Below are 66,959 nucleotides of genomic sequence, written 5' to 3' on the forward strand. Positions count from 1 at the left end.
TTTGTTTTTTAACATTTGATTTTAGCAAAATACTAAAAAAAATGATGCTTTTAATATGCACTACCTTATAAAATACTATTCATTTTAATAGTGTTATTTTTTTCTTTTGGTTTTCTTGGATTTTTTTCTTGTTAATTTTAATTTTATCTTTTAACATTTGGTTTGCTGGAAATTAGATTTCATGATTTATTTTTATTTATTTTCTATGGCGTAATCTAAATCTCATGACCCGGGGTGCAAGTTTGGTGGGTTAACTCGGTTAATTCAGAATTTTTTTTTAATTTTATCCTTAAAATTTTTATTGATTGAAAATTATGTTTCATAATTTATTTTGGTTTGTTTTCTATGAAGTTATCCTGTTTTCATAACTTAAATCACCAATTTGACAGATTAACATGAGTTGACTCTAGTTATTTTTCAAGTTTTTTTTCAAGTTATTTTTTAAAAATTTAATTTTATTGACTAAGAATTTGTTTTTATAATTTGCTTTTTATGGGGTTATCCTGACCTTATGATGTAGGTCGCGTGTATAATAAATTAACTCAAGTTGACTCAAGTTGTTTTTTGGTTTACTTTCTATGAGGCTATCTAGATCTTATGACCCGAGTTACAAGTTTTGTGGATTAACTCAAGTCGACTCGAGTCATTTTTTTACTTTTTTTTATTGATTTTTTTTTTAAATTGCATCCTTCAACACTTGGTTAATTGAGAATTTAGTTTTATAATTTGTTTTGATTTGCTTTCTATGGTATTATCCTGATCTTATGATTCATAGTGTGATTTTGAAAAGTTAATATAGGTTGACCATGGTTTCTATATTTTTTTATTGATTTTTTTTTCAATTCCATCATATAATATTAGGTTAATTGAAAATTAAATTTAAAAAATTCTTTCAATTTACTTTCTGTTGGGTTATCATGCTCTCATGATTAGGATTATAAAATTAACAAGTTAACTATGATCGATTCAATATGTTTTTATTTTTTTTTAAATATCATCTTGATTTTTTTTAAAATCAAACTTTTTTTTTATTGATTATTTGGGTTGTTTTTGAACTTATTAAATTAACCGGATCATATCAAGCTAATATTTACATGATTTAATTTTTTTTTACAAAAAGTATTAGCAAAACATGAATTTTTTTTAATGTTAAAAGAAAATTGATCTAATCGGCAATAATCTACTTTTAATTAACAAAAGATGAGTGCATGCATTGTGGATTGTGTGTAGACTCTTCATAGTGCAGTGATGATTTTGACCTTGGTTTTGTATAATATTTGTTTAAAAAAAAATGTAAAGAAAAAAAAGATTAAAAAACAAATTAAAATTAAAAATAATAATATAAATAGATCGAGTAATAAATATTCAAAAATGTAAAAAATAAAAAATAATATTTAAAAAAATATAAAAAAAACAGAAAAAAACGATGATAAATAAATCAAGTGTAAAATAATAAAAAAGTCAAGTATATAGAAAAAAAATAAAAAAAATTGTTTTTTATTTTTTTAAAAAAACTAAAAATTTGCCACCGTATCTAGAATTTACAATTATACCATTTCTACACCAATTCCCATAAGGAATTAGGCAAAATTTACAGTATAATCATGCAAGATGATTACCCTAATCTTGGTAGGTTACTCCATGATGTGTGAAAATGTGTGACTAAGGAATGAGGCCTGGACAAAGCATGTCCTGATACCATCTTAAAGTTCCCCCCCTGATGAGGTACACAGGCATCTAGTGCCAAGTGGCAATCATGCACTGAGCTGGGAGTTATACACAATATGGTTTTCTAGGCTCGAACATGAAAGGGGGCGATGCTAGTTAAGCTAAATGAACTTCCCTGAGGAAGGTTTCATTTACCATTTTTCCGAGGATCGGGCAAATGGTGTTTTCTAGATATATTGAGCGTAGAGTCTCGGACCATACATAGCATGTATGGATGGACAAGGGTTCTTTTTTAGTTTTTTTGCCTAAAATCAGGCCCGGGAACTCAAGGCTATTAATTTTAGGTTCATCAATCCCCATGAGTTGTTAATGCAGGCCATACCAGCAAGCAACAGGAAAAAAGAGGAAAAAAAATCAACAGTGATCCATAAGAATGCTCCACCTCCCGTACAAACCGAATGAAGGGCGTATAGACACTATTATAGAGTTCTGATATGAAGTTCGTATATGCTATAGACAAAAATAATAGCTTTACATAAAGTTCACTTCTTCCAGTTTCTGCACAACACAAAAATCATACATTGGGAGCCCCTTCTCCCTCCTCTTGTAGATATACACAACCTTTACGAAATAAACTCTTTGAGATTGTATTTCATGACAATGGGCTAAAAAACACAGCAAAGGAATTGGCAAGCATCGCTACTTGGGTATCTGTTTAGTTTGACATGCGGCTGACATGGCGCGTAAGCGCCTGGCGATCTCTGTGAATGATGGACGGGCCATGGGATCAGGTGCCCAACACTGCTCCATTAGCAATCTCCATTCCGGGTCACAAAAGCTTGGTACAGGCGGTCTCAAGGTGTTATTAACTATGCCTCCTGCAGGGGAGAGGGACACAGAGAAACAACGAAGAAGAGACTTGTTAACTACGAAGCAACTCCAGTATCAATAAAAAGTTGTGACAATTATTTATTAGCAAACACCAATTTATAGAATATTTGAGGTTATAACACTGAAATCAATACGCCTAAACTCTTAAGAAAATCTAAAATAACAGCAAAAATTAGGTAACGAACATAGAAGGCCCAGGCATCAGTGCCCGTGGAATATATCAGCACGCTGTCTGCTATGGTGATTCAAAAGTGTATCACTTATGTAACTGAAACGTTTCATGCATACCTATGATTGCACCATAATGCATATTGGCATAAGGCTCTTCACCAGTGAGAATCTCCCATAAGACAATGGCGAAAGAGAACACATCAACCTGCCAATAAACAAAGAGGTTATGAGCATTAATTGCATAATCACTGTTCTTATTTGACCAAAAGAAACAATATGCCAAAAGTCAATTTACCAACTTTCATGTAATTCTATAAGCATCTAGATAACTTGCATTGTTAGAAGAAAAAAAAAAATCAAGGCAGACAAAATCTGATGGAGATGTAAACATGCATTTTTCACAACATACAAGAAATTCGTTACTTGCCTTTTCAGAAACCTTACTGCTGCTACCATTCAGGAGTTCTGGAGCCATCCATGGAAGAGTTCCCCTTACACCACCAGTAACCAAGGTATTCCTTTTGATCTTTGACAAACCAAAATCACCTACCTGCAAAAACAGAAGCATTTATGTTATGTCTTAAACATTAGTTTTGCTTGACCAACTAGCAGCTAAGTAAATAAGAATTTAGAAATCAGACTGGCAGTAAGTAACATTTATCATATATATGGAATCCACCCACACAGCAACAGTACCACAGTTACCTTGCAAATAGGTCGTAAAGGATCCTTCAGGTTGACAAGCAAGTTGTCACATTTCAAATCAAAATGCACAATGTTCTTTGAATGCAAATATTCCATTCCAAAAGCTGCATCCATCGCAATAATCAGACGCTTACGATGATCAAGATGCCTATACATTTATGAAGATTAAGTTAAACAAGAATAAAGTTAACAGCGTGAATTGTGTAGTGCAAGTACAATGACCTTCAACACAGAAATCTTACCTGTCCTTGCTAAGTAAAACATGTCTAAGAGAGCCATTCACCATGAACTCTGTCACAGTGGCTAGTGTTCCTCCTGGTCCATCCTGCACCACTCCATAAAATGCAACAACATTGGGGTGGTGAAGCTTTGAAAGAATTTCAGCTTCACGCCAGAACTCCGTGGTCTGAAAAATAAAAATACTGGTTACAGATGCAGAATGAAGAAAAACAAATACATATCCTCCAACAGGTAGTGCCAAAAATTTTTTTGGTTACTTTCATATAACTAAAGGTTACTGAAACCCTAGAACAGCACCTAGACAATCCAGAAGTTAAGGCATTCAAAGTATCTGAAATGTACCACATTCCAGCCTTCTAGCCCAAATTTGACCTGGGATGCAAAATAAGGTTTAACAACTGCCTAAAATTTTTCTTATTTACAAGTCAACTATTTACATGTTTCATTGTTCATTTAAAAAGATCACTAGAATAATAGTAAGCTCACCAATGTTTTAAATCTCCTAATCCTAAAGGAAATGTAACAATGAAAGGATCCATATATAATGTAACAGACTTTATTCAGAGATGCTCTGATGACCTTTTCTCATAATGAGAACATATACAAGCCTATTCTGGTATGAAAAGATCTTATAACCATGGAATAGACTCGGTTATTAGAGTATAAATTATAAGTTCATAATCATTTTGGGCGGAACAAATTTACTAATTCTTCAATTCCAGTTCGTAAAAGGGATCTTGACCTAAGAAATAGTTCTAGAAGCTTAAAAAGGGTACCTTGAGAAATTTCCAGGCTCATTGATATTCCTGGTATACTAGATGCTATCACACATACATGTCAATTATTTTCAAGCTAAATTGTTCATTAAAAGAATCACTAGAATGAACATAAGCTCACCAATCTTTCTTGTTCTGATGTGCGGCCGGTGAAGCAGCTCTTTTTTATTCGCTTAATGGCAACATCTGTACCCCTCCATTTTCCATGATAAACAGTACCAAATGTGCCAGACCCCAATTCTCTCAGCTCTTCCAGGTCCTCATTTTTTATGATCTGTGACGAGAGAGAAAATTTACACAAATAAAAGAAATCCTCAATGACATTGACTGAACATATCCAACACTAATGAAAGTAGCGAGTCTTAGAAAATGTCCCATATAATGCATGACTAATAGCCCATATAATGTATGACTAATAGCATGTTACTAGATGTCCCAATATGTACTTCAGGTGCCAAAAAGTGAAACAAATAGCAAGAAATGAAATCCACCAGGTCATTCAACAAGAATGTCTTGACATGCCAGGCCATTCCCCATGATCATGCGACATCATATTGTTTCATATATTTTGTTTCCACATTTTAAACAGAGTTGGACTTCCTGAAATGAGTTTTACATGCACAGCACTGTGGAACAAAACAGTGATGTTTGACTAAAGAATGATGTGTTTCCCTAACACCAGCATTCTCTAGCCAAACATTATCAGTGTTAATGTTGTCAACATCATGTTACTTATATCCACTGCAGTGAACGAAGCAGTGTCAAGGAAACACAACCTGTTTTACTTCACATTTGCCACTGCAAAAACCACCCCTCCAGTGGGTTGAATTATTGGCCATGGATCTTGCCCTCCTGGAGGGGAATAGATGGTCTGAAACAGTCCATTTCTCACTGACTATAATACTCCTTTTCTCCTTTTCATTTCTTATGGTTTCTGCAAAAGACATCAGAGCAGATTCTAGATACAAGTTGTGCATTTTTCAGTCCTTCAATGCTTTATCAATACTATCCTGTTCTATTAGAACAATAACTTGTCTAAACTAATGATATTTTCACATACGAGAATTTCCAAACGATAATCTTATACAATGCAATTTGAGTCTGCAACAAACAAAATTTTCAGCTTCCGTCACACACAGCCATAGTTAAACAACAACAACATCACACTGAAAGAAATCACCTGCAAGGTGCTAATATCAAACTCTCCTAGAGAAAGATCGACAAGATGTGTGCCAATGTTTCGAATGTCCAACTTGCCACCCTGACGGTAATAAGAAAATCAGGTGTAGTGAAACAATAGCAAGAGGGTTAAGACACAGGGATTATCAAACAGATGAAATAGAAAAACCCATCAATGTACCTCATACTCTGATTCAGGTATTCTAGCATTCATCCCATCCAACCACGCACTCTCAGTGCCTTTCAGCTCAAAATGACCATAATCTGCATGGGAATCCATGGTGTTTGGTCCAACAACACCAGATGTCTCTTGCCGAACATCTTCCTCAATGTGAGGCAAGCCAACTCCATCAGACTTTAAGGGTGGATAACTATAATCTATGGGAGCCCCTCCTTCAACATTTGTAAGCGAGGATGAATAACTCAGATGGTCTTGGTCTATAAGGGAAAAAACTTTCCTGGCAGACTGATCTTGAGCCAAATTCTGAAAGTAAGACCGGCGTTTTGGGTCATGATTCTCCATGTTCAAGCTCAAGCCCACTCCATCAACATTCACTGGACTGACCCCAGTCTCATGGGTTTTCGCTTTTGAGAAAATATCAGACAGGAAATCAGGAGGAAACCGGTCATTTATATCAATACATATGTCTTTCTGCTCAGGAGCGCCAACACCAATGCTGGGCTCCCCTTGAGAAACAGCTCTAACTGGGCTTCCTGTCCATGCCAGAGGCTGCACACACACCTTGGTGTTGTTCCCATTGTTATTGTCAGCACCAAAATCAGTTCTTTCAAACTCTTGAGGCCCCAAACCAGTCTCATGGATTTTTGCTTTGGAGAAAATATCAGACAGGAAATCAGGAGGAAACCGGTCATTTATATCGATTCGTATGTCTTTCTGCTCAGGAGTGCCAACACCAAAGCTGGGCTCCCCTTGAGAAACAGCTCTAACTGGGCTCTCTGTCCATGCCAGAGGCTGCACACTCACCTTAGTGTTGTTCCCATTGTTATTGTCAGCACCAATATCAGTTCTTTCAAACTCTTGAGGCCCCAAAGCAGGATCTTCCGGGTGCTTACTAGAAGTTCCCTGACTTGCTGTGGAATGTGTCAACCCAGCTGCTTTGTTATCATTGATAGAGCGATCAGTGTAGTTACCTTTAACCTGGGAACCTTCATAATCATCCACTGGATTAAAAACAACACGTCTCAATTCAGATTTCTGCACGTTTGACCCTAGACCTTGAGCAATATTGGGATTTACTTTACTGATGTTATCAGCATATTCTTTATACTTTTCAAACTGAGCGAGTCCATCTTCAACAGTCTGGGGATTTGCATAACGTGATCTTGCAGATGTGCGGGGCTGGTCAGTCTGGGAAGCCACATTTCCTTCATGCAACTTATCAATCGATTCTATAACTGGTTGAGAACCAGAACGTGCTTGAGTTATTAGAATCTGAGGATCAAAAGAATCTTCAGATTTTGACAAGCGATTTAATTCTGCCTGCTCCCTGGGAATTCGCTCAGAATGAAAAACCCGATGAGAAACCACAGATGGTTCAGGATAGCTAAAATCTGTTGGATCAGCCTCAGAACCCCCATATCCTGGGGCAAATGGATCACCAGATGAATGGAAATGGTCATCCCTGTTATTTTTTATCCCTTCAGTCACAGCATCAGTGGGCATCGAACCGAGTACAGCTTCTTGGGGCCCTTTATTAGTTTTCATGAGCTGCAGTGGTGATCCTACTTCTTGCATTGAATTGGCAACCGATACTTCTTCTCTAGAAGTGTAATTTGGAGCAGAACTATCATGTGGATGCAAGGAAACAGTATCATTTTCCACTGCCCGAATTTTAAAAGTTTCATTAAGCTTCTGGAATGAATCATCCCGCTTCATTTTCAATTCCTTTTTAGCTGCCTCCTTATCCATAGTTTTAACTTTCTCAGGTTCATTTATTTTCTTTCCTGAGCTATCTCTTTTGAGTTTTGTATCCTTTACAGACACTTCTGCATTTTGCACATGAATGCCACTATACAGTTTCTCTTCTCCCAAAACCCCCTGTTGTGTTGGAGGATACACATGGAAAGGCACTCCCACTAAATTTTCCCCAACTGTTGCATGGTCAGGAAGATGAGAACCAAAACCAAATTGAATTGGGACCGGCAATGGATTGACGCCCTTTCTATCCACATGGGAGAAGCTCTCAATAGGTTGCATGGATGATGCTGGGCGCTGGCTATTATCTCCACGGTGCATTTTCTGGCCATGGTAAGGTTGTGAATTAGATTCTTGGGCACTAGATGAAATCATCGGCACTGGTTGAGAAGATTGAATTGTTGATGGCAGCATATTAACAGCTGAAGATGGGACATTACTGCCAGTAAATTCAGCTGCAACTCGACTGCTTTCCCTCTCAACATTAAGACAGAGCAACTCATCCAAATTGTTCCCAGATGCACTTGCCAGATTCATTGAGTTCTTCCTTGAACCCAAGTCCATACCATTTACAGCAACTACATATTGAATCTCAGAATTCTCACCCTCTCCACTTCCTAGGCCAAACTGGGAGTCCTCTAGATCATTGCAAGAAAAAAGGAACATCCTAGGCTTCTTTGACCCCCCATCTTCTGATACATTGCATTCTTCCATCATGTTCTGAAGATCCTCATCACAGGATACAGAAACCAACGCATCCAGATCTTCACCAGGAAGCTGATATTTTATAGTGTGAGATTGATTGTAAATTGCCACTGTTTTCTGCATAAGCTCCTGCCAAGAAATATTTTTGCTTATTCGGATAATGCGCGTTTCGCCCCCAACATATCTCAGCTTTCCATCACTCGGACGAGGCAAAATTGTACCACCGAAGCTGCAGAGAAACTTCAACTTTGTTGATGAACTATCAGAAGCTCCTGAAGATGGATAACCATGAATTCCTCGACTGCTGTCATTTCTCGGTGAGGTTCGCGGTACTGATGGGACAGGGTCATAATAACTTTGATCTTCATTAACAGAAGACCCCTTCCTGTCAGACTCCTGGTTCCGAGCTTTTTCAACCGAGCTAATCATAGAGATGTCAGCCCCACTTTCAGAACCGATATGGGATATTCCCAACACACCCTCCAGTCCAACATAGCTAGTTGAACTATTAGGATCAATGTGAGCACTTGGAAAGAACTGTTGCCTGGGGTTCACCCTCTCCCGCATAAATTCAAGAGCGAATTCCTCACCAGTCTGAATGGAGTAATTTAGCACAGGCCTAGCTCCCATTGACATGTTGTAGTCAGGAGGTCGCATGTTAGTATTAATATTAGCTGATGGATCATGGAAAAATCTTTGGTTTACAGACCCCTTCCCTTCATTTCTAGCTTCCATGTTATTGGATTGAATTTGTTCATAGTTTTTCTGTTGATCTACCATGCTTTTTCCCAGATTCCTGTCCATTTAAATCAACTGCACCAGCAAGGCAAGATGCCAATAATGCCATATCAGTACAGAAACACTCATATGGCCAACCAAAAGCTTTGCTTGGAAAATGACATCTTAGCAGGAGAAAACCTGAAATGGGAAATAAGATCTTGGCAATGAGAATTACATGGGTAATTCGAAAGCAAACACCTAGTATGAGCAATCTTTAGGAAAAGAAGATATTTGGTGCAACAAGACAGAAAACTTAAGAGCATTTCAAATAGAAACAAACACATGATCAAGGGATTATTTGCTATCAAAGGTCAGTAAATTTTACAGGAAAGCCCCCCCGTTGATGGTAGAGTTGCACAAAGTAACATGGAATAGATAGATCCACCCACTTAAAGAAAGAAATAAGGGGATTAATTTTCACAGAAAGAATACAAACATGCATGCCTTACGACAGAGATGGATCTGCCTAAAAAAATTGTATTGAGCTTATAGGTCATAAGATTATCAGGTGCTTCATTTCCATGTCTTTGGCAAAGAAGACCTGATACTGAAAACTTTAGATGTGGTTACTTTTCCTTGTCTTTCTTGGTGGCCAAACAAATAGAAAACTATCAGTTACATTCAAGAATCATCGTAGCTACCACTGAAACACCACAACTCAATGCCCCATGAATCAATTAAGTGATGAAAACAGATTCAGTGATGCTAATGAGAAATTGCCTTAAAAAAACAAATATAACTGCAGACAGTAACTGTGTTGGTACAGTCTTTTAAAGACACAACTCAATATATATCAATCATACTAAGAAAAAAAGGAAATCCCAGATGGACAAGTATATACAATTTTTACCCAGAAAAAAAAAAGTCGAAAGACAAAAACCATAATTAGAGAACTAAATTATTTAAATCTACTTGAAAAAACTTGATCACAACATAAGGACTGAAAAATTATAATCGGGTGACTTTGGAAATTAACAAAGACAAAACAACATCAAACCCTATCAACGACTTGCAAATTGAAATCAAGCTCAAAGAAGTAAACTTTAAACTCTTAAAAAACCTAAATCAATACCAAATATAACCCACACAAAAATCCCACTCAAAAACCCAAAACTCACACTGATTACACCTCAACTTACCCAAAAAGAATTAATAGTAATACGTGAACACAATTATTATAAACTAATCACGATCACAGCTTGAACAAATAAGAAAGATCAAAACTCTTAAAGTAAAAGCTAAACTTTTAGCCAAAAAAAAGAGTCGATGAGAAGTGAAGAAATAAGAGGGAGTACCAGAAAATAGAAGCAAAGACAGTAAGTCAGCTTAGGAAACAGCCAGACTCTGTTTTTCTTTCTTTCTCTCTTGATTTTTGTGCGTATAAATATAGAATGTTCTTGTTTTTATCCTTTCTATTATTATTATTAAGGTTTTATTCTATCATTTGTGTGGGTAAATGAAGTAGATCTGTCAATTTTTATTTGGCCTTTTTTTAATAATATATATTTTAGGGGGCAACGGTGTAATGGTGATTTTTATCTTTAAAAAAGCGGTATTTACGGAGAGATAAATGAAAAACACGCGCGTGTCAATTACGCTCTAGTTTCTTCTTCTGTTCCGTGTTTTTTTTGTTTAAAATTAAATATATTTTTAAATTTAAATTAATTTTTTTATATATTTTTAAATCCTATTAATATAAAAAATAAATCTAAAATTTTAAAAAATATTATTTTAAAATAAAAGACATCTTAAAAAAACTGAGTGCATGCCTTGCACAAAGCAATCATCTGTCATCCATCATGTTATGTTATGCTTAGTTGTGTAGGGTCCCACTTAAAAGCTTGTTGGTGATAGAGTTTTTTTTTTTTATTATTTATATGGGGTGTTTGGGCTAGTTTGCGCGCACCACGACTATTCCTCACAGTCCACTGGACATCCTGCAAGCCCAGGAACAGGTTATGCACCGCTGGGGTGATAGGCATGCACATAGAGGGTCGAACCCGGGACGGGGGCGGAACAAATCACACAGTTGATCACAGTAGCTAGGCTCTCAAGTGCGGTGATAGAGATTTTTTGTTTTCATTGATGTTAGTATTTCAGGATTATTTTTATTTTTATTTTTGTTTTTATTATAGCAGTAACTGTATTCCAATTTCCAGGTAATGGGAAATGAGTCTCCTCCCGGAACGACCCAGAAGATCCAGTGAACTGTTGTTCTTCGCAACAAATAAAGATTTCAACATGACTGGGCTCTACCATAGTATTAATAACTAGTGTGGGCCAGTTGTTTATTAATAAAGATTTCACTAAATGAAGGCGGTGTTTATTTTTAAAAATTTATGATTTTCTTTTTCTTGAGATTTTGAGTTGTTTTGATATAATGATATAAAAAATAAAATTTTTAAAATAAAAAAAGTTGTTTCAATCCACACACAAGATTACTAAAATCCAGTTCCATTAAAAGAAAATAACTAACATGTCCACGTTACGCAGACAGACGTGGTGAATCATCCAATGTAGTCATGTCGTGTTCCATTAGAAGAAATCACGTGCACTCCACTGTTGTGGTAAAATCATATCACATTCACTGTGTGTGTGTGTGTATATATATATGTATGTATTGATAGATAATGGTAGAAATAAGCATATATTTTAAGCAGAAACAACACCATAAAGAGAGAGAGAAAATATACAAGTGCCTAATGATGAATATTCTAAATTGTGTTCGAGCTAAATGATCTGAATACCAACAGCATCAAAGAAAAATTCAGATTCAAAAATAAAAAAAGTAAAAGAAATCCAAGAAACTATTCGTATACATGGGATGTTAGTACAAAATGGTAGAAAATTATATATATATATATATATATATATATATATATATATATATATATGGGGAATGAAAATAGGTATATACATATACAATCGATAAACACTAACATCATGGGGATAAAAAAACATGAGCTTGTATATTATGCTGACATTTTATGAAAGTTTGGGTAGAATTAGTGGCGGCAGCAGCAGCAGCAGCGGTTAGTGCCTCCGAATCGGTGTGCAAAAAATAACGATGAATATTTGAGCCTCACCTTCTCCCTCCTTCTCTCTCTGCATTTTCTTTCTATAAAATGCAACGCAACCAGAGAGAGAGAGAGAGAGAGAGAGGACGAGGAGTAGGGGACTCGTTGGAGTTACATTTAGAAAGACACGCAAGATCAAATGAGGAGAAAAAGGAAAGGAAGGAAAATTTTTGGGAACATGAACCCAGCTTGAGACACGTGGCAATATATAATTTGGTAGGTGCAATTTGACGGGCTTTTGCTAGCTTTCACTGTCTCTCTCATGCGCTGAAATGTCAGAGTGTAACCCCGTCCTATGACCCCGGCGAAACCGTATCCTTCTCTCTTTCTCTCTCTAAATGTATTGATTGTATATATAAAGAGAGAGCTGGTGGGGGCTTTTTATTATTTTAATGTTGTTTTGCTATTTGTGTCTTAGCCTTTCTCTCTCTCTCTCTCGCATCTCATACCTTTCTCTCCTTAACTTCCAAGCCCTAATCCCTCCAGCTTTCTATAGTGTGTATCTTGCTTAACCCGTCAATTTCTGAGGACATTAGACAGCAAAGATTGGTTTTTGATCCACAACAAAGATTGGTGAGCTTGTTTTCTTATCTGGGTACTTCTTATTTCTTTGTTTGAAGTTGGTTGTTGGGTTAATTCTACGAGTGGTTTCGATATTATGTAGTTTGAGCTAATTTCCTAGCTGTTTTGATGTTTTTATTGCTTGATTTTGGAGTTCGTGTTTGTTTTATTGATTGCTGCCGAATTGTTTGGTGATATGGAGTTATTTGGTACATGGGTTTTGAAAAGAATGTGGTTTCATCGAATAGTTGATGGAATGGGGGGTTTTTGGTTTTGAGTGAATGCATGTGCTTGGTCAAGTTCCTTATGTTTGGATTCTTCAATTTTGGCACTCTATTTGTTGTTTCGTTTGACATTTCATGGTTTTGATTGCTTAAGTCTGAACAGCTAATTGATTTCACTACAGAGATTGTGGTGGCTTGCTTCAGCTGTGCTGTTCTAGTGCAGTGGTTGGCTTTTGGTCTCTGTGAAGCTTGTATGTATTTGTTGGAGCCAATTCCAATTTGGTATTGCGAATTGTAGCAAATGCCTGTCAATCTCCTGCTACGAGGTCAACAAATAGGTAGTTGGTGATTAAGCAAGTCAATGGTTTTGGTTGGTTGTGCTTTGAGTCCGGAGGTGGGTTGTTGTCATTGTAATACTTGCATTGGGATCATTTCTGCAATTTGAGTCTTTTACTTTACCGAAACTAATCTGATGGGTTAAACTTTAGTGTGAAATGCTAATTTTGGATTTTCATCTACGTGACTTGATTTCGCTAGTTTAGCGAGAAGATGCACCCCCTTGCAATTATTACTTAGTGTAGGACTTAACTTTTTGATGATCTGGTATCATATCCTTTCCTAAATTGCAGGATGTTACCTTTCGCTGAGGAAATAATAACATGAGTTCTTTGACGTGATAGACGTAGATAATTGCGGTGATTAGCCAATTTGAAGTCAAAACCTTGTGAAGTGCTTGTTGCTTTGTGCTGCTTTTGTTTGAGATATCATGCAATTTTAACTCTTTTTTTTCTGTTGGATTTGACAAGGTCTGATTATCTGTACTGAACACTGATTATGTCTTGTACTTCTCTATGTGGATGCTGTCAAAGCCAGTAGGCAGTATTAAAGTTAGTCACCATTTGGTTCATTCTAATTTGTTGTTATCCAATGTTGCTATTTTCTTATTGGAGTTCCTTTATAAATGTTCAACAGGATGCTGAGGATTTGTAGTGGATTAAATTGCTCTTTTGGAGCTTTGATGCTACTTCCTATCTGATGCATGGCATGCGTTGTGGGGATGCTTCTGGCAAATGTAAAACAAAGGATTAAAAGATGAAGGATAACGGCTCAACAAGTAGCAAAATGATAAGCAGAAACTGGGTCTTGAAGCGAAAACGAAAAAAGATTCTATATGGACGAGTTGTTTCTACTAGTAAAGAAGATAACCTGGAGTCTCCAAGGAATACTTCTGCTGCTAAACGCAGGCCAAAGAGTGAACTAAGTTCTGATCTATCTACATCCAAGAAGAAAGGAAATGATGGGGTGAGTTATCCTTTTGTTCTATGTAGCATTCTGTTGGATTGATGTTTCTTCAGCTCAAAAGTATAGCATAAAATCCTTGATAGATGGTTTATGAACACATTTTTGCTCTGATTTTAATTGAACAGGCAGTTTACTTATCATCGGTTTTGAATAATAAAACCTTTTCTGATAATTTATGGAGCACATTTTAATTATATTATCTTTGTCTCATGTTTTGGGTTTCTTCTTCTATGCTCAGTTGCATGGCTGTTTATGATCATCATCTGGATCCAATTTGTCTTACAAAAACATCCATGTGGCTTGACAGTCCTATGTGTTTGGAACCAATTCCTTTTTATGAATGGGACTTTCTTCCATATAAAGCCTGATGGAGCTTCAATTGGACATTTTAATTAGTCAGTTCTTCCTTTTCTTTGAGAATTGAAAATATCATTTCATCATGGCTTTAAATTAAATATTTATTACTGAAACGGGACTTTGGTAACATAAAATAGCACAGGAAGTAAAAGAAATCCTGTACATCCCTATTAGGGCTAAAATTTGGCTGTAGAGTGTGTTCTGTAAAAAGCAATGATCCTCATGAAATGCTCTGTTGAGATCATGACAGGAAGACCCCCCTGATGTGAAAATATTTACTTGATACATCACCAATGCTTTCCTTTAAATTTTAGTTCTAGGTTTTACTAGAAGAAGTTTCAGGTTAAAATCCCCCCATCTCATTGATTCCAATCAAATTAAGGAAACTGTTAGTAAGTGTTTTGAAGAACCTTTTCTAGCTTAGTCTTTTTTGCAATTGAACATAATTGATGTCTTTGAGCAGAACAATAATCTAAGGATCTTCTTCTCATTTTTCTGGAGCCTTTCCTGGAATTATAAATTTTCACTACATGGGGTGTTCCAAACCTAAATACGACGCAAGCTTTCTGGTTGTTTTAGCGAGTAACTTGTCTATGGATGGTGGCACAAGAACAATGTGGGAAGTTTTTTGATCTCTTTATGTGGCAGAGGCGTGTAGCTGGTGTTCACAATCCCTCTCTCCCCCTCGTCTATATTTTTGATGATACCATTAGGATTCTAGATCGCAAGTTAAAATCACATGCCAACAAAGTTCATTTGATATGCTATTCCCTCTGTTCATAACTTATTTCCGTGGTTAATTTTGTTGTTTCAGCAAGCTACTCATCTTTATAACTATTTGGAGTTGAGTGTCTTGGGTATGTGCTTGCATTTACTAACTCCTTGTTACCTTTTAATAAACTTTGCCTTCCAGTATTACTATGAATGTGTAATATGTGATCTTGGTGGCAACTTGTTGTGCTGTGATAGCTGTCCCCGAGTGTATCATCTACAGTGCCTTGATCCACCTCTAAAGGTATTTTCAGTTGTATTGAAGCTGCATGCTGATGATTTTCTTTCTGTTTTTCCGTCCTGCCATATTTGATGATATCAATGACTGTTCCCTCATATTTTTAATTCTTTTTTATTCATGTTCTGAAGCGCATTCCAATGGGAAAATGGCAATGCCCAAAGTGCTCTAAAAAAAGTGACCCGCTGAAGTCCATTAACCCACTGGGTTCCATTTCAAAACGTGCAAGAACAAAAATTGTCACTACAAATTCTAGGACTGGAGTAAAGTCATCAGTCGCTGACAAAGTATCTGCTCTTTTCGGAAGCTCCATTGTCTCCAAGCGAAGGTCCTCCTGCAAAGGGAAATCTGTTCTAAAAGTAGGATCCAAATCCGTGGAAAAAGACCCAGATTCCTTGTTACATGTATCTTCTAGCTCCAAGCCAAGTGATCCATCTGCTCTTGGTTCTGTAGATGGCACTTCATTGCATGTGAACATTGATGAAAAGAAACCTCCTGCATCTCCAAAGGAGTCATCAGCAGGGAAGAAATCAATTTCCCTTGCTGACGAACTTTCGTCTCGTTCTAAACTTACTGAATCCGAGCCAAATAATGAATGTTCTGGTGAGAAGCTTGTCTTGTCTTGCGATAATGGATCTCCAAGAAAGAAAATTGTTCTTGCAATTGGTGCAACCTCTGAGAACAGGAAAAGAAAGCTTGAAGGCTGTAGTGTGGTCAGTTTTAAGAAGCACAGGACCAACAAGGGAAAACGCACTTCCAAAAAACATAGATCCAAAACCAATACTGCAAGTTCCGGGACTCATAAATCGAACCAGAAACAGAAAGCTGTTAATCATGAGGTTTCTGTATTTTTGTCAGCAGAAGATGTTGAACTCAAGAACTTAGATTTGCACAAGGATGAGGTAATTTTTTTTTCTATTATTTTTCATTTTCCCTTTAAAGTTATGTGGATATTTCATCAAGCATAAAATACAAGATAGTAACAATAACGGTTGGTAAGTATGACTATGTGCCTGTACCTTAGGTCATTATGTGCTTACCACATGTCACTGGTTATTGCTACATTAAATTCTCACTCTTCATTAGTTGTTAGCACTGTAACAATAAACCACTTCATCTGTCTGGTTTTGCATTATTGATGTTACATGCAAGCTGGCACAGTAGTTTGTTGTTGGCGGTGTTCCTACTGGCACCATCTACCGTGGGCAGATTATTTCTCTCCACCACCGTGTGCTCATAGAACCTCCATCTATCTTGGATTTAGGCTTCACACTAGCAAAATCAATAAATGATGCAGTCAGCCCAAACATATATCCCTTACTCAAGATCAGTACTTTACAATCATTGTCATCTTCTTACATGTCAGTACTGTTCCTCTTGTCATTCTCAGCATCATTGTCATTTATTGCTGTTGCATGCCTATGTTTGGTGTTATGATTATTATGAGTAAATTCATTTATTTCATCAGAAGAATCCCGTGGAAGTTGCACAAACATTAGAAGAGTCATATAAAGCAGAGGTTCATGTGGAAGAAACCCAGAAATGTGAAGATATTATCATGACCGAACTTCAGCAGGTGAATCAGCTATATCCAGAAAATTTGTAGGCTTTCTTCTATTAATCTCTTAGATATAGACGAATGCTTTCTACTTGAAATACTTGAATTCATACAATATGATTTATATCCACATTACAGGTTGATCGGGTATTGGGTTGTCGGATTCAAGGTGATAATACAAGCTCGTCATGTGTTACATTTCAGATTACCAAAAATGACCAGCTTTCTGATGAATTGCTTATTCCAGAGTTTGAAAATGGACACCTAGAGGTAAAAGCTGTTTGTGATGTGGATTCAGATGTGGGGATTGCTGAAAATCATGTCGAGGGTCATCCTGACATTATTGAAAGTTCTGAGAAGGATGTAAGTGTGAAGAATGACATCAAAGTGGACACAATACGTGTATACAGAAGATCTGCAAGCAAAGACTGTAAAGGAGGGAACAACAAGGATTTACTAGGGAAGGATGGAAAGGATTCAGGTTCTGGAGGCATAAGTGGTACGGATCAAGATGAATCTGCAATAACGACAGAAGTAACAGCGAAAAGACATGAAAATCCTGTGATTGAAGAAACCACTGATTTTTGTTTGAAAGGCTCTAGGGTTCAAATTTCTGAAGTTTGTGAAACGCATGTCTCTCCTAAAATTAAAGACAGAAAAGAAGATGTGGAAATGAAAACTTGTGGTGGTGAAAATAAAGTACTGAAGCCTACCATGGAAGAACCAATATGTGTGAACAAAGGGACAACAGTTTATGAATTCCTAGTTAAGTGGGTGGGGAGGTCTCATATACATAACAGTTGGATTTCAGAATCCCAGCTAAAAGTTCTTGCAAAGAGAAAACTAGAGAATTATAAGGCTAAGTATGGAAATGCTGTGATAAATATCTGTGAGGAGAAGTGGAAGCAGCCCCAGCGGGTAATTGCTCTCCGTGGTTATGAGGGCAGCAGGGAAGCTTTTGTAAAATGGACTGGTCTTCCTTATGACGAATGCACTTGGGAAAGTGTGGACGATCCTATTCTCAAAAAATCAGTTCGTCTGATCAATCAGTTTGATCAACTTGAACACCGGGCGTTGGAAAAAGATTCTGCAAGGGATGATCTACGGAAAGGGAGGTGTGATGGTCTGCAAAATGAAATTGCTACTCTGGTGGAGCAACCAGAGGAGCTAAAAGGAGGCTCCTTGTTCCCTCACCAGCTTGAGGCATTGAATTGGTTGCGGAAGTGTTGGCATAGATCCAAAAATGTGATACTTGCTGATGAGATGGGGCTGGGAAAAACAGTATCTGCTTGTGCTTTTATTTCATCTTTGTATTTTGAGCTCAAAGTTTCTCTTCCCTGCTTGGTCTTGGTTCCACTTTCGACAATGCCTAACTGGCTCTCTGAGTTTGCACTGTGGGCTCCCAACTTAAATGTTGTGGAGTACCATGGGTGTGCAAAAGCAAGGGCCATGATTCGCCAGTATGAATGGCATGCTAGTAATCCCAATGAGATGAATAAGAAAACCACTTCCTACAAATTTAATGTTCTTTTAACTACTTATGAAATGGTTCTTGCAGATTCCACTTATTTGCGTGGAGTTCCTTGGGAAGTTCTTGTAGTTGATGAGGGCCATAGACTTAAGAATTCAGGGAGCAAGCTGTTCAATTTGCTCAATACGTTCTCTTTCCAACACCGTGTTCTTTTGACTGGTACCCCTCTTCAGAATAACATTGGTGAGATGTATAATTTGCTCAATTTCTTACAGCCAGCTTCATTCCCCTCTTTATCTTCCTTTGAGGAGAAATTTAATGATCTCACAACGACTGAAAAAGTGGAAGAACTGAAGAAACTTGTTGCACCACATATGTTAAGAAGGCTTAAAAAGGATGCTATGCAAAATATCCCCCCCAAGACGGAACGAATAGTTCCTGTTGAGTTGTCTTCTATCCAAGCTGAATATTACCGAGCAATGCTAACGAAGAATTATCAAATGTTACGAAACATTGGGAAAGGAGTTGCACAACAATCGATGCTAAACATTGTGATGCAGCTGAGAAAAATTTGCAATCATCCATATCTCATACCAGGTACTGAGCCTGATTCTGGGTCATTAGAATTTCTTCATGAAATGCGAATAAAAGCTTCGGCCAAGCTGACTCTGCTGCATTCCATGCTCAAGATCTTATACAAGGAAGGGCATAGAGTTCTAATTTTTTCACAAATGACCAAGCTTCTTGATATCCTTGAGGATTATTTGAACATAGAGTTCGGCCCTAAAACATATGAGAGAGTGGATGGTTCTGTATCAGTCTCTGATCGCCAGACAGCAATTGCAAGATTTAACCAAGATAAAAGTCGATTTGTTTTCCTGTTGTCGACGCGCTCATGCGGCCTTGGAATCAATTTAGCATCCGCTGACACTGTCATTATTTATGATTCCGATTTCAACCCACATTCTGATATCCAAGCTATGAATCGAGCACATCGAATTGGGCAATCCAATAGACTTCTGGTGTACAGGCTTGTTGTTCGTGCCAGTGTTGAAGAGCGCATCTTGCAACTTGCTAGAAAGAAACTAGTGCTTGATCAGCTCTTTGTGAATAAGTCTGGGTCTCAGAAAGAAGTGGAAGATATTCTACGATGGGGAACTGAAGAACTTTTTAGTGATTCTTCAAGCATGAATGGGAAAGATAACAGTGAGAATAATATCAACAAAGATAAAGATGATGCAATAGCAGATCTGGAGCAAAAGCAGAGGAAGAGGGGTGGTGGCCTTGGGGATGTGTATCAGGATAAATGTACAGATTGTGGCAACAAGATTGTGTGGGATGAAAATGCAATATCAAAGTTACTTGACCGCTCAAACCTCCAGTTTGCAACAACTGATGCTGCTGAAGGAGATTTTGAGAATGATATGCTTGGCTCAGTAAAGGTGAGTGTGTGATTTGGTTGTTACTTTGATCTGTTCATTTGTTCCTACGTCAAAAGTATTCACATTTTGCTCTTACAGGTGACATGCTTATTTTTTACTATTTTATTGGAATACGACTTTTGCTTCATCAGAATCTTTGGTTGAAATATCATTTCTTGGTGCCTTGGTGCATCTACCAAAACCCCAGTTTATTTATTTAAATTGGAATTTGTCGAGTTAGATGCTCTGGGCAATATTCTGATGCTACAAACGGTTGTAAATTTACTTTGAGTAAAGTTAGGCTTTCCCTTGTAGAAATTAACAACCATATTTCCCAGGCCTTACTGTTTTCTGTTGCAACTGTTTGTTGCATCTTGCCCCATGTATGATGAAAACATGTGACCAAGTTATTTGGAGGAGAGTGGCCCCTAGGAGTCTGTATATTTCTTTTCTTAGTTTGGCTCGGTTTTGTTTGAACTTTCCTTGTTCTTTTTTTCAGCCTCTGAAAAATTTATTCCTTAAAATAGCTATTTGATGAGACTTTCTTTTGGTTTCAAAATGTTTCTGAATATATTCTTTGGATTGTCTTATTATTGCCTTTTTGGTTGCTGTGTGGATTTTCCTGGTTCTTTTATTTATCTTAATCTTTTCCATAATGTTGCATCTTTAATGATTAATTCTAAAGAGGACTACCACAAACAAAATTATGTTTACTGCTGGTTTTGATTAATAATCTCTCTGCTTTTTTCTAAGCAGTCCTTGGAATGGAATGACGAAACAACAGAAGAGCAAGGGGGAGCTGAATCGCCAGTTGTGGTTGATGATACCTGTGGACAAAATCCTGAAAGGAAAGAGGAGAATGTGGTAAATGTCACTGAAGAAAGTGAATGGGACAGGCTTTTGCGTGTAAGGTAAGGAGATTTACCTGTGGTTGTACTTTGTCTGAATTTTATTCTATAATACATGGAAAAGTGAACAGGCTGTGTTGGCAAATGTATTGTTTCACCATGATTGAACTATATACTCATGATTTTTTTAGCGACTCTGGAATATTTTAAACATGCAATTCTCTTCATGTTATTGTTGTCTTGTCACTCATTCTTAAAAAAAAATAATCTGTATCTTATGACTAAACTAGTTATCCATCCACGCCGCTATGAACCATTTTCTGGAACCAGTCAGTCTGTTGCTTGATTTATTTGATCGAAAGACTTGTTAAATCAGTCAAATTGAGGTGCATTGATTGGGTTTATATTAATAATACAGTCTATTAACAATTCATTTGGTCAATTGGTCAAAGGGAGGGTTCAGTCCAGTAGAGTATATTTATAGGTAGACATCCCAGCTGTTCATGTGTGGTGATGTTATCCTGAACTGCTAGTGGCCTTGTTATTATATAGCAACTTCAATTAAGAATTGCAGTGATTTCAAAATTTTTTTGTTTCTGGTGATTTTGCGACACCTGAAGTAGTTTTGTGTTCTAGGAATTACTGTTTGTACGGTGAATCGATTTGACCATGTTTGACCTTTGATACTGCTTTCTGTTGTAGAAGTCCACATATAAATTATGGACACCCACACCCATCCAGTCTGAAGTCCTTTACATGGAAAAGTGTCCAGTAGATCCTTAAAGTCTTGTAATTTGGCCATTTATCTCTCTCTTTGTCATAGTTATTTTGTTATTTTGGTTATTGTTTTAGAAGAGTAAAGTCAAGTTACCCTGACAGTCAAGGTTCCACGGGGTTATAATAGAAATGAATTTTAGTGATGGTTTTTTTTTTCTTCACATGGTTTAACATCTACAAAGAGTTATGATTAAAATTATATGAAAATTTGTTTTAGTCTCAGTGTCTAGTAATCTTTTTCTTTAATTCCTTTTTTATTATCATTCTCACTTCATGGCTTCCTCTTTCTTTACTAGGGAAATAATACATTATAACTTTCCAATTCTTATTTTGTTCTCCTGGGACACAGTTTTTTTTTTTTCCCCGCATTGAAAAGCAATTGAAATAATTACTCTCCAACATGTTAATATTTGTTTCTTATTCCCCCTTTTTCCTAATAACCACATGCATAATTCAAATGATTCATGAGATAAAATTACCATTACTCAGTTATTCTGTTTAGTGAAATGTATTTCACGGGAATGCTTATTTAAGTTTCCTGTTTGTTTTACTGGGTTTTAGATGGGAGAAGTATCAAACTGAGGAGGAAGCTGCTCTTGGTCGAGGGAAACGCTTGAGGAAAGCTGTCTCTTACAGGGAAGCTTATGCTCCGCACCCAAACGAAACATTGAGTGAGGTACTTCTATTTGCTTCCAAGTGTAATGAATACAAAGCTGGTCTATTATGTTGCCAATGAAGGTTGGACCAGAATGGTCTCTTAGTTCACATGTGATTTTTTATTGGGCCATAGGCTGATTTAGCTTTCCCCTTCTTTTCCTTTTTCTATAGTGTTTATGCATGCCTACATTATTATATCTCTTCCAGAACTTCGGATTAGTATTCCAAACAAACTGAACCGCTTCCTTTTCCCTTTCCCTCATCCTCTCCCTCAGCATTTGATGGAAAAACATTCATTATTATCCCAAAAAATTGGAAATGGTCTGAAACTATGGAGATTGGTAGAATGGAGTAGCTTCTTATGTCTATGGTTTTCGCTGAAGATTGCAGTGCTGACCTCATGCAGTGAGAGATGAACCTTGGTTACCATTTTGGTCTTTGATATTGTTTATTGCAAGCCAATGCACATGCTCAGTTCAGTTTTATTTGCTTCTCTCCAGTTTACTCTTGGTGTCACTCCTTTCAACTGTCTTTCCTTTTGCTTCCTTCTCATATTTCTAGTGCGTCCAGCTTGAAGCTGCATGGAGTAAGATTTATTTTACATAAAAATTTTTGTTTTTATTAAAAACCTAGGCTCGTAAATATTTATTTTTTTCAACCGGAGTGCACTTTTGATTTACTTGCTACTTGTCTTTTCAATGATTCAGCAGATCTCTCAAAAATGTAACCTTTCATGTTTTCCACCAAGCACAATTCGTTTGTTGTCATAGTTATTCTCTTCTTTTCTTTCCTTTCCTTTTCTTCTTTTGATTGTAGTTAGTCATAGTTTCAACTATCAAGTTCAACTTTAAATGCAGAGTGGTGGTGAAGAGGACCGGGAACCAGAAGTGGAGCCTGAGCGGGAATATACACCAGCTGGAAGAGTTCTAAAGGCAAAATAGTAAGTTAAATTTCTTCACCCAAGAAACCCATTGCTCTGGACTCATCATCATCAACAACAACATTCTAGCTGCTGTAATGTAAAGTATAGGTATGGGGTCAAATTGGACCTCGAGTTAAGATTATTCTGATATCTTACCAATCAAAAAAATAAAAAAATAAATTAGAATCGTAGGACTTCATATTCTTGAAACATGTGGAAAATGTCATGCTACTTGGACACAGTTAACTATGAGGAAAATAAGATTTAGAAAAATAGTTGACATCATTCGTTTCAATTTACTTTTCTTTGAGCAGTGCTAAGCTTCGTGCTAGACAAAAAGAACGCCTTGCTCAGCGGAATTCAATTGAAGTATTTCATCCTAATGAGGGGCCTCCTATACCTGAGTTGGTTCCTCATTGTCGTCCTGCCAACAACACGGATGGGAATCAGGCAGTGGAGTTTGCTCAACAAGGCAGGGATAAAAAGTCTTTTGTGATTGACTTAGAGGATTATGAGTTCACTCAGCCAGATGCAACAAGGAGTAATGCCGATGCAACCATAAAGTCGGGCCACCTATCTAATCATAAGTTGAGAGGTCATCTGGATCTCTCTATTAACTCTCTTGGACACCCCTCTGACACAAAACTTCCAGCTCACCAAAATCAGGGCATGGGCAATGCAAACTTGCTTCTTTCCAACAACCTGTTACCAGTTCTAGGACTCTGTGCTCCCAACGCCAACCAATTGGATTTGTTGCACAAAAACTCTTCAAGATCCAAGGGTCGACAAAGCAAGCCAGTGACTGGGCCAGAATTTCCATTTAGTCTACCTCCTTGCTCTGGAACATCAATTGAGACGGATGTAAAACATCAGGAGACTACATCAGACAAGCCAAAATTGCTAGATGCATCAGCTGAAGTTTTGCAACAACGTCTTAAAAATAACTTATCAGATGGTTGGCACCCGTTTAGTCCGGTATTCTTTGTCTGTCTCTCTCACACTTTGTTGACTTTGTTAATCTCTAAATAAAACTGACCTATTTACTTATGTACACATATTTTATAATTATTGCAGTGTCCACCACCTATATCACATGGGAAAGATTCTGATCGTTTGGAAGGTTCCAGTTCCAGTTTTGCTGGTTTTCAGGAAAAGATGTCACTGCCAAACTTGCCTTTTGATGAGAAATTGCTGCCCAGATTCCCACTTCCTTCCAAGAGCATACCTAGTACATACCATGACTTACTACCCAGCTTGTCCCTGGGGAGAAGACTTGAAGCTGTAAATGACTCTATGAGAGACCTTCCAGCAATGCCATTGTTGCCCAATTTGAAATTTCACCCTCAAGATGCAATAAGATATAATCAGCTGGAGAAGGAGGTTCCTCCCACACTGGGTTTGGGTCAGATGCCATCCTCTTTTCCATCATTTCCTGAAAACCACAGAAAGGTACTTGAGAACATAATAATGAGGACTGGCTCTGGATCCAGTAGCTTGTACAGTAAGAAATCAAAAGTAGATGTCTGGTCTGAGGATGAACTTGATTTCCTTTGGGTTGGTGTTCGGAGATATGGAAGGGGTAATTGGGATGCCATGCTTAGAGACCCCAGGTTAAAATTCTCGAAGTACAAAACTTCAGAAGATTTAGCAGTTAGGTGGGAGGAGGAGCAACTCAAGTTTTTGGATGGGTCTGCTTTCCCATTGCTAAAGACACTGAAGGCAACAAAGTCCTCCAAATCATCCTTGTTTCCCAGCATTCCTGAGGGAATGATGACACGGGCTTTGCATGGAAGCAGACCGTCAAAGTTTCAATCGCATCTGACAGACATGAAATTGGGTTTTGGTGATCTGTCTTCTAGCCTGCCACATTTTGAGCCATTGGATCAACTTAGTTTGCGGAATGAGCATTTTAGCCCAATTCCAACTTGGAATCCAGATGAACTGCAGGCGAATTTTGTTGGAGATTCTTCAGCGGGACCTTCTTTGCATGTTTCCTCTGAAAAGCCATTTCTGCTCAGTTCTTTTGGAGCAAGCAACTTGGCTACTCTTGGTTTGAATTCCTCAACCAGCTTTGATATACAGCGAAGAGAGGAAGAATATGAAACCATGAAGTACGGAAAATTGCCTAGTCTTCTGGATAAATCAGTACACATATCACGGGATTCCCAGAATAATGTGGGAATTGGTGAATTAAGCAATTCAGGTTTGTTCTTGCACCCAAGTAAATTCCTGAATCCAATAAATTCAAAGGGTAAAGAGGTAGTTGGAAGCAGTTCCTCTAACAAGTTGCCTCATTGGCTTCGGGAAGCTGTTACTGCCCCTGTTAAACCGCCTGAACCTGAGCTGCCACCCACTGTATCAGCAATAGCACAATCAGTTCGTGTACTATATGGAGAAAATCAGCCAACTATTCCTCCATTTGTTATTCCCGGTCCACCTCCCTCCCAACCAAAGGATCCAAGATGGATTTTGAGGAAGAAAAAGAAGCGGAGGTCACATATGTTCAGGCAGTTCCCCCTAGATACCGGGGGAAGTACCCAGGATTTTAGATACGGCATCCATGGCTGTAATGTTGCTTCCACCTCTATCCCTCCATCGTTAGTTCCTGAAACTTCAGGCCGCCCATGGAATGAGTCTGACCTTAACCTGCCTCTTCCTAGTTTAAGCAAGATGAATTCATTGACTTCATCTGCTTATTTAAACGTACAGAAGAAAACAACCATGGGATTATCCCCCTCTCCTGAAGTTCTTCAATTGGTGGCATCCTGTGTTGCTCCAGGCCCACATTTAACCTCTGGTTCTGGTACAACAAGTTCAAGCATCCATGAAAGTAAAGTGCCCATGCGAAAATCTCCTGGCCAAGTTGGAATGTCAGATTCACAAGTTGCTTCGGAAGAACGCAAGGATACAGAGCGGTTGCCACCTCAGGTGCAGAGCATGCTTCCAGAGAAGAGACCAGACCAACCTGATAGTGGTGATTCAAGCAAGACCGAGTCAGATTTTTCTCCAATAAAAAAGCCTGATGTAGAGGACATATCTTCTGAGGGAACTGTATCAGATCATCCTTTGAGTGATCATGAACCGTAGTTAAGGTATGGGATTGAAATATGGAACATCATTATTCTTTGATGCAGGCTCTCCAGTTAAGTGCTCAATTTTTTGTAGGCATGACTCGATGAGTGATGAACTAGCATATATAGGATCATTTAGGACATCTTGTTTTAAGTTATTGCAAGAGAATGAAATATATAGTTTCCCCTGCTGGTATTGCTGCATCAGTCAAACTTGCTTCCAAATCTAGGGGTTGTTTTCCTCCTCACCCCATTGAAAAGAATCGGGTGGATTGCATCGCGACAACGTAAAGTAAATCATAAATCTCCTCTCTGTTCTTGGGCCCATCTATCCATCATTTAAAATTTAAACATGATGTCTCCGTCGAACCTGTAACTCTAATGTAGTTGAATTCTTGAAGTGGCTTTAAGCAGTAACACTTCTTGTCCTGTTGAAGATGGCGTGTGAGCGTTGAAACACCATTTCTTTGCAAGACTGGGGACGCATCATTTCATTCCCCCTGCTAGAGACCAGAAAGCGAAAAATTATCCTTGTTTTACTAGAATAGAAACCTTGATGACAAATTCAATGATGGTCAAATGCAACGGATCATGAGTCTTCTTCATACCTGTATACCTTATTTTATTTTATTTTTTTAGAAAAAAAGGTTTAGAAGGACGCAGTCTTGTGTTTTTAATTATGTAAAATCATGATTATGCCTACCAATGATCACGGATTTTTGTCTCCCCAGATAACCTACTTCATACACCTAACAATAATTCTGCTTTGGAGATGGTAGCTCACCCTGCACATGAGTACACAGCCCCCCTAAAAAAAAATATGGTCCTTGACATTCCCGATGCCCTTTGAATCTCTACGTCTAGCAGATACGGAAGCTAACTTTCAGGCTTTTCACCATGGACCTATGGCTGTGATCGCATATACCTGTTGCCTCATCACGTATCATAGCATCTTGTGCGGTAATTTTGGGTACAACTACCCAACTAGAAGATTAAGAAAGCGAACTTTTTATCATTACAGAAATAGTTTTGGATTTTGATTAATTATACAGCACCTACTCCTCAATTTCACCATATTTTTCCTTTTCTCCTGTATCCATTCCTTCACATGAAAGCTCAGCTGCTGAAGAAATATATATAAAAAAAGCACCGCTCTATCAAATTAGTATTGTGGGTAAATACCGCATAAAAGTACAGTAAAGCCCCTACCCATTTGAGGCTAGCTAGCTAGCTAGCTTCTCTCTTCCGTGGATAATAACTAACTCTCTTTACCTAGAAGAATAAAACTTAAGATGCGATCAGATCAGATCCTCCATTGAATGTACACACGATGCTCCATCAGAAGCGACTAAAGCCTAAGACAAGTTAACTTCCAAAAAACAAAAGAAACCAAAACAAGACAACAAAACATGGGACTAAACAGCGTTAGTTTATTCTAGTGAGAAGTGGCCCCTAGTATTCTTGAAGAAGAGGATGTAGTACTGATCCTGCTTCTTGATGGGTTGGCCACAAACCTTGACGTGAAAGCACAGAAGTGGTAGTAATCTTCATCATGCCCACTTGTATCAAAATTGAGAGAATAACTCAATGGATCATACCGGCACTGGAATGAAGATTGCCTACTTGCAGCGGCAGCGCGTATCACTCTTCCTCTCTTCTTTAGCTTCTTCAAAAGCTTTGTTAGACACCCACAAAAACAATTTTGTGAACTGCCAATATTTTCAACGGTCTTACTTGTGGTGGCAATGGTATCAACACCACCAGTCTTGGTGGTGGTTTTTGACCACCAAAGGAGCAACATTTGCGCCATTTTGTATCTAGAGTAGCGGTGGTGTTTGTTGTGAGTGGAACCGGGGGAGGAGAGACTTGGGAATTGGAAGCTACAATGGGAGGTTGTGACTTGTGCGAAAGTTGGAAGAATAGTAGAATACATATAGAGGGAGTCATGGGAGGAGGTGCACTTACGGTCCAAGAGGGAGAGTGGGGCTTTGTTTTTTAACTGATGAAAATTTGTTATTTTTAACATGGAATTTCATGCAAAGTGAAAAAACAAGGTCATTTTTTTACCTCTTCTTTTTTAAACATTAATTTACCTCTCTTTAGGCAAGGTGATTGGAATATATAGGGATGCTTTTTCTCAACTTAACCTTTATTTTTTCAACTTATAAATGACAATAACCTAAGAAAAACAGCAAGAAACAATGCAGTGTATATTTACAAGGTGCTCTTTTTTTTTTAGTTGTTGAAGCATTTTTTATTCCAAAACATTTTTTTATTGTATCTTTTTATATTGGATTGTTGGAGAATTAGACCTGATAATTTGTTTTAATTAGCTTATTATATGGTTCTCACAGTGTTATCATAGTATTAAGTTAATGCTCGATTTGAAAAAATATAATTCAATTTTCTTACTTAAAATAAATTGAAATTACAAGGACTAAATTTGAAGTTGAAAACAAAGTAGCTTTTTTTTAGTTCATGAAGTGTGGATTTTATTTTAAAATTTTGGTCCCCAAAGTTTTTTTATTTTTCATTTTTATCTTTGTTTGTGCAAGTTTTGGCGTTTTAGACCTATATTTTATTTATTCCACATATCAGTCTCTAGATTTTATGAGGGAACCATTATCCTATATACTTAGGATTATGTTGAAAAGACATGTTATATTATTGTAACACATGTGTTGGTAAAATTGAGTTAAGAGATATTTGAATTGTTGTGTGTATGCATGAGTATACACTATGATTATAACTGAGTTAGTTCATGGGAAGTATGTGTGAATGGCAGGAATATGTTGCATATATGCATATCTATGATTGAAATTAGGGGTGATTATTTTTGGTTCAGTTCGATTTTTATCAAAAAAAAGTAACCAAACCAATTTTTTTAAAAAAAACCAAAACTGAATCGGAATCGGTTCAAACCGATTGGTTTTGGTTCGTTATTTTGGAACAAAAACAACTTCAAACCGGTTTGGCTCGGTTTTTTCCTGGTTTGGCTCGTTTTTTTCGGTTCAGTTTTTTCAGTTTCATGCTTATAAAACCAAAACTGAACCGATCTATTTTTTCAAAATTCTAATCAGTTTAATTGTTTTTTTTTCACGATTCGATTTTTTTAGTTTTCTTGGTTTAATAAGTTTTTTAGTTTTTTTGTTCATTCCTAATTGAAATTGCATGATAACATGTTTAGAATTCATGAAACATTGTGAAATGTGAAGCCAAGATTTGGGTCTAGGTTAAATGGATATAATGATAAGGATTTATAATACTATTATTACGTGGAGGTCTCATGAGCTAGACCACAAACGAGAGGAGTGAGATTCTCTAGAGCGGCAATTAGGTGTCCAAATCCTAAACTAATAGTGCTTAATCTAGTCATTTTAATATTTTTGTCATTGGGCTTAATTTTCTATCAGTTTCAGAAAAATAAAAAAGAAGAAAAAAATAAACTGAAACACGAGATTGATTTAGAAATATAGAAAGTTGGCCACAAGAATGGGAACTTTAGAGTTGAAATGAATCGGATCGGATGCATGAGAAGGGACCATTGTTGTATAAAATGACCATATGAGTGGGGGCGATAAATTAAGAAATTTTATGCTAACTGTAAGAGCAGGGGATGAGGTATTGTCAGGAATGAATTCTTATGATATAGAAAAATAAATTTTAGGGTAATATAACCGGCCACATGAGTAAGGGATATCACTAAGGTATGATATAGTCCGCCACATGAGTGGGGACTATTCATATCATTAAATGTAGTCGGTCGTAAGAACGAGGACTAACTTCAATGAAAGGAATACAATTAGTAACAAGAGCGGAGACTACTAATATTAGAAAAACTAGAAATTGGTCGAAATATAGTTGTTGGTAAGGCAAGAAAATTGGGAAATGAAGTAGAAGTTGGATAGAGGTATCCAAAGAGAAAATAAAAGGAAAAATGGAAACAGTTTCTGTGTTTTGTGATTATTATATGTGAATTTAATTGCATTTCTTGATTAAATTGATATTTAGACTTGTAAATTTTTCTAAATCATGTGATTACATTTCAGGTGCATCTCATCTACTTTTGTAGTAGTAGTAGAGTACTTATTGTCTGTCTGAATGAGGTATTGTAAAGAATGAATTCTTGATTAATTTTTTTTATATATAAGCCTTAAAAATCTTTTTGGTTGCGTAAGAAGTAATGTAAACTACCTAAACATGTAATTTGGAATTTGGAGTTACTATGCATGTAATCCTCACTTTTATAATTAGTGTTAATTCTATTTTTAATATTTATTAATATATATATATATATATATAATTCTTGATTAATTTTATTAAATATAAAGATTAAATTTTCCGTTCACACTTCACACCACCCCCATTTTCCCCATAAAACACTCTCTCTATACAATAATTAATTGGCATTTTCCTTTCTGCCATCAATTAAATTTCCTGTCAGGATTGAAATTGTAAGCCTAAAATTGTCGCTGGAAATCTTGATAACCTGTGGTCCTATCCTCAGACACTAATAATTTGGAAGAACCCGTTAATTTCTTCCCGGTCACCAAAGGTGGTTGTGTCATAAATACGTATGGAACACTAGACTGAAGGAAGCTAGCTTAGCTTAGATAGGACATAGGAGAGTTTAATTAGTAGCTGGACCTAAAATTCATCAAATATAATAATTAATTATGCGATGTGCCTCAGCTACCAAACCAGTTTGTTGGGAATTGTTCGAACAAGTTAAAGCAACAACGTTTCCTAGGTTTTGTTTACATGAAACATCCATCCATCGTCAATTCGATTTAAAGTTCGTTTTGAAAAAATTATAATAGTTAATTTTTAAAGTGTTTTTTATTTAAAAATATATTAAAATTATTTTTAATATCAACCCATCAAAACTATAAAATAAATAATTTTAAATAAAAAAAACAATATTTAGAATGCAATCTCAAACAACCAGATACTATATGCTAAAGAAGTGGCCAACAGGGGTGGTGATGAAGGAGTCAAATATGCAGTTTCCCATTTCCATTGTAACGTTTGAAAATTGCTAATTAAATCCACTAATCAACTGGCCAAATGCGATCGATATTAACTTAAAAACTGTTTTGATTGAATTAATGATGAACATTTTTCAGAACACCAACGAACTATTCCTCCAGATGTATTTAATATTTTATGAGATGGGAGTTCTGTCGGATTGTAGGAGTTGGCATGTGCGCACAGTTTTCAACAAACACCTTATGCTCTAATTGCTGTAGATTATACTAAGTGAAAGTGATTTCTTTCTGATCCTTCTCCAACAAATTAATTACTACTACAAGGTACTTATTTGGGAAATTAAATTATGTGAAAGTAATGTTGTTCAGGTGTATATATGTTTGGTACCACCTTCCTCCTCGCCTTTGATTGAGTGGAACTATCATCATTCTCATGTAGAGCATGTTTTGGGTTTGAACGCAGGTAGGGTGAAATGGGGCAGGGTTATTTTTCCGCCAGGCTAAGAAGATAAAACAAGGCTTTCTACCCATTTGGTATTGTGTTAAAAACAGTGAGTTGGGCAAAATTTATATTTTTTTATATTTTTGGATTTTACATAATTCTTAAAAAAAAAAAATATAAATTTGATGCATTTTAGAGAGAAAAGCACTTTAAAAAACAACAGCTACCACACTCACTAACAACCCGGTTCAAAGTTTTTATAGGCCTATTATTGTAGTAAGAGTTATTTTTATTTGAAAATATATTAAAATAATATTTTTTTTATTTGTGTTAAAATTTATCTTTAATATTATATCAAAATAATTTAAAAAAATTAATTTAAAATAAAAATATAAAAAATTTTATTTTTTTTAAAAAATATTTTTATAATAGAAAAATAAATGGGGCAAGTATTTAAATTTCTGCAGTAATTGAAGACTTTCATTAAAGGGTATGTATATTTTTTTTAAAAAAAAAAAGGAAAAACAAAAGGAGCAATAATTGAAGGGGCATTTTTAGTACAATTAGGCACAGAATAATTGTAGTGTGGAAAGAAGACAGTAAGATCATCTGAGTCGCCATAAGTCAAAACGAGCAAGGGCCTATTCTGCATAGCAGACCAAAGGGTGGAGCCTATTGATGCGTCCGTCACATGGCTGCCAGAGAAAGAAAGCAAGCACATGGTTTAGATTGGAATATCCAAGATGTGTGTCAGCGCGTGTGTATAATAATGAAGTGACCTTCACTTCTAGCTAGGCATGAAGGCCTGAACTATTTCTTGACCCATTTATTTTCTACTCTAATGCCCGATCTGCGCTCTCAGCTTTCTGCAATGGCATTGCAGGTTTTCTGAGCAAGCAGTCGATGCAGGTTTTTTAATAAGGTTCGAGAGGGCCTAGCACTAGTTCTTGACTTTTATAATTCATAGCAATCCTCCTTTTTACAGCCCTACTTCTCCTCTTTTTCTTTCCTTCTTTGTTCTTTTCCAGATTAGTTAATTCCATGGCTTGACTGTTCAACTGCGCGCGACGATAGCTCCATTAGGGTAGTTATAAAGAAATAAAAACTCAAGACCATATTGTTTGCTCTGATGTCAGAAGTAAAATCCAAGAGAAAAGAACCGAATAAACAATCATCACTCGGATCAGATTCTCTCTATTATAATGATCATCATCTATAACCTCTTACAATCTTGATCGATCCCATCATGGACGAGGGCAATGGCATGATAGGATCTTCGAAAATGATATTTTTATAAATCTTATCAACCAATCAATTATAAATCTTATTTCTTACCTTCAAGTTGCTTTGTTTTGTTGCGAGATAATACACGGGTTGTAGCCTATATATATATATATATATATAAAACAATCTTGTAGCCTATAAAAGAATCTTATATATTGAAAACATATTTCATGAGAAACTGATATAGTTTCTCTCTTGTGTACCAATTTGTTCTCCGCAAGCTCCGTGTAAACTAATTCACTTTCTCCGAATTGACTATACTTAAATCTTGATTTGAAGCACTCGAGCTAATATTGAGAAAAATAGAATTTCTGCTTTCGAAACAAAGATGTTCGATCGTCACAGTGTTTCTTCCCCGTTAGATGACCAAACTCCCCATAACATTATTTTGGGAATAAGTAACAAAAAGAGGGAGGGGTGGTAAATGGGATTTTAATTTCTTAGAAGAGGGGGGATTTATGGGGAGTGGAAATAAGTAAAAAATTGAAAATTCTTGGCAAGAACGAACAATTAATGGGACAGGAATGCTTTGACTTACTGCCTAGAATTTTTGTTTGCGAACAACTGCCCTAACGAGGGCAAAACTTCTTCCAATGAACTTCTTACATATGAATTAATTATTTTTCCTCGAGAAGTTCACTTGAAATTAATAGCTGTATACATTTTTTTTTTAACCTGATTCGCTACTTAAAAAAACTAAAAGATAGACCGAAGATTGCTTGCGAGCGAGATGGGTTTTGGTCCACTTAATTTTAACTAGTCAAAGTTATCGTAAGGAGGAGTTTAGGGTTTGCAAGAATTAGAAAAAAGAAAAAGAAAAAAAGAGGAACTTTTGACTGCTGCTCATCAAGATTCTTTACATTGCTTGCATGTGCTTAGAACATGCCCTTCCAATTGCAGGCATATATATATATATATTAAATGAAACGTACCTCTCCTTGATGTATAGTATTAGGCGGTGCCAGTGGTATCCACGCGGTTTCAGTTCAAAGCTTCCTGTGGTTTATTATGTTACAGTTGTTTTCATATCACTGTGTGGTAGATTTTTAAAGTTGAATGATTTTACTGTTTCTCTTGGTTCTTAGAAGCTTCACCAAATTTGGAAAAGACACATATATATATTTGGTAGGTATGATGGCATTGGGTAGGTGCCATGGATCATGGTCCATGGCAGCATGCAACTGTAATACATAATTGATAGTTGTTTAATATATCCTTTTTCTTTTTTTTCTTTGAAGGTTAGAATATTATAATTTTGGAGGGGATTCATACTCTATTTTTATTTAAAAAATAAATTAAAATACTGAAAGACTTGAAGAGAAGATTTTAATTTGTTCACACAAATATAGAGTCCATACTGTTAATTAATTAATGAAAACCATCTTTTATTTCTTTTAACATACTAAATACGTATGTCCTTAATTCTCATATTTATTAGAAGAAATCAACCAGTTTATTGGCATGCGCTACACTACATGTTAGAAACAATTTTTTCTGACGTAAAAAAAAGAGTCCAAGTCGAAGAAAATTATTTGACATTGTTATTAAACTCGACTTAACAAGTTAATCTTAAAACGTCATGATCCAAATTTCTTTCTAGTTCTAGTTTAAAAGTAAACGATGTAGAAATTAGTTTTATGTGACTTAGTCGACTTAACAAGTTTAAAAATGATTTAAATGACTATTAAAAAACATGATTTGGTTTTGAAAAAATATTTCAAGATAATATTTTTTTTATTTTTAATATTAAGATGATAACTTCTTCTTCTTCTACCTCACTAACTCACTGATTCTAAAAGAAAAATTGGAACTTTCGAATAATCATTCAAGTGGTTAGCTATAAGGTGTTATTTTTCAAATAGTATTGTTTTTTAAAAAGAATTTTTTTAATAATTTTTTAAAGATAAAAAATATATTATTTTAATATATTTAAAAAAATATTTTAAAAAGCAACAATCATATACCGATAACTAACCTACTGATTGTTTTTTAATTAAATCCTGCTATATATATCTTTTATTAGTTTGTTAGCTAGCTTGACTAATTGAACCTTTTATATATTAAAAAGATTAGGTGGTGGTCAGTCTGTTAATGTGAATGGCAACAATATGAAAACGGTCAAGCATGACAATTGTTTTTTTTTCCTTTTATTGAGGTTGAGGTGTCAGGCATGACATCCCATAATATTGTATGCATCGATAACTCAGAATTTATTCCAGGATTAATAATTTTTTCTCATATGGGGGCCTCGTCGACAATTGGAACTATCAAAATTTGCAGTTCATGTCAGCCGAGATTTGTATATATATACTTGGTTGGTTAATGTTTTTCCTAGATCAAAACTATATATGGGGAAACTTAATTATATATGTTATAAAATTGATTTAAAAAAAATAGCAGGGAATTCCGCAAGTGGTTCTCAAAAACATTTAAGTATTGGCGAGGTGTTTGAGAAATCACATGATTTGACTGCATTATTATGTAACCTGTCTTAAATTCTTTATTTTAAGAATCCCCCGTTGGTTGTCCTGGCTGTGTGTTTTTTCTAAGAATAATTTTTATTTATAAATATATTAAAATATTTTTTTAAATGATAGAAAATCACTAAAAAAATATATTTAATATTTTTTAAAACTAAATATATTTTCAAAATACACTAAAAAAAAGTGTTGCGATAATCCCCATCCCCATCCCCATCATGATTATCATGATTGTCACTATTAAGTAAGTACAATGATAGGATTTGATTCATAATCCTACAATCAAATCAATGTTTCCCTAATATTATAATATTAATGACTGTCAATATTTCTTCTGAATGTTCAAAAAAAAAAGTACTTGGGGAATTCCGAGATCTTATTTTTGTTCTTTTATTAGTATTATTTTAAACCCTCATTAATTTTGTCTAGGGCGACCGAAACCATACATGGGTAAATAAATCCAAGAAAGTGAGATCACAGGGTCAATATATTTTGACGGAGAAGTCATGTGCCTGCATGTCGTCTTCAACCTGGCTAGAAAAATATATAGAAATCTTGTCTCGTTTCATTATTTTCTAAACTATAGAAACCCTAAATCGTGAACATGGCTCATGTGGGCTGATAATTATCTTATGGTAGCGTGAGTTTGTGAGAGTGAGGGATTTTTAAACGTTTGAGGAACGTGTCGACTATTGTGGAAATTGAGTATACTATGCATCTGCACCAGCATTATCAAACCAAAGCACATTTTATCCATCTCTGTGCCATTACAAATTAATCTCACTTGAAAATGTAACCACTGAGCTGTTCACCTTGGTGAATGCTTTCTTTTATGTAATTGATGGCAGGCCAATATTGTTCAAGATTTTTTTTTCCCCTTTGGAATCTCAAAGGTAAGTAATTAAATATCGAGTTTGTTTATCGAGTTAACCTCAGGGAGGCCAACAATATATATGGTGTTTTGATGGTTAAAATATTTTGATGTTTTTGAGAGTATGGTTGAACCATGTTTCTGAAAAGTTTTGAATTTTGAATTTTAAATTAGTTTTGAGTGTTTATGAATCGTTTTTATACATTGGTATTAAAAATAAATTTTAAAATACAATCTTTACCTCGCTACAAATTAACAAGCCCCCGGAAAGCAAAATGCTTTATATTTCCCTCCCAGCTATATTTTGTGATGCAAGTTAATTATATGTTGATCAATCCATGCGATCGAGAAGAAAATGCAGTGTATTTCGGTGGACTGATTAAAAGTGTTTAATCCACACATAAATTATCTCAAATCTGTTATAATTCTTAATTAAATTAAGAATTGAGCAAACATGGGATACTTCAATTGGAGCGTTGAAAAGGAGTGGGATCGAATTATATATACATATAAAAGATTTTCCTTACTTCAATTATTAATTTTATAACGACGTCAATGGGTGCTGGATCGACCACATGTAATTGCTACGTACAAAGATTATTATGGGAAAAAACAAAACTCTTAATTTGTGAATAAAATCAGTTTAGATTCATTACACTTTGAATGAACTAACAAAAGAATATTAACCTTGAAAGAGTTTCAGGAAACACTGCGTACATTAATTGTATGTTTGTGTTCATGAACCTTGTTCTTGTATTCATGAACCTTGTTCTTGTAGTCCCATTGCTGTTTGCTGGTAATTATTCCTCGTTTGGTTTGATGACAAGGACAGCATATCTTTTTCTATTAGTAGAATTCAGAGCTACGGGAAATAAATTGCATTCATTCTGCCATAGATGCTTTTGTTTTTAATTGCACTCACGAGGCGGACGTGAATGGCAATTGATTTCTTTACCTCCTCCGCCGGCCACTGCTTGTACGTGCCCAGTCAGTTTCGGAACTCGATCTCACTCAAAATTGTGCTGACTCGGGTTTTTGGCTATTTCTAGTGTATTTTTTCTTAATATAACCCGATATAATTAAACCATTAAAATAAAATAAAGTTTACAATAATAATAATAATAGCGAGCGGACATAAAAATCTAGTCGTATTGATAGAAATAAATTGTTTTTGAACGGGGGTGTTAATGACATTTGTTGGATCGAGCTAAATTATCATTCATAAAGATGTACTTAATTGGTTTTTGGACGTAGAGTTATGATCTAGATGAGCAAAACGTTGCCTTATAATCCTATCAAACTCACAATGTAAGAAGGGGAAAACAATGGTTAAGGGTGATGAATAATTAAAGTTAAAAGTAAAAGTAAAAGTAAAAGTAAAAATTAAATTAATATCCAAAATTAAAACTAAAAAGAATGGTATTTTACTTGTTCAGGAGATTCTCCACACACAAATAAGGCAATGTTGATTACACCGTGCAATCCACATTACAATTTTAATTGTTTCCCAGGCTACAAAAAGAGATGAAAAAAGACTAAAAAAGTTAAGAAACTAATGAAATAAAATTTAAAGGACTCAAAATAAAAATATCGTGTGTATTTGTGTGTGTGTATCCGAAACTTAAATAAAAAAAATGATGTAAAAACTATTATATTTTGTAATTCTTAAGAAAACTCAACCACATAAACTTAAAATATTTCAAATCAAGATTTGTCTTTAAAAAACCCTAAAATCAAGATTTTTTTTTAGATTTAAAGTAAGTGGACAAACTCTATGTTTCTTTGAATCAAGATTTGCGACAAACCCTAAAAATTTATTTTCTTGCGATTTTGTTTGTCCTTCTTCTCCTTCTCCTTCTTATTTTTTTTTAAAAAACTTGATGCTACAACTAGTTTTTAGAGAAGATAAAGAACTCGACAACAATAAAGCATGCAAAAACTTAAAGATAAAAGGGATATAACCTAAGTTTGACACAACGATAACCTGTATCTAAAAATACAAGGCTATAAATAACTAAATCTCTATCCAACGCTTAAAAAGAGATGTGAACGAGAAGTATAGAAAATGTCACGAATCATGATTAGTTCTTTGATAAGTCAAAGTAGTTTAATGAAGAGTCAAAAAGCATGAGCAAAACTTCTTACACACAATAATAATTGTTGATATCAAAATCTATAAAAAAAATTAAATATAAGCTAAATAAAACTATTTATAATCGGTAAAAATATCCTAATCAATGTTGAAAAAATAATAAAAGAGCTCTAAATAAAATACAAAAATATATATTCTAAATCAATTAGGAAATTAATATAATTCTAGTAGCTTCTAGACCTTACTACAAGGTTTTTCTAATGTTTGATTTCTTTAAAATTTTAACTTAATATAAAGCAAAATCTCTGAAAATTTCTGGTAAAATTTCAACCCGACCCATTGGTCAAATAAAAAATTATGCTTGTTAAAGTAATATTGTGCATTAGAAATAATAAACTCCTGACTGTCAAAATTAATTAGCTCATAAAGTAGATGGATTAAGATCATCTTGTTCATGAATTAAATTAACTAAGATCTTATTTTCACTTGCAATTGATTTTTTGGTGCAATCTTGCTCGTATTAGGTTATTTGGGTCTTTAATCATACCACAAAAAATATATCAGAATACTTAAAGTTTATTTCAATTCAGTTTTATTTGGATTTTTGGATTGATTAAGTGGTGTTTAAGGGTTAGAAATGAGATTATTGAGGTTCGTACATTGATTTTTTTAACATGTTTTAGAAAAAATATAGGTTGAAATTTAGGTTTTAGAACCTAAATTATCCAAACCTCAATTTTCTAGTTGGTCTAGCTTAGTGTTAGTTCTAGTAGGATCTCTTATTAATTTTTAAGAAAATATATCCTGTTACCTTGGTCTTCTAGATCTATGAGCGCTTGTTTATTCAAATGCTAGAGCTTGATATGATTCTTTTGACTTTTACATTTTTTTATTATTTATTTAATTGTTTTATATTTTTAAATTATATTTAAACAAATTTATTAAAATAATATTTAACAAAACCATCCAGTTATGCAATAATTTTCAAATAAAATTAGTTTTTATATTAATATTAATAATTATATGAATCCAATATGCATAATTAAAAAAACATTTGTTAGTATTCAATGAGAATAAAATTTTTATTTTATTATTTTGATTTTTTTAAAATTAATTATTCTTTATTTTTTTATATACATGAGCATGAAAATCATAACGGCATGTTTAGTTTTTTTTTAATTAAAATTTACCTTTTATATCATAATAATGTTTTATTTTAAAAATCATGTTTTCAATTAAAAAAAATATTTTCATCAGAATAGATAAGAGGTAAATGAATAAGCAATGGTAGTTTTTATTAAAGGAATATGTTTAATTTTTTCTTAATTTAAATAATTGAAAATATTACATATTTACTTAATTGCCTTAAATTCTTATTTAAAAAATTATGTTGCTGATAAAACAATATTTTTATCAAAACAAAAAAAAGATTGTATGAATAAAAAAGGAATTTTGATTTTATATATATATATATATATATATATATATATCTTATAAATATTTATTTTAATTGTTATAAAATTCAATAATCTTGTTTTTAAAAAAAGCCTTGGCAGCAGGGAAAACGGGGGCACAATGGCTAGTAATTATTACTTAACTGGAAACTGGGTTGCCCGACAGAAGAAAGGAAACCCAAATTCGTTTGGGAGTCCAAGTGAAGGAGGCCCAGCAAAGCCAGAACACGGGACGCGAGTATCGCAATTAACCAATGCGAGTACAGCATCCAATTCTCCTTCCCACACCAGAAACTCGCAAAATCAGAAACCTCTCTACTCGCTTCAAATTTTGAAGAAGTTGAAGATCACTTCATGTATGCAATAACACTCAATCTTTCAAATTTTATATCTTTTAGATTCTTCTTTAATTACTTTTGTGGGTTCGGTTCCGTTTCTTAAATTTCTGTTTTTCTTTACTGCAGTTGTGGATTTTATTCTCTCTTTTAAGTCGGTACTTAGCAGCCAGTAATGATACTTGGTGTTTGTGTTGAAGCTTCAATTTTGAACTGGTGATTTTTAGTACTTTTAGTTTGTTTTTGCTAAATAATCTATTTTTTTATGTGGGTATTTTTTTTAAAATTTTCTTGTTCTTTGCTAAATTGGGATACTAACCGGTAGTATTAGTCACTTCCAGGATTTTCTGTGAGAAGTTCAACTTGTGCTTCTTTCAAATTTACTTTCTTTTTTTAAGTTTATGAAGTGACAATGTTAGTTTTGAATGACCAACCTCTTTGAAGTATGTTTGCTTCAAATTTAAAAAAAAAAAAAAGTGATTTCTTGATGATATCACGTCGTGTTTGATTGATGCAGTGCTTAACACAATTAGTAAATAGTTAATTCAAATGCTGTTTGGGTTTCTATTTTTAAGGCCTGAAGTCTTATGCGTGTAATCGTCGCTGCTGGTGCATACAAATGTTGCGCATTTAGGTTTTGTTTTTACAGAGAACATATCTACCACATGGAATCAGGTTGTCGTCAGTTTAAACCTTCCTATTTTCACTTTAGTTGTACTATGTGGGAGCTGGTTTGAATGATAGATCAGAAATATGTACATGCTCGTGGTTCATCTTTTTATTAGGCTTTGACTGGCGCATGATTTTGAACATTTCAGGTGCCTATGTTGTAAGTTCAGTTTAAAATATTTCCCCCATGGGGATAGATCTGGAGCAACCTTCAGGAGAATATCATAAGGAAGATAGAAGGCCCAATGTGAATGTTAATACGGTGGATGGTGGTGATGGAGGACATGAAAGAGATCAAATCATTGTGAATTCTCCTGACATTGGTGGGAATGGTTGTGAGAAGACTGGAACAGTTATAAATGGAAGAGTTCTTGATGGTAGAAAAAAACCAAATGCTGGAGATGGAATAAACTTGAACTCTGTGAAAGATGCAGAGCCCCATGATGGAATGGAATTTGAATCGAAGGATGAAGCATTTTCATTCTACAAAGAGTATGCTAAGTCTGTGGGATTTTCCACCATAACAAAAGCGAGCCGACGATCAAGGATATCTGGAAAATTTATTGACGCAAAGTTTGTGTGCACTAGATATGGGACCAAGCGGGACACCAGTACAATTGAATTGCCACAGCCTGTTTCAAATGCAGATGCTGCAACAAGCCTTCCTGTCAAGAGAAAACGTGGTAGAATAAATCAGTCTTGGTCAAAAACAGATTGCAAAGCTTGCATGCATGTTAAGAGAAGGCAGCAAGATGGAAGATGGGTTGTCCGTAGTTTCATAAAGGAGCACAACCATGAAATCTTTCCCGACCAGGCATATTATTTTCGCGGTCATAGGAATTTAAATCTGGGTAACGACAATGTTGATGCGTTGCATGCTATCAGGGCGAGGACAAAAAAATTGTATGTTGCAATGTCTAGACAATCAGGTGGGCATAGGAAACATGAGAACCAGAAGGGTGGTGTTACAAATCCATCTGGCAACACAAAGCATTTGGCTTTGGATGAAGGAGATGCTCAAGCTATGCTTGATCATTTTATGCATATGCAAGATGAGAATCCCAACTTCTTTTATGCAATCGATCTGAATGAAGAACAGCAGTTGAGAAATGTTTTCTGGGTTGATGCCAAAGGTAGGCTTGATTATGGAAATTTCGGTGATGTCATTTTCTTTGATACCACATATCTCAAGAACGAGTACAAATTGCCATTTGCTCCCTTTATTGGTGTTAACCACCACTTCCAGTTTCTGTTGCTTGGATGTGCGTTAGTTGCTGATGAAACTAAAACAACATATGTTTGGTTGATGCGAGCATGGCTTCGGGCAATGGGTGGTCATGCTCCAAGAGTGATTCTCACCGACCAAGACAATGCCCTGAAAGAAGCTATTCAAGAGGTCTTTCCTAATTCACGCCATTGTTTTTGCTTGTGGCATGTATTCAGCAAGATTCCTGAGAAGCTGAGTTATGTGACAAGGCAGCATGAAAATTTCATGTTGAAATTTAAGAAATGCATCTTTAAGTCTTGGACCAGTGAACAGTTTGAAAAAAGATGGTGGAAAATGGTCGAGATATTCAATTTAAGAAATGACATATGGTTTCAATCGTTGTATGAAGATCGTCAAAGATGGATACCGGTTTTCATGATAGACAACTTTTTGGCAGGGATGTCTACGACCCAGCGGTCAGAAAGTATAAACACTTTATTTGACAGATACATGCAAAGGAAAACTACCCTGAAAGAGTTTCTTGAACTGCAAAAAGCAATGCTACAAGAGAAGTTCGAAGAGGAAGCAAAAGCAGATTTTGAAACTTGGCACAAGCAACCAGGGTTGAAATCTCCATCACCCTTTGGGAAACAAATGGCCTCAATATACACACATGCAATATTTAAAAAGTTCCAGGTTGAGGTTTTAGGAGTCGTTGCTTGTCATCCTAGAAAAGAGACTGAAGATGGAGAAACCCAAACTTTCAAAGTTCAAGATTTCGAAGATAACCAATATTTCATTGTGGTGTGGAATGAGATGACATCATATCTATCTTGTTCATGCCGTTTGTTTGAGTTTAATGGTTTTCTTTGTAGACATGTGTTGATTGTTATGCAAATGTCAGGTCTGCACAGCATTCCATCACAGTACATATTGAAACGTTGGACAAAGGATGCAAAGAGCAGACAAATTATGAGAGAACAGTCAGATGTGGTCGAGTCCAGGGTTCAACGCTACAACGATCTATGTCGACGGGCCTTTAAACTGGGTGATGAAGGTTCTTTATCTCAAGAGAGTTACAATATTGCATTCAATGCACTGGAAGAAGCTTTGAGAAAGTGCGAGAGTGTTAATAATTCAATTCAAAACATAATAGAACCAACTTCGCCTCCTTCAAACGGTCCTCTTGACTACGATGAAGTGAATCAAGCTCATGGTGCAACCAAGACAAATAAGAAGAAAGATACATCCAGAAAGAAGCAGGTCAGTTGGGTTTTTGGTGTTTGTTTGCTTGAGGTCTTAATGAAATTTTATGTTTAGTTATTCATTTGAGTGGAACTGTAAAAATTGTTCAGGTACATCCAGACCCAGAGGTGATTCCCATTCGGATGCATGATAGCTGGCAACAAATGGTTAGTGATGCTGTGTAAAAGCGTAACTTGTCCTATTACATTTACAGAAGAAGTTGTGATATTATACTTGTTGTGGGACACGCAAACTTACGAGCACCAGCCCTTGATTGTTCTTATAAAATCTGAGAGATTATGCAAGGGATGGTATGATGTGTTTAATAGTGACCATGTACTGATGAGGAAATTTTCGTTGTTTCTGACTATTCTGTTGTTATTTAAGTGATGCTTTTTCCTGCAACTTTCAATTTGTTTATAAAAGAATCTGTTGCAGGAACAACTAAACTCAAGGGTTCCAACTCTCGATGGGTATTTTGGCTCTCAACAAACTGGGCAGGGAATGGTATATGCTACTATTTCATCATTATAGCCATGACTTATGGAGTTTTTGAGAATTTATCTAGGAATGATCACACAAAACAACCTTAACCTTGTAAAAAGTAAAGCTCACTTAGTTTTCCTTGTAATTTTCTTTTAGGGACAACTAAATGCCATAGCTTCTAGTCGTGATGATTGTTATAGTAATCCACATAGCATGCAAGGGCTGGTAATGCATATTGAAATTTAAGTGGCATATAAGAATAGTGGTGTCTCTTGTTACTCCATTCGTGACATCCAAATCCTGCTCTGACCCTCTTGTAGGGACAATTGAATGCTACTGCACCAAATGATGATGCTCATTACATGATGCAACAAAGGATGCAAGGGATGGTATGCTATTCTCTTGTGTTTTCGCTCAAGAAGTTTGTTTTGTATAGGGCCATGATGTTGTTGAGAAAGTTCTGACTGCCATGGCAGAACTGAAAATTAGGAGTTCTCTTAATCATAAAAATCATCATGCCTACCGTGACTGGAATTGACTGTGCTTGATTACAAACTGATAATCTTTCCATGCTTGCAGGGGCAGATACAATTCAGACCGCAGCCTATTCCCAGTTTTTTCGATGTTCAGGATGGTCTACAAGAAATGGTATTTAAAGTATTAATTGGATTATCTGGTACGGTTGCTTCCATTGGTTACTTACATGGTGGCTTGACTCCTATTTCAGGACTCATCAAATCTGGGATCCTCTCAGTTGCATGGTTTGGCAACTAAACATTTGCATCAGAAACATCTATCTCATTAGATGCTGCACTGCTATGTAGTTCTCTAACTTGGGTAATTTATGTATTACTTCCTCTTTTTTCACTGACTCAAATTCCCAACGGAATGATTTCATGATCAGGGAAAGCCCTTAAACTATCATCCAAACTTTGGATATTTCTCCTACATTTACAAAATGCACCCTGCTTAATGCTTGGATAAAGTTTGTTGCTAAAATCTCTGTTTTTTTTTTTAATTGACCCGAGCAGTGGGCTAACATTCTCTTCTCTGGTGGACATGAGATGTATTTGCACAAGATCAACAAATAGAATTCAAGAAGTAGAGTTTTCTCTCTCACAGCGCACCTGACATTGTTGGTTCTTAGGGAAAAGATCTAATGTATGCAGTTATTCTATCCATTTGCATAGAGGAAGAATCTTAAAAGAAGGGAAATGGTTCGATTTATTTTCATCTTTATTTTCTGGTTTAGCAAGAGCTATTTTGTAAATCCTCCTTTTACTGTTACGGTGCAATTTAATTGCTGAAAGTTGTTCAAACTTGAAAGAGGTTCTCCCATCTCTAAGTCAAGAGGGAGCCATTTCTTCACAGATGGCATCCACATAAAACCTATGAAAATGAATGTCTTTCTCTTCGTTGAGTCTATTGTCTAGTTTTTCTTAAACGTGAAAATTACCTCCATTGAATTAATCCAAGTGAGATCAGGTGGTTTTGCACGTTAGTTAACAGGTTGAGATGTGGTAGCAACATCTAACAAAGCTTGCGTTGGGGGTTAGAAGAGGTGCACAGAGCTATCGTTGAAGGAGATGTTCATCTGCTGGGGGTAGAAGTGGAGGACAGATTTTCGAGACGTTTACACACACATGGTTGTGACTCGCTGGGTATTTTCTATAATAAGTCAGATATTATTTTATTTATTTTAAAGTAATCTCAAAAACTTTTAAAAATAAAATATTCTTCTCATACTCCACCTTTTCAAGTAATATTCTTCTCAACTTGTCATTTCATAAAACTTGTAAAACTATCTTGAAGTGCACTTTTTCCCCTATCACTTCTCAATACTTCTATATTGAAAAACATTTAGATTTCTTAAAAATAGTAGCAATTTCAAGTTTTTGCCTCATGAAATACACCCTTGTTGTTATACTATAATCATCAACAAACATTATAAAGTATCTATTTTAAGAATAAGATGGAGTGGACATCAGACATAAATATTGGTATGCTTCCTTGGAGTTTTACCATAAATGGTGCAATATTAACCTTAAAAATGCAATGAAATATCCATGCTTCATAAGTTATCTTACACTCAACAAATTTTGATAAGCTCATGGCATATTCATTACCTTACGAATGATCTCTTTTCCATTCTTAGTTTCAACTCCAATGGTACCTAAGTCACTTGCACTCATAAACTCTCTATTCTCAATTTTTACTCTAGTTTTTCTCTTTGTATCAATATCATTGAACAAGTTTTTTTTCAATGTCATATGATTGCTACAAGCACTATCAATAAGTCTTTGTTCATTTTTGTTTTCCATGCTACTTTAACTAGCATAAACCATGCTTCCATCACCTTCCTTATTTTTTATAACATTTTTCTTGTTGATTATTCCTCACACCATAATACTATAATCTTTAGCTAAGTGACCATATCCCTTACAATTGAAATATTAATTGAAATATTATGTTGCTTTTTATATCAATAATTTCTAGTCTGAGGACCTAATCTACTGCAAGAATAACACCTTCTAAAATCACCATACTTACAGCCCAAATTTATTCCTCCTTTTCCCATTTGATTTCTACCCATTCCTTTACTTTTACCTCTACTATATCCTCCATATCTACAGGATTCAACGATTATTTTCTCATTACTTGTAGATTCCTTCTTTTGGTTTTGTTTACCAAGAGTATGCTTTGATGCTATCAAAAGATTGTCAATATTTTTTGGTTTTTCATATGTTACCTTCACCATCTCCCATAAAAAAAGGGAGATGAATAAATTCTTCATCTTTATACTCCAAAACTCATAGTTATCTCATTTAAATATTGAAGGTTGGACTTAACTCTAATTTGAGCTACCTTCTTTGAACATTTTCTTTTTTCTTTTAACTTGGAAAAAGCTTCTTTTTAATCTCTGCTCTAATACCAATATGTTGGGATGAATTTTGGTTGGTTTCTATAGCTAATAACACTCATAAAACACACTTGAATATATCACACAAATTCTGTAACTTTTTAATACAAAACTCACATAAAAAAAGGGTTAGAATGAAAGAGAGTTCACACACTTTGCTGTTTTTTTTTTTATCTGTTTTTTACCTTTCTAACCCACTTCTCTTATAATAAACTCAGCCACATGTGCCCTACCAAACAATACACTTGTATTAACAAACATTAACTCTAGTTAACTTTAATCTAGCTCTAATAAACCAACTTTCTGGAACATTAACATTAACAAAAACTATACCATCCCTTACTCCATTTGAGCCTAGAGTTTTTGATCCTCGTTTATATCAGTTGAACTTGGGATATCAAGACCAAGGAGACATTTACCCTGAGGAAATGATGGCTCACAACCATATTCTATGGGTGAGATATCTAGTTGAGTGAGATTTACATAATGAAACCAAACATGGGAAGATGGATAGGTGTGGCATTGAATTGCATGTCTCCCCCTGTGCCTCAAGACAGTTCGCCTTAGTTCAAGTCTGGCCAGTGCTCTTGGTTTACTAGTTAAATATGAATAAGGGCTGAGACGTACGTACCATAAGTGATTTGACTGTTACTGCTTACTGGGGTCATTGACATTTTCATTGAGGATATGTTCATGAATTTCAAATTCTACATCTGTCAACCACACTCTAGGCTCTCTGTGATAAGACCGAATAGGAGAAGGTGGATGACGAGTTGCTTGGTGGTCATTTTGATGAAATTTATTATGGTTTTGAAGAAGCTGTGGCCGCTAACCCTCCAAGTACTAAAAAGAAAAGACAGTAAACCTCTAAACTTTTGTCTTTTACTATTTTCCAATATAAGCACAGAAAAGGTCCAAAAAATTAAGAAGAAGAAAGTCAAAGAAGAGCCCTAAAGATATGAAGAAAGATATTAAGGATATTTTAGAAGTGGAAGATATCCCTAAAGTATGGTTGAAGAAGAAGAAGTGGCTGAAGCACTAACGAGGATATTGAGATTAATGCCAACGAGGAGAGTGTAGAGGAAGGAGAGGAAATGCATGACTTTGAAATGGTAGGTGAGGGCGAATAAGAGTCCGAGGGTGAAGATATGGGAGAAGTTGTTGCTGGGAAAGATGATGCTGGCGATGGAGTATCTGAAAAGGTACGTAATTGAGTATCTGAAGAGAGCAAGATGATGACATCATTGATGTGGTTTTTTATGTTAAGGTATCAATAAACTTCAATTTGATTGTTCTTCCCTCTGATGTCATGAGGATTAATCCTTCCAAACTTAGATCTTAGAAGGCTCATAATGAAGATGGTAAACAAGTAGTTTTGTCGCTAATTGCACTGCACTAAAAAAACCGCAAGCAAATGAGTGAGTTAACCCTCCTTTGCCAAGTTTACTTTCTGCTATTAATCAACCATCAATAACTTTACCAGTTGCTCCTAGTAAGGTAGTTCCTATCAGCGAAGTTGCAGCCAATGAGCTTGATGTTCAAACACGAATGACCAGTGAGAAAGCTATGGAAACTCCCAAGCGACTTATTTCGTTATTGAAGAGAGAGGTTCATGTTGCATCCTTCTTCAGTCCAATGGTTGGCACGAGTTCGCCTACATTTAAAGTCAAAGTGGCTAATTTCGAAACCACTCACTTGTGGTTGAAAGCCAAGTTCTTCTAACAAATTCCTGTGTTCTTGTTTCAGGTTGATAATTTTGATGCGGCAAGAAGATTAATGATGGAAGCACAAAGCCACTTGAGCACCCCACTCCATGGCGAGTTCTTCCTAAACATAGTCCAAGACCCAAAGTCTGACCGTGTGGACGTTGTGGAAAGGCGAAATGAATAGATTGAAGTGCTCGCTATCAAGAAGGAAGGATTTGTTGAACAAGCAGCTAGCTGAGAACCCCCAGATTGATCAGCGAATTCACGAGTTCTTGTGTAAAGGTTATAATCAAGAGAGGGCCCATATCGCCTCATAAAATGAGTTGGCAACTACTGAAGATGAAATCCGAAAGCTCCAAGAGAAGGACAACGAGGTGAAGGAAGCTCTCAAAAGAAACAAAAAGTTGGTTATATTTGGCCGCGAGGAATGAGTTGGTTCCTCTATTACTAGGTCGTAGCTAAAGACCATCCTTAAAGGATGCTTCTACATGATTTGCTGAGATTGAGTCTGACAAGCGAGCTGAAGTTAGATGGTTTGAACATCACCGATCCATTATCTCTTCACTGAAACTTATTAAATTCGATTAATCCTTAGCCAAGGATGTTAAGGAGGCATAATCATCGCAGCCCGAGAAAAAAACCAGATTTTGTTACCAACAATGGAAAGGTCTAACAGGCATAGAGATTGCATCCCAAAACACTCCAGCATAGTTTGGTAAGAGAGAAGATAAATAGCAACGCAGAGAGGTCTCATAAGCATAAACATTAGATCCCAAATTAAGTAGTCGACGTATGGTACAGGGATCCGATCATGGCTTGGGCAAGACGCATGGCCTTTATCATTTTCCCATCATAATTCAAAGCCAATCTTGGCATGTATACGGTTGTTTTGATAGAATGTGAATTTCAAGGTGCTTAATTTTCAGAGTCGCTATATTGATAAGAATACGGACCAAAAATAAACAAAAATCACATGACAAATAGCACTAATCAATTACTTTCAACGGCAAAAGTAGCTATATTAATTCATAGGTTGTCTTAATTAGCCATATAATTACCAAAGCAAGTCGCCACGAAAGATCTCAAGAACAGTTTTAATCTCTGACAACGCTCATTGTTCATTTCGTCATTGGAATGATCATCCTCTTTCTTCCACTGCTTTCCAGTATCTCCCTTCATAATTACTTGTTTGTTGTGCACATCTATATATTGTGTACTCTTTCAACCCTGCTATGCACAGAGTAAGATTAACAGTGTGATTTCAACTATATATAAATGATAATGAAAGGATTCTATAACGAACCAGACATCCTGGAAATAACTTGGGAAACTCTTTGACGACATCGAGAACATCTCATGCTTGCTGTCATTACTATAACCTGAACCTGGAGAAAAAACGAGCAGGAAGACATTGCAAATGAAAGCAATATAATACCCCTCTCTCCTCCTCGTTACTTTTTTTTTTCAAAAAAGAAAAAACTAATTATACGACGATGAAGTTATTTGTGAACGAGCCTAATTATCATGCAAGGAAAAAAAATCTGAAGGGGAAAATGAATGGCAGAAAAACAGGATATTAATTGGATTAACTTACAGTGGGAAGCGTCAAATCCTCGAAATACATGAGAGATTTATTTGTTAATGTCACCATTGACGAAGGCTCTTCCTGCCTTCGATGTCTCTCTGAAATTTAAGAGCTAGCCCTCCATGTTGGACATTGTCAGCTGCATATATAATCAATTAGCAATTAGTTTGTATATTCAATCCTGAGAATACTCTATTTATTATAATTAACTCTGCCTTAACAGGAAAGACATTAAGCAACAATTAAATTATGCATAGAACCTCAACTTGATGCATGTCACCATCCATTAATTAGTTTGAATAATAGTATATTTTTGTTCTAATCATCACGTTAACTGCTCGTTATTGAAACTGGCACTCCTTCCAAATCCTTGGTTGAAATTGGATGGCTTCGGCATATTTGGCACGTTAAGGCCACCAAGACTCAACGCTCAAAGCTTTTTGCATTTTTTTTGTTCTGTGGGCTTCATGTTCTTATCATTCCTTCCTTATCTGAATCAGAGATTGGATTAGAAAAATTGGTTGATCCAACATACAGCAAAACAAGCATGGACAAATTGATACTTTGGAAGTCATAAACAATAACTTTATTGACACCTCCGAGGTGCTCCCTGACGGCCATGTCGTTACTTGTTGGCTAGCTACCACGGACGTGAGAGACTGGACCAGCTTACTTGGATAAACAATTACAGAATTTACCTAAACAATCTATCACTATTATCTTTCATGTGCCAGGGTCACTATCAGGGGTTTGAAGAGGCCAGCTGACTGAGTCTCCAATTCAACCACTCAAATGGCACGCATCCGATCAATGTCACTGCACCCGCAGATTACCATATGCCGATGCTTAGAAGCTACACCTAACAAAAGTCAAAATGAAATTCTCCATGACCTTGCACGAAGCTGGATAATTGCAGAGAAGAATTCAGAGGAAAATCTGAAATCCAGTAGAATATAATACTTCCATGGTTGGGGTGGCACGCATATAGACGTTATTTTGAACCAGCAGTCAACACATTCAAAGACAGTTTGCCATAATGTGCTTCCAATCAGAATCAGACTTGTCAATATCATCTACAGTTTCTATTCAGCAGTCTTGGAGCCATCCAACAGAAGCTGCTGTTATCTAAAATAATCAGAAATATAATGTGGAACATATGAATTCTTGGGAGAAACATGATCTATCCAGCAGCTATATACCAATAAAATAGCCAAGCATACCTACCATCCGATGAATACAATTGAAAAGCACTCTCTACTAACTTTTAACTCCTCATCACTAATTTTTTCTCATAAGATTCTAAAGAACCCATCAACTCTTGAACACTTAACCTAGACAAACCTTTTATTTATTTTATATCCGCCACAATGGGATCAAACTTCTCATAAGATTAATCAACATTTTTTCTATAACTAATCTCCTTACCATAACTTTTCATTTAATTCACAGCCTTAATAATCCTATTAGAAAATTCATCAACTACTTCATTTCCTTCATTTTCATATTTTCTAACTCTTTTCTAATACTCTGTATAAAGATAATAGCTCGTACCTTCACATCACCTTCATATTCACTTTGCAAAGTCTGGCTAAAATAGGATAATCAACTCTTCTTTGAATCAAACCAAGAGCTCCAAGATCTCTTCTCCTTTTTACTTTCAAATCTTTAAGTTGTTTTACAGAAAGATTGTCAACATTTTGAGTTCTTCAAATGCTTACCTCCACCATCTCCCACGAGTCAAGAGAGGTAAGTAAATTCTTTATAGTTGTTTCCTTTGAATATTGGAGGTTGGACTGAACCCCAATTGGAGCCAACTTCTTTGCGCATCTTCTTCATTCATGTGTAATGGCTTCTTCAACACGCTTTTCTCTTTCACTCTATTTTCTTACTCTTTACCTAATATCTTCTCTAGTTTATATACTAGATAAAACATTCCAATGTACGCTATACATTTGGCACTACAACACATATCACTGGACAATTAACTTAACCACAGTCAACTCAAGTTATTTTAAGCTAGCTAGTGAACGAATTTAATAATTATGATCCAGCACATTGCTATCAACAATGAGATTAAATCCGAGAAAGAAGTAACTTTCAAACTCTAGATCATTAATGGAATAGAAAATCTGAAAGACATGATTTTTTTTATTTATCAATTTTTGATTGTGGATTGAAAAAAATTCATTAAAAATTATAAGAGCAGAAAGCAAAAAATTGAATGGATTAGGGTTAAACTTACAGTTAATTTCAGATGTGAATAAAATCTCAGCTTATCCAATTCAATTCCCCTTGAAGCAAATTAGAACCATTTTGGTTAGCTAAATCTAAATTTAAAGTGCCCCAAGGCAAAGGACTTGTGTTGCTCCGTCTCTAGCAGTAGTGCTTCATGCATTAATTATTAATTTAGAAATAAAAATAAGAGAGAAGCATTTGGACTTCCAGTGCTGGGGAAATCATATGATAATGAACTTGAATTTAGATGAGCTCGACCCAACTTTCCAAGTGAGTAGTTTGATTTTGGAATCGTAATCAACTGAAAGATGCACGCTTTATCTACAAAGATTTGATTGGAATCTCACAGGGTGGGATGAAGAACGATGATTTTGAAGGGAATGCCGTGAAAACTGTGGGAAGAAAAAAGTAGACACCTGGGCTTGCGTAGCGAACTCTTTCCAATATCCCCAGGAATCGATTCCTTTTTTTCTGTTTTTCTTTTTTTCTTGTGGATTTCCTCATTTTGGATCAAGGACTGATCAAAGTGGAGAAGCAAGCAGGTGGGAAGATGCAATACTTTTAAAGATTAGTAGGCACCCGGTCGGACAAAAGACGAAGCGGCTAAAAAGTAAATTCTTCCATCATCTCGCACGAAAAGGGAAAATGGGATTAGGGCAGACTTGCTATATTTTTGAAAAATACCCAAGCAATTTACATCTGTTCAAACAAAGCTTTCTCTAGTTACATATAGGCATGGTTAATGCCATAAGAATACACGACATTCAGCATATAGATGATCTTTCAAGACTCCGCTCATGCAAGCATTGACTGCTGCGGCAGCCAACAAAGCCCAAAAAAAGAAAATAACACTTTGAACATTTAAATCTCTTTTCCCATTTTTATCACACTAATGTCACTGCATACCTACCCATAAAATAAGCAATGCTAAAGTGAAACAACCTTTCTGCCTGACATCCTTGCATGCCTCGAATTTGATTTGCATGGTTTCTCATGCTGCAAATTCAAATAGAATTCAGCATCGGTGTCTGATCAAAAGGGAGTGAGGTAGCAACGCATTTGCTCCACGACCCCATTAGATCAGAAAATGAAGTCACTAAGTTGAACACACTTCTTATTGGCATTCTTATCAATGATATATGCTCTGTCCTCTACACCTGCACTCAAGCAATTCATCCTATGCCTGCAGTAATAAAAGCAAAGAGTGATGTCAGCAGGTGGATGAGACGTACCTGGAACAAAATTAATATCAGATAATGTGACTGGACTCACCATTCAAAGTGATCTTCACAGCAAATAGAGCCAGAGATAATGGAAAGTCCGGTTCCTTTCCTGCAATCAGCAAATACAAGTACTGGTTTAATCTACCAACATAAAACAATGCAGGCTTTGACCCTAGACAATTTCAAGAAAGCGGCCATGCCACAAAAACTAAACACAGATCTAAATTTTACTTTCATATTCAGAGAATCCTCTCTTCTTACATGTCCAAGAAAAGTAACTTGGAACCTTTCAGCCCTCAAAGAAAGTAGGCCCAGAAGATGTTAACATGGATAATAAAGAATCTGAAACAATTCCGAATACAGACACATACCAAGTTGCAGTATACATATCATAGAACTTGTCGAAGGCTTTATCAAAACAGTGGTGGCAAACCAAAAGATCACTAATGCTAGTCACCTTGCATGTTGATTTGCAGCACTTGACCTGCATCAGTTAAATGGCATTGTTAAGCAAATTATCAGCAGTTTTTTCCCACTACACAACCGTGCATACGCTTGTCGAACACACGTTTATTGCACATAGAAAATTCATTGATGGCTCACTTATTTGGAAAGGCAAGCCAAATTGGACAGATCATAAACTGTAAATTATGCAGAAAAGTTGAAAATAAATTACCAAACGCTTGAGTTTATGAGAGTAATATTCCTGATGGGATGGTTGTGCCCTTATATGCTCATGTAAATGGCCTGCACTGAAATACACATATCTATAAGCAAGGCTCAGGAAGTAAAATCAAACAAATTTATTTTGCCAACCAAAGCAAAGAATCAACCAAGCATCATAAAGCATGGCATCCATGCTACCAGTGCTCCTAAGGAGTATGTTTCAACCAAGCACTTCAGCTCTCACCCTTTAGATTCAGCACAAGCAAAGAAGCAACATCAAACCACCCTCCTCTACTTCATTTCAAAGACTGCAACCACCTTTCCCAATTTTCACTCATCGACTACTAAGGAATGCATGACACAACTAAATGTAAGCCAAAGTAATTGAGCTATAAACACTTTGCAAGAGATTGTAGAAGATTTGCAAATGCAAGAGATAAAATGAGGAAAACCCAAGAGTTAAACATACAAAGAATGGATGAGAGAGAGAAAATCTAATAATATGATATGAGTTCAGTCATACAATAGTGTAAACAAGAGAGAAAAAGATTAGAGCTGTGAATCAAGTAACGTAGAAATCATTGGATAATGCACAACACTCTGAATTAAATCTTATAACATTCAAACAATAAGATACTTTGTGCTTACTTGTCACAGAGGATCATACTGCAATCAAGGCAAGTTGCCAAACTTAAGGAACCGCGGCAGGTATTGCAGTTTGCTCCAGACAATTTTTTACCAATCTGGTGACATCTGCAGAAAGGGACTGGGAGTTAGACATGAATTCCTCAAACACAAAAAAGAACAACATAAATAAATATTTCTTCCTTGGCCATTTGTTCGCGTATAGATTTCACATGAAGAAATCATCAGAAAGTCATTGATCAAACTGATCATAGCTACTAATTCCAGCTAACTGAATCTCAAATTCAGGCTCAGTGATCAGCAGAAACAAAATTCAGAACGTTATTGGAATAGACAGAAAATTGTAATGAACAATTATTTACTTGTTAAAGTTTAATGCAAAATGTGCTCAGTAAATCCACCATGCAATTTCCTAAGCAATGAGCTAGAAAATCCATTTTTATTTCAGAAAAGTAGATGATTGGAACCATACACAAGAATTAATCATATTCCTAAATCTCAAATACCCCCATCAGCTAATCTACATCAATCCTAAATAGTATAACTTAACATACAATATACGGGGTAAATGCCACTTTTCCCGATTCCCCATGAAAGTGCCCACTATGAGCTCCAGTGTAATATAACACCTCCTTGAAAACTTATAACCATTCAATTCTAACCATGTAAAGTGTACACATTGAACAGATATAGTCCATATTGCCTAGTGTTAACAGTAACAGAAAGGGCAGTGGCTTTTTTATGAGGGAATTGAGTAACCAGAAGACCCTTCAACACAAAGGTAGTGGATTTTTCTTACGTACTTGCATGATAAGTGTACTTAAAACTGTTCCTAATGCCAACTTACCCATTTACCCTTATATAATGGCAACACTTTTAACAAATAATGCTACAATGGAAATAGAGTAATACAATGAGCTAAGAACATGAAAATGTATTTTACAAACCTTCCATAAAGTCCAAGAAGATCTCTGGATATGGAATCAGAGTTCTTATTCCCCACTGCCACCTTCATGCAAGGTAACTTTGATAAGTTAATCTAATACATTGTAAATAATAGGTAAATCATAGCACACGGGTGCATACTCTTTGTTAATATCAAAAGAAAAACAAAAGCAAACCTGATTAGATGTTGTCACCAAACAGTCTTCCGGAAGGTGTCCAGGCCTCTGACATTTCCAACTACAATGGCAGGTTTATAAGTAAAACAAGCAAATAGATATAAGTAAGATGCATGTGCTTTCACAAGCATTTTAAATAGCTTCAAGGGCCCTTTTTTTTCCCTTTTTCCTTTTCTTTTCTTTTCGTTTCGTTCTTTCTTTCGTTCTTTTGGATAGGAATATAGCAAAATCCATTTCAAAAGGAGTAAAAAAGGAGCTAGTTGAAGGGTTCAATATTTATGCTTCATAGCACGGTTTAAATTGTAATGTCATTTTCACTGCTGGAAAAGAAACTTTTACCAATATAACACATAACTAATATACATGGCATTGAGAAAAGACACATACCACTCATAAGCACAAAGATTAGATATCTTTTTGGACCAGCGATGCCGATTATAGTCCCACGTGTCCTCTCCAAGCAATGGCATTGGCAAGGCACATTTGAATCCAGATGAAGAGACATCGAGTTGTTGATTGCTTGCTGGACCCTGATAACATATAAATGAAATGTTTAAAGTTAGTAAATCAGTAAGAGTATAGACACCCTTTAACATTGTAATAAAGTTGAGAGTGGAAAAACACCTTAGCAAGTTTCAGACTTTGCAGAAGCTCAGCTTTGCATTCCAAGCTGCAGATATCATCATCGGTCTATGAAGGAAGACAAATCTTTAATGTCATTAACACGATGGAAGAACAACATATCAAGACAAGAAATAAAAGCAAAAAATATACGGTTCACATATCCTACCTCATTGCAAATATATTCACCATATTTTCCACATAACAAACAAACAGGCTCTCCTGGGACAGGATACCGTTGCTCACTTCTAGACTTCACTCGATCAACTTCATTTGGATGATCTAGCAAGAGAGGAAAAAGGACAGGAAAACAGCATAAGCAATGACAAAGACATACTCAAATCAGCTTGATTTAACACCTACTTCAAATTACTTGATCGATCAGAAAATCTCAATGGTTGCGAAAGATAATGGAATCTAACCAATTATTCAAAGACAAAATGAGTCCAGATAATAACAGACTAACCAGAATGCAAGGTATCATCCTGTCTAGAACCTGAGGAACCCTCCTTCTCTTCAGATTCCGAAGAATCACCTGGGGTTTTCATTAACATAAAAAAATAATCAACACGCGCAATAAGCAGCCTGATTCCATTTAACATTGCCTAATTAGCTAACTTGCATAATATTTTTTACCAAATTAGTATATAAAAAAAATGAAGATCACGACAGAAATAGAAATGCATACTTCCATAATTTACCAAATTTAAAACAGAGATCGTATTTCCCTGCTACAAGAAAAACAGAAATCAGTTAATACAAATACCAAATTAAATAGAAATCTCAAACCGAAAAGAGTCGTGAATTACCACTAGAACATCAGAAGTTAAATTTTCATACGACTGATTAGATGAGCTAACTTCTTTCCTGTTCAGTTCACAAAAAATAAAAATAAACAGATTGAAATGAATTAAATTAAGTTAAGAAGAAAACAAAATTACCTTCTCTTATTTATGTAATCCAGGTGAGACATCGGTCCATCATTCTCCTCAATCGCATCGCCGTGCTTATTGTGCTGTGGATTTTTCTGAATACGTTGTCGTTTCGGGCGGGCAATTTTGCTCTCGCCGCGAGGTTGTTGCTCATCTTCTTCTTCTTCTTCTTTAGTTAAAGGAGCATTACCGGTGGCGATGTTATAAGCCTTTAGATTTTGAAGAGCGGAGGAGAGATTTAAGTCTTTTTTGTAAGAGAGAGAAGGCGTCTTGTAGAAATTTGTTCTCGTTCCCATTCTGTTTCTCTCAGTTTTTCGCAAACAGCAGATCAGTGAAGAAAAACCAATGCAATTAAATATAAAACGCTTTAATTTCAATTTAGTCCCTTATGTTTGGACTCATTTTTAATTATCCCCAAACTATTAAAATCATTTCAATTTTTTTTTTAATATTAGTAAACATATTCTCTAATCAGTATTCATTGTTTAAGAGTTGCTCTTCAAGCCACATCAAACTAATAAATGGTTTACAACCATCCGAATGCTCCTCGGACCCACCCACACAAATTATGATTTTAGTTTGGGTACTATTTTGTTTCTTAGTTTAATGTCGGTGTCCAGGTTAGTTTGTGTGTATTTCGATTAATTTCACGGGTCCTAAAGTTAACGATCATATAAGTCTCCAGTGGTCATCATATGAACAACCACAGAGTTCAAACCTGAGATCATAGAGAGAACAAACTTTTTAATCCCAAATTTTTACTACTAGAATACCATTTAAATAGTTGAGTATGAGTTTTTTTCAACTAGAGAAAAATGGCATAGGAGATAGAACTATAATAGCTTTCATATAATTTGGTTTTTTCTTTTAATATTTTATTTATATAATATTTATTGTAGTAGTTTGAATGGCTAATTTTAGTTATTTTTCAGGGTAAATATTTATTTTATTTCGAGTCTTGCTAGGTATTTAAAGAGCTAATTTTATAAAGATCTTTTTTTTCTAGCTGTATAGTCCAGAATCAGATAACCAGCCCTTTTACTATTAAACTATCTTTAGCTATCTTTTATTTTTTTTTCCTTCCCTAATCAGCTTTCCAAGAAATCATGTGTAGAATGGTGAGAATGAAGGGGTGGGGTGAATTGCTGCAATGATTTGAAAGGTTTTTTTCATTTGACCAGCACATGGACTAGAATATCTTGGCACCATATGGACAATTTAATTCTTCAGCATCAAGATAAATCTTGGGAACTTAAAAGATTAAAAATTAAAAGCTTAATTCTCAAACTAACTCAATACTTAAAATTAAAATTAAAAAAAAAATCAATATACAAAAAAAAATTAAATTGACCTAAGTTAATCTGTCAAATCTATAACTCAGACCATGAGATTATGATAACCTTATATAAAAAAAGGTAAAAAATAATAATTTCAAAGCCCATTCTCTAACCAGTCTACTGTTGAAAAATGAAATTAAAAAAAATCAATTTTAAAAAAGACTAAAAATAACTTGGACTAACCTTGATAATCCAGTCATGAGGCTAGGAGTATTTCATAGAAGATAAACTTGAAAAAATCACAAAGTTTAATCTCCAATCAACATAATATTAAGGAATAAAATTGAAAAACAATCAATTAAAAAAAGAATAAAAAACAAATAACAATAAAAAAATAAAAATTATATTTGATGTAAAAATAGAATGTTTGACACCATGCTATTTTTTAGAAAATTAGCATGAAAACCGAGGAAGATGAGAGAGAGAAAAGAGTGAAGAAGATAAAAAAAAATCTTTATACGCCTCCAAAGTGTACACATACAACACCACAATAAAGGGGTTCTCGGAGGAAGCCGCACGCATTGCTAGAGCACGGTGACTTTTTCCACTCAATAACACGAGCAATGCATACACCATCTTCTTTGCCACTAGTCGTTACCCCAGTTCTTATAATTATATTAAGTTTTAAATTTGATTTTTCAAGTTTTAATTATTTTAAATCAATAAAATTAAATTTTATTTTACAAAAAAAATTTTCTTGACATTGAGTGATCTCTATATTTAGGCAATCGGGAAAAAAAAATCAACTCCAATCACAAATAAACTCAATGTCAAATCATCAATTGAAAAATAATATAACAAAAATTGAGTGGTTTTGATCAGAAATGTTTTTTTATAAATAGATGGAAGCGTCGGTATTATAGCAAAACTGTTTGATGAAATGCTCGAAAGAGACGTAAATAGATTTTTTTTTAATGTTATAATAATTTAGTAATTTTATAATTTTAACAAAGCAACTACTCTTTAGTTATTAAATAGAATATAATAACAAATTGGTAGATAATTTAATTTTTTTATTGATTTTTTTTCATCACCATTTAAAATATTATGTACATATAAAATTAAGGATGATAGCTGTAATTTTTTAAACAATAAAAATAAAGTATAAAATAGAGTGAAATAATTTATCATAATTATAACTGTAACATAAAATCTCATATCGAGCCAGCAGCCTAACCTCTATGCCTCCGACTCCAGGACCACTCAGATAAATCAAAATATGTTTCTAATACCTGGGACTCTGGGAGGTTCTCTCCTAGAACGTTCTTCCAGTGGCTACTGGCTAGCGACCATGGGAGAAAAGCCAAATAGACAAAGACCTTACCCTACCTGCCCGGAGTAATAAAAAGACAATCCAAACGAGTGAGACACATTCAACCGTCATCCGTTATGTCACCTACAAATTGGCTGGACAGCTTAAAAAAAGGTCTAGAATTAAGCAGATAAGAGAGGTGCAAACTGCAAACTGCAAACTGAAGCGACTGACCAACTACTCTCTAAGTAAAAAATACTGAAAGTGAAACCTATAGATGGGGAAGCTGGGCTGCGGTATCGATGGGAATCTGAATGAAGCGAAGTTCAGTGAACCCATGCCATGGATTGGCCTCTATATAGCAGCAGCATCTCTGGCCTGTGCACTTGCTATGGCTGTAGATTTCATCCGTGGCTTCCGCCGACGGAAGTTCTGGTTCCCGAGCAAATACTTCTCCATCAATGCCACTTCACTGACCATAATAGCTGTGGCAGTCAAGCTGTCAGTGGATCTAAACACCGCCATGCCTCGCCGTGTTGATCAGCTCGCAAAACTTAGCAGTGGTGCCTTGCTCTGTACAGTAATGGGTAATTCCATGCCTTCTCTTGGAGCCATGGACAACAGTGATTTATGCACAAATATGATAGCTTTAGGAATTCTCGTTATTACTGTTATTGTTAATATAGGCATCCAATTAGGCACCGGTGTTATATATCTTTACTGGAAAGAGCATGTATTTATTATGTTTCTCATGCTTATTTTGCTTTTAATCCTAAGCTTTTCAGCATTAACTGTGCCGATAAATAATAAATATTTCCAATATAAATATAATAAGAAATATGATATGGCTCTTAAAGAAGACTCGAAGGAAACCAGCAAAAGGGAAGGCAAGGAACTTAAAGAAGAATTAATGAAATTCTGGATGATGGCTCATACCTGCAGCCCCCAGTTCGTGGTGGGCCGTTCAGTTACATGCTCTGCCTCAGGTGCATTCTGTCTCCTTGGTGCCATGACTTTAGCTGAGGCCATGCTGCTATCTTACTTGATGCCCCGGTCATTCAAATTCTGCACCGGAGAATCTGAGTATAAGTGGTCGACCATTGTAGTTCTTATTACACAGACCATTGCAGTGGGAGTTGGTACTGTTGCCCCTGCAATCAGATGGTTCAGTGCTCTGAACTTCGGATGCCCAACCAGAAGAAAGAAAAGCAGCAAAAGAATATTTACAGTAGAAAGGTACTGGATCCAGTTGCTTGTGGAGATGAAAGAGTGCCTACTAGCCATACGAATCCAGGACCGATTTTGCAGGAAACTTGCCCACTATGTTAATAACAAATTGGTGGACCTCTGTCTTGGAATGCAAACTGGAATTGTGTTGGGTAGCAAAGTGATTCAGTTCATTTCAGTTTACTCCATGATCTGGATGCTATTACTCTCCGATCACTGCAAGAAGTTAAGAACAATGAAACCCGACAACAGCATATCATCTGACTCAGGATCAGAATCACGATCCAGTACAAAACCAGATCTCAGCCGTTTTGTTTTGCATCTTGAAGGTGAAGACGAACTAGTTGAGTTGATGATGAAGAAGAACTTTGATACCACTGATCATTGGCTGCGAAGGGGGAAAAGGAAACAGCCAAAGCATCTCATGGAACTGTTGGAAAAATCAACCGTTGCAGGAGGATTTAAGGGGGTGAAAGAGTTTGACAGTGACCTAGTTCTCTCTCTAGATTGTGATGAACCTCCAAACTGTTGGGCTCTTCCTGTAGTAACTCTGACGGCCATTGCAGTTGCACTTCCAAATGTCAGTAGTGGTTTGATGAAACAGTTGATGCTCAGTGTACATGAAGGCCTCATGTATGTCAGACTCATAGAAGATAACCTGGACGCAAAGGGAGAATTGATTAACATCAGGAAAGCAGCAAATGTTGTATGGCTTGGAGTTGATCTCGACAACAAGTGGCTAGATGTGGACCTTCGAAAACTGTCCGTACAAGCAGAAAGCACAAAGGAAATACTTGAGAAACTATCTGATGTTGCAAAGACCAGGTTTGTGGAGTGTAAGAAGATATTTATGAATCAATGTCTGAAGGAAAGACCTTCAAAGTGGCCCATCAAGGTTCTGGCTGCTAATTCCATGTATAGGATAAGCCAAACTCTTCTGCAGAATTGTGATAGTAGAAGTGACTTGGTCGACGAAAGATTATTTGAAGCTTTAACTGTCATGATCTCTGATATACTGGGTGCTTGTCTCACTAACTTACGGCCTGTCATATTCCACTGTTTGAGCAGGGCTGTCATCGAGAGGGAATACTGTGTACGCAGGGCAGTTCACATTCTTGGAAAAACAGAAAAGATCCGGAAACTTCTAGATCAGCGGCCTATTTCCACTTTAGATCCAGATCGAATGGCCTGCATTGATGAGTGGCGTTCATTGAATGATTTGAAGACCTCTTCGCCCTTCATTCCATCTTCTTCAGCAAAGAGTGAAACAGTCTTCTCCACTTCAAGCGACTTGTATCTAACCATGGAATAAACTTTACTAGCCTGGAGTTGGAAAATAGAAGCAACTTACGACTATGCCATGTAATATTTGAAAATACTTGGCTTCCTGCCTCTTGTCTTATGTTATATAAGTTAATACTGACAACTTAAGACAACATGTAATGCAGATAGTCCATCGAGAAGCAGAAAGTCATTTTTTGTGGATTTTGTGGAACAGAGGATGCAGTTGGCATCCCTTATTCAACTGTAACAGTCTAATGAATCTATATGGTAGTATATAACCATAAAGCATCCAATCGAGAAGCTTTTTATCTATCAGGTGAAAAGGCCAGTGTTCTAGACAGTTATAACCTTGTAATAAATTGACATGCACAAAAAACAATTCTATGTGCCGGGATTTTTTAAACTCAGGCTAAAGTTGTACTAATCAAAATCCCAGGGCCCCCAGAGAATTGATGAGAACTAATATCCATTTAACGAAATTGATATTCCAATATCAACCATTAAGCCTTCCAGCCTAGGCGTGCAGCAGCAGCAGCATTGTGCTAGATGTCGACTCCAGAGCCACTTGGATCCAGAAAAAAAAAAAATCAACAGTGGAGGTTATTTGACTACCATTGCAAGTAGCCAAATTGACAAAAACTCTTTACCGCTCCCGACGAGTCATAAGACAATCCAGTCCTTGACAATTCCAAACCAAACGATTGAGACACATTCAACAGTAATCCTGCTTAGTGTCAAATAACCCTTTAATTTGACCATAGACAATGTCCGGCACAATACAGATAAGAGAAGGGCAAATCGGAAGCAACTCAGACAACCAATTTACTAGCAAAACCAGACCAAGCATCAAGACAAAGTAATCACTCGGAGAACTACTGAAGTGAAACATGTAGATGGGAAAGGTTGGCTGTGGCATCGATGGGAACCTGAATGAAGCAAAATTCAGTGAGCCTATACCACGGATTGGCCTCTATGTAGCAGCAGCATCTCTGGTCTATGAAATTGCTATGGCTGTAGATGTCATTCATGGCTTCCGCTAACAGAAGTTCTGGTTTTCTAGCAGATTCTTCTCCATTAATGCCACTTCACTGACCATAATGTTGGGAAATTTGTTAAGAGGCAAAATTAGAAGTACAGTTCACTTATTTTTTGAATTAAAATTTTGTTGAAATTTAATATTTACTGTAAGTTTTTTAACATAAAAAATTAACATGATTTAAATAAATTATTAGTAAATAAAAAATTAATTTTAAAAAATCAACATGTGCTAAAACTCAAAACACTCTAAAAAAAATTTCACAATACAAAATGTTCTTGATGTTTACAAAATAAAAGGTTAAAACTGAGTTCAAAGGACACACAAGTTTTTAGAGGAGAAAAATCTTAAGCAAAGCGAGTTTTGGGTTTAAATCCATATACATGCATGCACCGGTATGGTTTTATTATAAAATAATATTTTGGATCATAAAAAATTATTTTTTACCAATTAAAATTTAGCCTTGAGTCTAGTCTATCCTTCAACTCATTATTTTGTCCAATCCAGCTCATGAATGCTAACAATCCCTTCTAAAAGTTTTTTCTATAGATCCGACCAGTTTTTTCACCTAAAAAATTCAGATTTATAACTATTATATTTAATTTTAATTTTTAATTTGTGGTGACTAATTAAATATTGATAATAGTATGAATTAATTCTAACTATCACCAAAATTAATTCTTTAACATTTTAACTTTCAAAATTCACTATAAAAAAAAAGACAAATGAGGATTTTGATACATGTTTTCTTCTAGATTCTTACTCTTCCTCATTTTATTATAATGTTTTTTCTTCTTTTTTTATGCTTCGATTTTTCTCCCAAATCTAGTGATTCATCTTATTGAGAGATATTTGAGCTATATAATCTTTGGTTCAAAGACCTTGTTTAGAAGCGTATCTAAACTAAGATGATGTTGTTAAAATCTTGAAAGACATATTACAAATATTTTAGTTGCACAAATAAGAAGCAATAAAGTGTTAAGAACAAATGATTCATCATTTGACGACAACAAAAATTTCATTATTTTAAAGTGCTTTATACAAGTAAGTGTTTATTTTATTTTAATTTAAATATAGATATTTTTTATTATTAATATGAATGCTGTAACTTTGAATCAATATCAATTATAAGTTTGCATATATAATTAGTATTTATACTAGAATTTTCTTATTATATTTGTGTTGAAAGTATGTTTTACATGGATTTTTATTTTATAGATTTATAGATTTAAATTTATATCAACTCTAGATTTTTTAATGTAAATGTTTAAATTTAGATTAAAAGTTGAGAATCCACGTTAAAACTTTACTAAATATTATTTTTTTATTGAAAGTAATTTAACATGAAATATTAACATGAACAAAATAAATTACAAGTCGATGGATTAATGTATTATATGCCACGTCAGATCTGCTACGCTCTAAGTTGCTTTTGCTTGCTAAAACAACTGTTCTGAGTTAATTGCTGCTAAGGAGAAACACTACAACGCTAGCTGATGGTTCGCTGTTGCTCCGCAAGCAAGGAAGAAAATGAATTGGAGCTGCTGTGCAAGAATTCATCTTTGACCGTGACTTCTTAGGCTGTCTTGGGTCAATTGAAAAGGAAGATTAACACGTGGTCTTTCAAAAATCAGCTTTAGGATGACTTTGCTGTGCTACTGCTTCTTTATCTTCAATGGAGAAAAGTGCCGCTGTGTTTTTTTTTTTTTTCCCTCTTAATCAAATCTAAATCTTAATATCAATTGTTGAAAATAAACGCATAAGTATTTAAATGAACTTTCCAAGCTTTATTGATTAATTCATGCTCATCAACCCCCACTTATATTTACCTTTATATTTATAGGAAGATTACTCTTCTAACTATCATTACCAGGGGAGGCAATCCGGGAATGGAAATTCAAACCCCTGATTTCTTAGAGGCTAATCCGCAATTTAACCACTTGAGGACAAGGGTGTTGTGCAAAATTTGGTTTAGATACTGGTTATCCTTGTGTCAAATCTCTTTTTCCCATCATTGCAACCTGTACAATTGGCTGGACTGCAAATTAGCTTCTTCTTCTTTTATGGAAATTAAGAACATGTTATTTTGTAAGTCCTAGTTAATTATCTCATCTTATGTGTCCCTTTAAGAGAAAAACGAAAAGCCCGATGAGTAATCTTTTCTACGTATACAAGGTTGATAGATGTCAGATTACAGTTATGCATTCAAGAGGTGTGACAGATACCCAAGAATAGACTGATTTTATGCACCTGTGATCAATTTTAGATAGTTTGGTTTCTCAATAATTCAAGCTTGAAGAAAGAAAGTGTATAAAGAATAGCTAGGAGTCATGTGGAAATTAGTTAATTTGGATTTCATGAGGTAGCTTTGTCCTGCATTATGCATCCTATTGCTCTTCTTGATTTCTCTGGCTTCGATAAACACTACAGTTCTTTCACAGTGCTCTGCTGTTCCGTCATTATGGGATAAATGCGTGTTTTAGTTAAGATATTGTAGTCAATGACATCGTATTTACCAAGTCACTTATTTTATTGTTGTTGTTTCTACTAATTTAACTAAATTTCTCCCGGAAATCATGACCTTTCGCTTTTATTTATTGGGGAGGGTTTACTATTAGCTTTGGTGTCTTTATGTTCCATGATTAATTTCCTTGGCTTCTTTGGTTGGTGTTTCTGATGGTGCATCGGTTGAAAGAGATGTGCAAATGTTTGTCTGTTGGACCCATTCCTTCTGGGCCTCTGAACTAGCGCAAGCTTCCTTTCTTGGACAAAGGAAAGATGGAATTACTTGATGTTTTGCTGCATCTTTACCTAATTTCAATATAAAAAAACTCGTGCGATTAGCATACTAATTGCAACGTAATACTTTGGTCTGAAATTAAAAGGTAAAAGTCTTGGTGGTGATGCATGCGTGGACAACAATGCACGAAGTTTTGCTATTGAATGTGTGGATTTTTTATTTGTAACTTATTTTGCATGCTGTTGGGGTATTGGTTGCTTGACTAGGAGCTAGAGATAATGGAACACTGATCTTATTTTGATGTCTTTTGTACACTTAAGAAAACATAGGAAACCATGAAAGGGACCTTTCTACTAAATGCTGGTTGACCTTTGTTAAGATCACATCAAGTTGGAAAGACAAGATGAGAAAACAGGAAGAAAGATGGGAATAGAAAGATGGAGGGTAAGTCTCTGATTTGAGGGCCGTCCAAGTTGTCCAAGAAAGAGTTTTGTGGAACCAAAGCTCCACTAATAAGCTGTATGGTCCAAAGAAAAAGGATATTGGACCAGGATGGCTGAGTAGATGAGA

The 66,959-nt window shown here is 35.5% G+C and overlaps 5 protein-coding genes and 1 long non-coding RNA gene across 17 annotated transcripts; 3 read left to right on the top strand and 3 right to left on the bottom strand.

Moving 5' to 3' along the window:
- Nucleotides 1-2,155: 2,155 nt before the first annotated feature.
- LOC133701536 (uncharacterized) lies at nucleotides 2,156-10,504 on the bottom strand. The gene is made up of 9 exons (XM_062125472.1): nucleotides 10,347-10,504; nucleotides 5,812-9,189; nucleotides 5,632-5,712; nucleotides 4,573-4,725; nucleotides 3,678-3,841; nucleotides 3,436-3,583; nucleotides 3,158-3,280; nucleotides 2,848-2,935; nucleotides 2,156-2,546 (listed from the first exon to the last, which is right to left on the bottom strand). Exons 2-9 carry the CDS (start codon nucleotides 9,073-9,075, stop codon nucleotides 2,368-2,370), a joined length of 4,200 nt encoding a protein of 1,399 aa, XP_061981456.1. The 5' UTR covers nucleotides 9,076-9,189; nucleotides 10,347-10,504; the 3' UTR covers nucleotides 2,156-2,367.
- Nucleotides 10,505-12,061: 1,557 nt separating this feature from the next.
- On the top strand, nucleotides 12,062-26,497 carry LOC133701583 (protein CHROMATIN REMODELING 4-like). 7 transcript variants are annotated; one of them, XM_062125539.1, is made up of 13 exons: nucleotides 12,062-12,440; nucleotides 12,615-12,701; nucleotides 13,096-13,307; nucleotides 13,886-14,215; nucleotides 15,486-15,587; nucleotides 15,713-16,483; nucleotides 17,050-17,157; nucleotides 17,278-20,052; nucleotides 20,788-20,942; nucleotides 22,218-22,332; nucleotides 23,171-23,253; nucleotides 23,550-24,210; nucleotides 24,310-26,497. In XM_062125539.1, exons 4-13 carry the CDS (start codon nucleotides 14,006-14,008, stop codon nucleotides 26,320-26,322), a joined length of 6,993 nt encoding a protein of 2,330 aa, XP_061981523.1. In that variant the 5' UTR covers nucleotides 12,062-12,440; nucleotides 12,615-12,701; nucleotides 13,096-13,307; nucleotides 13,886-14,005; the 3' UTR covers nucleotides 26,323-26,497. The 7 variants fall into 7 exon arrangements, with proteins under 7 accessions (XP_061981523.1, XP_061981525.1, XP_061981522.1 ...); XM_062125538.1 differs by lacking the exon at nucleotides 12,062-12,440 and adding an exon at nucleotides 13,720-13,800 and having other exon boundaries at nucleotides 12,452-12,701; XM_062125543.1 differs by lacking the exon at nucleotides 12,062-12,440 and having other exon boundaries at nucleotides 12,452-12,701; nucleotides 17,278-17,308; nucleotides 17,387-20,052.
- Nucleotides 26,498-40,102: 13,605 nt separating this feature from the next.
- LOC133701670 (protein FAR-RED IMPAIRED RESPONSE 1-like) lies at nucleotides 40,103-45,279 on the top strand. Of its 5 annotated transcripts, XM_062125682.1 has the most exons (10): nucleotides 40,104-40,273; nucleotides 40,382-40,468; nucleotides 41,071-43,391; nucleotides 43,484-43,540; nucleotides 43,812-43,880; nucleotides 44,016-44,084; nucleotides 44,180-44,248; nucleotides 44,439-44,507; nucleotides 44,587-44,696; nucleotides 44,891-45,279. In XM_062125682.1, exons 3-9 carry the CDS (start codon nucleotides 41,109-41,111, stop codon nucleotides 44,662-44,664), a joined length of 2,694 nt encoding a protein of 897 aa, XP_061981666.1. In that variant the 5' UTR covers nucleotides 40,104-40,273; nucleotides 40,382-40,468; nucleotides 41,071-41,108; the 3' UTR covers nucleotides 44,665-44,696; nucleotides 44,891-45,279. The 5 variants fall into 5 exon arrangements, with proteins under 5 accessions (XP_061981670.1, XP_061981666.1, XP_061981665.1 ...); XM_062125681.1 differs by lacking the exon at nucleotides 40,382-40,468; XM_062125683.1 differs by lacking the exon at nucleotides 40,382-40,468 and having other exon boundaries at nucleotides 44,587-44,679.
- Nucleotides 45,280-49,301: 4,022 nt separating this feature from the next.
- Nucleotides 49,302-50,271, bottom strand: LOC133700452 (uncharacterized). Its single transcript, XR_009843411.1, has 3 exons — nucleotides 50,080-50,271; nucleotides 49,789-49,870; nucleotides 49,302-49,712 (listed from the first exon to the last, which is right to left on the bottom strand). It is a non-coding gene; the product is annotated as an uncharacterized LOC133700452 (long non-coding RNA).
- Nucleotides 50,272-52,951: 2,680 nt separating this feature from the next.
- On the bottom strand, nucleotides 52,952-57,858 carry LOC133700612 (uncharacterized). Of its 2 annotated transcripts, none has more exons than XM_062124188.1 (14): nucleotides 57,523-57,858; nucleotides 57,391-57,448; nucleotides 57,270-57,309; nucleotides 57,048-57,116; nucleotides 56,751-56,863; nucleotides 56,585-56,650; nucleotides 56,348-56,490; nucleotides 55,961-56,021; nucleotides 55,787-55,848; nucleotides 54,843-54,947; nucleotides 54,205-54,280; nucleotides 53,900-54,012; nucleotides 53,578-53,637; nucleotides 52,952-53,488 (listed from the first exon to the last, which is right to left on the bottom strand). In XM_062124188.1, exons 1-14 carry the CDS (start codon nucleotides 57,807-57,809, stop codon nucleotides 53,386-53,388), a joined length of 1,356 nt encoding a protein of 451 aa, XP_061980172.1. In that variant the 5' UTR covers nucleotides 57,810-57,858; the 3' UTR covers nucleotides 52,952-53,385. The 2 variants fall into 2 exon arrangements, with proteins under 2 accessions (XP_061980172.1, XP_061980171.1); XM_062124187.1 differs by having other exon boundaries at nucleotides 57,270-57,312.
- A 2,110-nt stretch (nucleotides 57,859-59,968) lies between these two features.
- On the top strand, nucleotides 59,969-62,925 carry LOC133701042 (uncharacterized). The gene has a single exon (XM_062124807.1). It carries the CDS (start codon nucleotides 60,380-60,382, stop codon nucleotides 62,639-62,641), a length of 2,262 nt encoding a protein of 753 aa, XP_061980791.1. The 5' UTR covers nucleotides 59,969-60,379; the 3' UTR covers nucleotides 62,642-62,925.
- The last annotated feature ends 4,034 nt before the right edge of the window (nucleotides 62,926-66,959 follow it).

The sequence above is a fragment of the Populus nigra genome, chromosome 8 (assembly GCF_951802175.1).
Source record: "Populus nigra chromosome 8, ddPopNigr1.1, whole genome shotgun sequence".
NCBI classification, from domain to species: Eukaryota; Viridiplantae; Streptophyta; class Magnoliopsida; order Malpighiales; family Salicaceae; genus Populus; species Populus nigra.

Coding starts and splice junctions, on each gene's coding strand:
- LOC133700612 (XM_062124187.1), bottom strand. CDS start 57,809: ATGGGAACGAGAACAAATTTCTACAAGACGCCTTCTCTCTCTTACAAA. Junction 57,117..57,269: donor AAATTTGGTAAATTATGGAA/GTATGCATTTCT, acceptor TGAAAACCCCAG/GTGATTCTTCGGAATCTGAA. Junction 56,022..56,347: donor AATCTTTGTGCTTATGAGTG/GTATGTGTCTTT, acceptor CTGCCATTGTAG/TTGGAAATGTCAGAGGCCTG.
- LOC133701583 (XM_062125539.1), top strand. CDS start 14,006: ATGAAGGATAACGGCTCAACAAGTAGCAAAATGATAAGCAGAAACTGG. Junction 17,158..17,277: donor TCATGACCGAACTTCAGCAG/GTGAATCAGCTA, acceptor TCCACATTACAG/GTTGATCGGGTATTGGGTTG. Junction 20,053..20,787: donor ATATGCTTGGCTCAGTAAAG/GTGAGTGTGTGA, acceptor TTTTCTAAGCAG/TCCTTGGAATGGAATGACGA.
- LOC133701042 (XM_062124807.1), top strand. CDS start 60,380: ATGGGGAAGCTGGGCTGCGGTATCGATGGGAATCTGAATGAAGCGAAG.
- LOC133701670 (XM_062125682.1), top strand. CDS start 41,109: ATGGGGATAGATCTGGAGCAACCTTCAGGAGAATATCATAAGGAAGAT. Junction 43,392..43,483: donor ATACATCCAGAAAGAAGCAG/GTCAGTTGGGTT, acceptor AAAATTGTTCAG/GTACATCCAGACCCAGAGGT. Junction 44,085..44,179: donor CACATAGCATGCAAGGGCTG/GTAATGCATATT, acceptor ACCCTCTTGTAG/GGACAATTGAATGCTACTGC.
- LOC133701536 (XM_062125472.1), bottom strand. CDS start 9,075: ATGGACAGGAATCTGGGAAAAAGCATGGTAGATCAACAGAAAAACTAT. Junction 3,281..3,435: donor CTTTACGACCTATTTGCAAG/GTAACTGTGGTA, acceptor CTGTTTTTGCAG/GTAGGTGATTTTGGTTTGTC. Junction 2,936..3,157: donor GCAGTAAGGTTTCTGAAAAG/GCAAGTAACGAA, acceptor GTTTATTGGCAG/GTTGATGTGTTCTCTTTCGC.